The sequence below is a fragment of the Poecilia formosa genome, unplaced genomic scaffold (assembly GCF_000485575.1).
Source record: "Poecilia formosa unplaced genomic scaffold, Poecilia_formosa-5.1.2 Scaffold70, whole genome shotgun sequence".
NCBI lineage: Eukaryota > Metazoa > Chordata > Actinopteri > Cyprinodontiformes > Poeciliidae > Poecilia > Poecilia formosa.
The window spans coordinates 1,251,452-1,318,596 of NW_006800009.1; the positions used below are offsets into that span (position 1 = coordinate 1,251,452).

General features: G+C 39.0%; 1 protein-coding gene and 1 long non-coding RNA gene across 2 annotated transcripts; both read right to left on the reverse strand.

The window, feature by feature from the left end:
- Nucleotides 1–3,506: 3,506 nt before the first annotated feature.
- Nucleotides 3,507–4,273, reverse strand: LOC107836612 (uncharacterized). Its single transcript, XR_001662555.1, has 2 exons — nt 4,144–4,273; nt 3,507–3,595 (listed from the first exon to the last, which is right to left on the reverse strand). It is a non-coding gene; the product is annotated as an uncharacterized LOC107836612 (long non-coding RNA).
- Nucleotides 4,274–17,227: 12,954 nt separating this feature from the next.
- Nucleotides 17,228–53,572, reverse strand: nck2a (NCK adaptor protein 2a). Its single transcript, XM_007555449.2, has 4 exons — nt 53,305–53,572; nt 27,361–27,602; nt 21,048–21,808; nt 17,228–19,974 (listed from the first exon to the last, which is right to left on the reverse strand). Exons 2-4 carry the CDS (start codon nt 27,584–27,586, stop codon nt 19,780–19,782), a joined length of 1,182 nt encoding a protein of 393 aa, XP_007555511.1. The 5' UTR covers nt 27,587–27,602; nt 53,305–53,572; the 3' UTR covers nt 17,228–19,779.
- Between the last annotated feature and the right edge of the window lie 13,573 nt (nt 53,573–67,145).

Consider the following 67,145-nt stretch of genomic DNA (forward strand, 5'->3'; position numbering starts at 1 on the left):
GGGACCTGTGGCCCCTTTCCTACACACGCCTGTGCACAGTGGCTCTGGATGTTTCTACACACTTGGAGGGTTGCTTTGATTCTTTCATGCCTGTTTGACGATTCTTTAAATCTCCCATGGCAACCATTCAGGGGGCCTGAAAGCTCGCTCATACAAAGCGCTGCTGATTTACTCAAAGAGTAAGAGTTTCCAAGACTAGTGACAGTAGCAATTAGCCAATCAGCAATCACCTGGTGGAACTGCTTGTCTGCTGAGCACATCGTACGGACTACAACGCTCTGTAAACTGCATCATGGAGAAGCATTGGTGGAATGAAGTGCTGAAGGAAGAGTGTCAGAAAGAGCAGGAGGTTCTTGAAGAGAATTTCAAGGCATCACATGTGGCTATGATGTGAAATCAATTTCTTTTTTAGTCTTACTTGATATATGCAGCATTTTCACAACAACTGAAAGTAACTTAGTTACTTAATTGCGCCATGAAATGATGCTTTATGGCTGGAAAATACATAATTTCTTCCCACTTTGATGGCGTGCCACGGGACTCAGTCATTAGATTTCTGCTATCCATTCAGAAACTTACTTTTGGACATCAAGCCAGACATGTATGGTTGCATTCTTCTGCAGAACATGTTCAACTGTGAAAGCTTGCTGAATTAACAAACTTGAGCTTCTGTCAAGTCTTCTTGGTGAAATTAAATTGCAAATGATCCATTTTTTTGTAATTCAGTAACAAGGAAGGTCGTTCTAATTTATGGAAATCCCCCCTGCTAACAGTTCTACACATAGTGATGAAGGGAGATTTGGTCTTTTTCCCTAAGAACCTCCACTTTAATGAACTCCAGACATCAACACTGTGCTTTTGAAACCAATTTTGAACTTTTTTCCTTTTTCCTTTATTGAGACCCTTAATATAATCTGACACCATTTCATCACAGAACCCCCAACCCCCGAGAAATTCAACTACTCTTTTCTGCTATTTTCAATTAAGAAAACAGTGTTTAGAAATAGCAATATATTGTATCTCCTACATGAAACTTTTCTTTTGTATTTAAAAAGTCATGCACATTACCTCATAGAGACTGCTGACAGTGTGTTTGTTGATTAGGCGGAGCAGTATATATATATATATATATATATATATGACAGTAAAACCTATTTAGAAATGTTTTGTTTCACTTGTGATATAGAGAACGTGTCCGTCAGACAGCGGAGATGTTTGGTTTGGAACTACAAACAGAGCCTGTGTGTCTCGGGGGTCGACCTGGAATGCAGGAAACCAGCAGCTGGCAGACGGATCTGCTGCTCTCAGGGAGCGCCGCAGAAATGAATAGCAGATGGAGGAGAGCCGGGATGCAAGTGAACGAAATAATTAAAAACAAAGAAAAGGCTTACATGAATATGCAAACAAAAGTCTCTTCATTCGGTGTTGCTGTAGGTGGATGTGACCCTGTCGTCTTTATTAAAAGAAAAGTAATTTTGAAGCTTTTGCTCTCTCGTACGGCGCTCATCTCTGAGCAAACGGATCATTAAAGAAGTGGACTGAACTGATCTGCTTCACACCGGGCGCTCGGTGAAAGCAGCAAGCCTCGGCTGTCTTTCAATAGATGTTGTTCCTCAGTTTTAGAAGGCCCACTTCTAATACTCTTTTTTTTTTTTCAGAAATTCATTGTTCTTGGATTCGTATTTTTAATGACAGGGATCAAAGAAAAAAACACAAACGCAGACCAGATGCCTGAATTCCTGAAACCCATCTACTGAGTGAGACGGTGCTTCAACAACATTTTACTTGAAGCATAAAACCGCATTGTGGATTCAGGCGCGGTAATCACTCCTGTTCCACTCAGTTACCACTTGCAATTCTCTGACAGGAAATGGACTGGAGCGAGAAATGGGACCGACAGAGTGACTACAAATCGTGAAGGCCAGAGAGAGAAGTCGGTCCTGGTGGGGTGGATGTTTTCAAAGCCAGCTCCTACACCTTCATCTGATGATTGTTTTGAACCTACCCGTCTACATGTAGCTCAACGTAGGCTGAAAAATCTTTTGGATGTATGTGTGAGTGAGCAAACGCTCTGAAGTGTGGAGGTCTTTCAGAATTAGCCCACGAACCCATGAAATGAGCATTTCTGTGTGAGCGGATTCCTGAATAAAGAGAAAGCCGAAATATAACCCTTCACATGTACATGCGGATTTGTTTCCTCGAAAATTAGGAATCCGAACATGAAAGGATCAGATAAAAACACTTTGCACTTTGGCCCCTAAATGCAATTTCCTTCTGTTGGTCCTTCGCTCTCTTTGTCCTTGTTTGTGTGCCCGTCGTCCCTCCACCTCCTGCCACACCTGATTTGACTGGGTGGTGTGTTGTGACCCGAGGCAGCCTCCTCAGCGCTGAGACGTACCAGGAGCCTCCATCGCAGGATGAACGCGAAAGTACAAAATGCAGTACAATAAGGACACATTTTCCTAAAAGATGGAGAGATTTTAACTGAACCTTAGGTCTTCCAGTTCACTTCAAAGGTTCCCTAGAGGTCCAGAAGTCATCAGACTTTCTGGTTTTAAGTCTCACAAGTCATCTGCATGAACACGTCTCATAAGGGAAGGTAGAATTATAACAATGTAGCAGAAAAATGTAGAGGAAAAAATAAGTAAAATCCCAGAAGTGACTCTTCTGACATTGTTTTGTTTGAGTGCTTTATTGTTGTCTATCAGCAGACATTGTAATAAAAGCCTTATAGACACCGAGTGTCCATTAGATTGACAGACGGTACAAAAAAGTATTTCCTGTTTCTACTTATTTTGTAGGTCTCTACAACTTATTCTGAGTGTCAATTCACCACTGGATATAGAAACGTGACACTGAGTATATGCACAGAACCGCCACCTTCCTGTGGTGGAAGGCGTTTGTACACCTGACATCCCGGGCGCTACGTTCAGCGTATTTTTCCTTCTGGGTAGGGTCTCCTGAACTGCCCTCAGTTCAGTGAATAAGTTAGACTGCTAACAATCTCAAAGAACGACAGACTACAACTGAAAACAAACACCTTGCCCATAGTGCTTGGTGAGGTCTTTGCTCCTGGGGTTCGGCCTGGAAGGAAGACCCCTGCATGTGAGCCCACCACTTGACCCTGGAAGAACATCAGGAATGGTTCTTGTACTTGTGAGGAATGACAACCCCATGTATCAACGTACTTTTCCAAGGAAAAACTCACTTTAGGGTGTTGGAAATGCTCTAAACCATTGACTAGGTCTTTTACCTCACATAATTGTCATTAGAGTTTGGTTATCCAGTCCAGATGTGGGTTTTTTGTTGTTTTTTTTTTCTTTGTTTGGATTTGGGAAATCCTGGCAACTGTGTTTTATAGTGGGTTCATGGTTGCTTTTCAAATCCATGTGTAACCACAACAGCAGCTGAATTTGTGTCATTCTTGGCACAAGCTTGTTTCTGGTGACCGTTAGGCTCCACCAGGGCTTATTCTTGTCCCCAATGCTGTTTATGGTTTTCGTGGACCAGATCTCAAGGCATAGTTGTGGAGAGTAGATTATTGGTTTGGGAACTTTTGGCTCTCATCTTTTCTTTTCCAGTCATCACCTTCAGCCTGCACTAGAACAGTTTGCAGCATACCGAGAAACAATGAGGATGGCGGTCTGACGTCACGGTTCCCAAGGAGAGAATGGTAGCTTGCAGTTTGCAGAACAAGACATAAATATTGTGTACCTTTGGAGGACCCTCCCATAGCCCACTATGGATTTTAAATCCCCTTTTTCCTGAGAACAAATGGGAATCCCCAGATTAAACTGGAGAATGTTGTTATGGAGACGGATTTCCAGGTTTCCCTCATGAACCATGACTGAGTCACTGATGAGAAGAACTCAAAGGATAAATATAAAAAATATAAATGTAGATAATTACATAATTATCTATACAATTAAACACAGTTTTAAAAATTGTATCCGTTGTTTTTTTAAAACTGGCACAGAAAGAAACTCAGTTTCTAGCTGAGGAAAAGAGTTTAGATGATTTTCCTCCACAACGGCTTCCATTAAGATTTGAAGAAACCCAAAAAAAATCTGCTCAATTTCTTTTACGTTCTCAAGCCTCAATGGTACTAATATTTTTTTTTTAGCTCTAAACATCAAAACACACTTCACAGCTCAAGTCTGGGGTTGTTGCTCAGAACTATGAAAACCCGACCTGCTGCTGAGGGGAGCGGCGTCTCAGAGGGTGGAGGCCAGACTCTGGATTCCTTCTTCAGCCATCCAACCGTTGAAAATGTTCAAGGACCACATGATCAAATCACGCTGAGATTCACTCGTCTGCCTCGCTTCACTCGTCTGCCTCGCTTCCCCAGCGAAACGTGCGGCCGTGTTTCACACCTCCGAAGTGATTTCAAAATTCCACAGATGTGTTATGTAAGTGACACGATGCCAGTAGGATGCAGGCAGAGCAGAAACACAGAGATCATGAGTACTGACAGGATCCGTGTGGGATGCAACTCTGGAGGTTTGACCCAAAAAAAACAACAATTATTTAGTCATGTAGAAGAAAAAAACATTGTTTTCAAAACAGAGTATCATTTAAATATTCACAAAAAAAGTAAGAAAGCTGGATCATTCTTTTTTTACTTGCTTTTGCATTCATCCAGTTTATCATGGATGCTGCAAATTTGTATCATGATAAGAAGCATTTATGTATGAGAACTAACAAAAACGAAAGAAATCTTATTGTTTTTGTCTACATGAAAGGCAGCAAGAAGATGAAGCAAAGATGGGAAGCTACACTGTCATTCGTTTTGTCTCCCTGACTTAGGACCCATGTAATGTTTTCCATTGTCAAATCCAAAGAGGACTGAGAAGAAGTGGGTGAACACAGATAAAAAGAATCAACTCCCAGACAGGTTTCACATGTGCTGTCCAGACACGGCATCCTGCAAGTCAATCATGAGCTACAATTTTAGTTCAAAGCTTTACTTCATTTATTTTTGCCATCTGCTGAGCTTCTATGTTGGGATTGTTTTTTTTTTTGTTTTTTTGAGGACACTGGCAGAGAGGAAGATTTACACAAAACACGCAAAGCTGCGAGACGCAGCTGCCCAACAGAAGAAAAACCGAATTCTGCATGAAGTTAAGGCTCATGAGTGCGTAAAGTATTTCCAAAACCAGCAGGTTTGACTGACTGTGTCACATTTTGTAAATTCATCGAGCATACTAAAATTTCCTGAACATTTCTGTGTGACACTGACCAACATTATGTTAAGTCAGAGATGCGACTCAAGGCAGGGCGCATCCAAACGGAGTAATTTAATCGGGTTTGGTTTGGAGCTCAATTAAGAGTGAGGTGCGCAAATCACAAAACCCAATGTCCAAAACCAAAGTGGAGGTTAAGAAAACAGCGGGGAAGAGGAGATCTGCTCTGCTTGTCACAGCGAATGAAGACAAAGTAGCGCTGCAGAAACGGCACAGAATATACGGACAGAGCAGAAGGAGGTAATTAGACACAAGTGTGACTGATTGGAACAATATAAAGGAAGGATGGGGAAAAAAAGAGGAGGGAATGTGGCAGAATACAAACACTGGGCCACCTCACACTGCGCCGTTCCAAGGTTGTGTGTTCAGACTGAAGGGTAACGTTTCTGAAAGCACATCACGCACGATGCAACACCTGCACTCCCATGGATAGCAAGATATACTGTCTGTCTAAAGTTTCATTCCGCACTATGTGCTGAAATTACAATAATCTAAAGGTGATGGCAGCAGGGTGAAATATTTTTTATACCTTCTACTTTGGAAAGAATGTGAAGCATAAAAAGTTGCTATTTAAGACAAATTAATCTGAAATTAAAGGTAAAATGTTAAAAATGTTGCTTTCATGTTTCCTGGTGTTTTGTGTTGTTTTTTTTAAACTGGTGGCTAAAATAGCTCATTTCTATAGTTTAATATTTGTAAACCAATCTCATAACTTCTCAGAACCAATCCAGGATAAGAAAAAAAAACTCTGAAATACTACACTGTGTTACTATATTATAGCTAAAAGAAACAGGATTGATTTTTAAATATTGATACATTCCAGCTGCGTTCTTGGCTTTTTTATTTATTTATTTTTTTTGCTGTCTTGAACATCACCATGTTTATGTGTTTAATACTCATTCCTCGTTTGACTCTGATTTTTTACCTATAACTGAATTTGTGAACTACTTTGCTTTGGCTAATCCTCTTAACGATAGCCAGGTGGATGTTACAACTTGTAAGCTTAGACACTTTGTTTCTTTGCTTTTTTCTTTGTATGTTTGTTTTCTTAAAAAAAAAGATCATTTTCTCTTTCCAATTATTAATGTTTCTGTTCAGTAACATCTTAAAAAAATATTGCACTCTTTGCTGATTGGACTTTTTCAGGAGAGTGAAAGTGCAATGGAGCCCAATCTGAATTGCATCCTTGCCCAGGGTGTCAATAATGCAACTATGGCTACAACTAACCCAGTTCGTTTACTCATTCAGCACTAAATGACTGCTAAAAGCCATCTTACATCACTTTACGCAAATAGATCAATGTTAAATCCCTGTCAGTTTATCCATTGCTGGCACTGACAGTCACAGAGTCCAGTTTGATCACATTAAAATGTGACTGAATGAGTTGAGAGAGAAGACAAGCTGGAAACCTGCAGCGGTTCTGCCTGGTTGGTGAATAAACTCTGAATGCTGCAGCGTCTTCTGCTTGGCAAAGTGATGCAAGAAGAGCTTTATTCCCCTATAAGAAAACCACATGGGGTGGCTCACTGACAAAACTAAATTCAGTTTCATGAAAACATCGCTGCGTGTTTTTTCCTTACTTCCAAAATAGTTTCTGCTTCATGAATAACAACTCAGGTTTTTTATATTTTTATTTCAGTTTTTGTGTTTCTGCATCAGAAGCTGCTTCATCTCCTGTGAACACGTTTGCGCCGTTTGATTCCTGTAAGAGAATCGTGTCGTCTGTTGCGCTCTGTCTTCAGTACGTTTGTCTCGTCACGTATAATTTTACAGAACAAACAGCATCCATATCCCATTCTACAGAATCCGTTTAAAGGTTAATACATTTGAACCAATCCCACTTTAATCAAGTTCCACTCCAGAAACATAACATTTCTGTATTCTAGCTGTATTAAAGCTTAATAATCAGCTCTGTTGGCAGGAAAAAAAATGCATTTTAATTTACTTTAGAAGATGATCAGATGTCGTTGTGATTAAAAACCCTGATAGTTTATGTTCCAATGCCTCATATAATCACAGCATAAGGTATAACTCATCTTTAAAAAGCAAAGCCACAATGATTTGAGTGCAAAATCATAAGGAAGAATATAAGTTAAGAGCATTTCCATCAGTAGATGCAGTCAGGAGACGAGTTCTTGGTATGGAAGAACTTTTCACTTTGCATAAAACAGATGTGTCAGAGAGGAATAAAACCTAGAGAGAAAAAAATAGAGCCACCATTATGCTGTCAGTGCTTAGCAGCTGTAAATATTGAGGACCTGTTCCCTCTGTTATAACTCTTCGTCCATAAATAACGTACTCTGTCAGTCATTTTGGTTCTGGGCTGGCTGTGTTAGCGTGGAATGACATTATTTAATCAAGCTCTGCTGCAACAGGTACTTTCAAAGCTGCTTCTGACGCACATCAGTTCACACATTTACAGAGACCTGTGTTTCTTTGGTTGGAAATAAAGGGAGGTGGAGCGCGCACAGATGAGCCGGCAAGAAAAGAAAAGGAGGCAGAGTGTGTTTGTAATAAAAGAAGAAGAAAAAAAGCTGTCAATGTGATTTCTGCCGTGCTCTTAAATGGCACAGACAGAACAGAAATTATTTTATTTTATTTTATTTTCTGGATGTTACTTGCCGATGTCAGTACATATTGTCATTTGGACGGACTTTCAAAAACCCTCATAGTGAAGCTGCCACTAAAGTGCAAATTACCGCCGCTTTGGCTCCGCGCTTCTTTTTACGGGCTTCTTGCCACCACTTGATGCATCCCTCGGCTGTGAAGGATAAACAAGTCTTGGATTTTCAACCGCCGTGGCTCCTTCTGAAAAGCCGGATCAATAAAAACATGAAAGTTTCACCCTTTCCTCGAGTGGAGACCTGCTGTTTGTCTGGTAGAGCTCTTCGCTCTCTTGAACATATGTTTGCAAGACGGCACAATCACAGCCTTTTGTCGAGCGCTCTTTAATAGCCTGGCCTCTGAAGGAGTGCTGTAGATGTGATATTTGCCCTGAGTGCGCTGGGAAGGACTGCGGAGGTGGTTTCGGTGTCTCCTGAGAGGTATTATGGTAGAAAACAAGCAAATTAGGGCGGGCGGAGAAGCGAATGAGAGTGGCACTAGGAACGTGCAGGGGCAGGTGGATTGAGGTGGTGTGCAAAAGGTGTTACAGATATATTCAGCTGTAGAGAGGATTAGACTCTCGGCCCTCATAAAGTCTGCAGTGTTGACGAAAGCAGGTACGACTGTTAAGCTGTGATTTCTTCAGGAGTGGACGGAGACCTCCTCTGAGGATGAGGCAGAAGATGAAGAAGTCACAGATGAAGCAAAAGTATTTAACGCTGTCACCGAAACCACAAACTTTAATGCGTTTTATTTGTGTTTTATACGAAAGAGAAAGTAGAAATGAAGTGAAGTGGAAGGAAAGTCATACATAGTATAACTTCTTCATTCGTGCTACTAGCTTTTGGTGTCTCTGCCAATTTTACATATGTGTTATTAGTTGTACTAAACTTACTTTTATTTCTATTTTTTTTCATTTATCTACCTGTGATGTTGTGAATCACTTTGGTCATGTTGTAAATGTGCTTTATAAATAAACTGACTTGACTTGATTTTTCATATTTCTCTTCTTGCAGTTGCTTTAGTCAAATCAAATTTATTTGTGTGTCACATTACCGCTCAAAGTGCTTTACATCATAACAGATTCGATGTAGAACCACCTTTAAACTAGAGGCCGACAGTTTGACCTGTTGTCTTTGAAAAAAAAAACCCTGAAATTCAGTCAGAGTTAATAAAAAATGTCTTGGACAGTCGGTGTTTACGTCTTGACGCAGTTTTTAATGCGACTTGATCTTGACCTGTTCGTTTGTGTTCAGGCTGTAGTTTTAGGTTGGACCTGCTGGAATCTCCACCTCACTGTTTTTTGTGTTGTTTTTTTTCCCCACAGTATGACAGTCTCACCACCAGTGTGTTTGTAGAACACAGAGGGACAGAGTCTGTCTGAAACACAGTATTTTTACATACAGGCTAAAAAAAAGTTTGATTTTAGTCACATCTGAGCAAATCATTTTCTTCCAGAAGTTTGCTGTGTCCCCAGCATGATTTGCAGAAGCTGCAAACATGACTATTTTTTTTTTTTTCAACAAATGCTTTCAAGTTTCCACTCTTCAGAAAAATTTACAGAGTACAATACTAATATTTGTTCTGTTGTGGGAGAAAAATGTCTCTAGAGATACACACTTACATGTAAGTCAATAAGTTCATGAGGACACCAGTGTCCTCGTGACCGTTAAGAGGTTAATTAGCTAACCTCTGAATGGGGGTTTTATTTTACTTTTGGGTTTCAGTTTCACACATTCCGTCCACTTGACGAATTTGCACTGCATTGTTCTGTGAATACATTGAAGTGTGAAGGTTGTAATATACTTTTGCAAAGCGTTGTAAGAATGAGCAACAGCTGTTCAAAATGTGAAGCTTTGCAGAAGATAGTCTTGAGAAAATCAGCTACAACAAACAGGCAAGAACAAGAGATCCCCTAATATTCAAACATACAGAAGAGAATGTTTATGGCTGGCATTTGAAGATGTTGCTTTGAGAGCAGCACAAAAAAACAAGAATAAAGGAAACAGAAAAACAGTTCAAGGAAAGAGTAAAAAAAAAAAAAAAAAACTTCCCACAAAAATTGGGAATGAATCCAGGGAGATAATGTACAATAAAGTAGTAAAAACAGTAGAGAAAATATCTCCTTATGTTGGAGAATCAAGGTCATAAGAAGAAAATAAAATGAAGAGAAAGTTTATTCTCAACTTTTAAACTTTACTTCTGAAATCAAACAGCTATTTCCATATTGATGTTTTAATTTTATCCTGTAATCAAAAATTAAAATCAGATCTTGGACACATAAATACGGGACCTGAGGGGTCCACAAAGAGATGCTGGCAGCAGCTCCTTTCAGCCCAGTATTCTGCATCATGTATGCATGGTTTTCACCCGTGCTGCAGATACTTAATCAGAGTGTGATATGGCAAGATTGAAAGCCAGATAAATGCCTCGGGCCATTTGTCATGTCTCTTCCAAGCAGTTTCTGCAGCGTGTTGGGGTGCAGTGTCCTGACAGAGGAGGTCACTGCAATCAAGAGGTGATTACAGGATGGCATCAGTCTTAATCTCTTGAGCGCCTCTTGGGTGACATCGTCCAGCTGTGCTCCTGTTAGTCAAAGGCCTGAAAAGACCAGTTAGTTTGTTACACAGCATAAACTGGAAACTCAGTGCTGGGTATTAAGAGACAGAAGGGCAGGAGTGATCCATCTGCAGCTCTTTGCTCTGTTTCAGCACCACGAGGGAAACCTCACAAAGCTGACATTCTTAACATTTATCAGTTCGTGCTGATTGGAGGATTTGCTTCCAGATGACAAAGTTTCTGAAGAATCAGTTTTACAGTGAGGACCTGAATGTTGAGTGGTGAGGTCTATTTACCCTCATCAGTAAGAAAAAGATACCGTATTTTCCGCACTATAAGGTGCACCTTCAATGAATGGCCTATTTAAAAACTTAATTCATATATAAGGGGCATAGAATAGACGCTACAGTTAAGGTTTCCACCCGCCCCGTATTGAACGCGATTTATTCTGTACGTTACAAATGTGGATGTGTAATATTAAAGAAGTGGTCCCCGAATACTTTATATAGTAGGCTGCCCCAGTCATTGTTTCACTCATGGTGTTGGTGTTGCGATATTGTGTCCAACTGCTTTCTGGGTAACACAGACCAACCGACACGCTGCCGCCGCAGTTTCTGGCTCTTTTCTTCTCTTGTAGGGGCTGGTCCCTTGGTAACCTGAGTCGAAGCACCCCGGATGAATGTCTAAAGCCACATTCTTTATGTTGACATAAAGAATGTCAACAAAACAGCTTTCCGCGACTGGGCATGTTCCGGACGATGGTCACCCTTCTCCGTTCGCGCACAGCATGTTCGTGGAGAACGTGGTGCTAAAGGACCTGCAGACGACCTGATTCTAGACGGTCGGTAGGTAGATACATAGACATAATATAAGAATAATCGCCTCATGGACCGCTCTCATCTATTGTCGCTGACGAGATTTAGGGCGGCCATCTTGGAGCGGTCCGACACTCCACTCAGCGTTATGTGTTTAGCAAGCACAATGACGTATCAGCGCATTTAATCGATCATAAAACGCTTTTTTGCTACTGGAAACCATATTCAAACATCTGTAAAAGCAACATTTATAAACAATTGTATTTTTTAAGTATTTTTTAATTGTATTGATACATAGTTCAGCATATTTAAATATGCTTAGTGGCTATAACAATAGAATAGGAATAGAATATTCTGAAATTAATGTATGATGAGCATTTTACAAAGCACACAGCCGTTCATAATTTATTTAATAAATTATTTAGTAATATCAATACATATTTATATAAATATACAAACACAAATAAATGATTAATAATGACACAGATTAATAATGATTAATACTGAATAATATATATTAGATACATGTTTACATGTATGTATACATATAAACATGTATAGCCTAATATCAATTATCTGTCGGCTGTTTTCCAGCCAAGGATTTCCAGCTTCAGAATGATTCAGCAGCTGAATCCAAACGACCTGAATCGTCGCATCGGATTTTGAGTCCAAAATCCGATGTGAGATTCATCCGTGCTGCAGTGAATCCGTCTCTCTTTAAAGATATTCCCCACTTCTTCCTCACATCGTGTATTTAGGAAACCTTCAAAACAAAAACAGAAGATTTGGGAGGTATCTTACTTTTGACAGAGTGAAAGAATTACATATAAATAATAGTCTTTACCCCCTGCGTAAACTTTGCTGATAACAAGTAATATAAGTTTTATAATATGTTACACTGTCACATTTCTAATATAGGCTCTTGTGTCAGATAATCTAAGCCAATGTTAGAGCATAATTATTTTTTAGATTTACAGAATCTCAGTTAACCTTCATAGTGGGGCTGAACCCCGTATTACACCAAGCACTGTAGCTAATATTAGCTCATATCTCACCGGTGGACATAAATACAGTAAAGTAATATTCTAATGACAATATATTCACAATAATATGTCCATCTTACTTGTGAAATGTTGTCTGTCGAGCCCTCACATTAATAGTCCATCGATACGAACAACAATATCCCTCAGTCCTGAGGGATCTTCTGCTGTTTTGGACAACCCATCCAAGATGGCCGCCGTAGCTCCAGCCCCGGAGCAGCCAATGCGGGGTCTACTCTTATATTATGTCTATGTCTATGGGTAGATAGGTCAGTCAAACTTTATTAACAAACCAGCATTCTGACAACTATCCCAGCATGCACCGTGCGCTTCTTCTTTTACGGGGGAAAATGAAGTCGGCGGCTGCTTACCGTAGTTGCTAGACCTGTTGTGGCTCAATATTGGTCCATATGGCGCGCCGGATTATAAGGCGAACTGTCGGCTTTTGAGGAAATTGAAGGTTTTTAGGTGCGCCTTATAGTGCGGAAAATACGGTATATGAAACTTCAGATATTTCACACATTAAGATACATGGAAAAACTTTACAGAAACCTTATAGAATATCAGAAAGTACGATGGCCACAGTAAGAAAGCCTTACAGTATTCAGTTACGCCGCATGAACTGATCAGTACATTATTGCAAGGTAACGCAAAAGAAAGAAAACCCTGCATGTCCCCTATGGGGGCTCCGTACCATTAAATAAGAAACACAATTAAAATCGCTTATAATTTCTACATAAATTGTAAAAGTCTTAAAAACTTGAGCCTGTGGCGCAGCTTCAGCTTCCATCAGGACAATTATCCTAAACTTGAAGCAAGGGCAACAGTGGACCATCTAGAGTTGACTCGCCCAATCAAAGTCCAGACCTAAGCCTAACTAAAATTTGACATTAACAAACACTTTCTGTCTAATCCGACCAAGCATGAAGTGTTTTCCAAAAAAAGAATAAGCGGAGAAATCCTGCAACAGATGCATGAAGCCGGTGGAGACAAACACCTGAAAATCATCCCACAAAGTATCGACTCTTCCACCGTGTCCTGTGTTGGTCTTTCAAGCAGCTGCGTTTGACTTTATTTGTAGGTTTTCATGTGAACTAGAGACAAATAGTCCCGCCTTTTCGCAGTCAGTTTAATTTTTTTTATCCCCACGAGGCAATTTTCTGCACAGCTAGACATAAGTGTCATACTGATCAAAACACAATTTACATAGAAAGAATAGCATCTGCCTGCCTTTTCAAAATGCCAGGAGCAGCAGCAGTAGATGGCATTTTACTTGTTGTTTCTACCTTTAGATCTTCCAAACAAAATGTCATCGAGATTCAAAGCTAAACTTGTGCTAAAAGTGGTTGGTGGTTTTCTTGACTGTAAAGGAAAATTAAAAATGGAACAAAAACCCAGCAATACCTAACTATTAGGTAGGTATTGCTGCCACGCTTCAAAAGCCCAATTCTCTCTGACAGGCATCATCTTGTGCAGCTTTTTATTAAACTTAACTCCTGGCAGCGGCCAGTGTTGGGTCGATTGTTTTCTTTCTTCTGCTCAGCTCTTTTCTGAAAGTACATGAAGCTGCTTTCTCAGCTGCTGTCCGGCAGTAGCCTCCAGCCCTGCTGCTCTTGTTCGAAGCTATTCAGCGCACCAGACTGTGTCTCATGCAAGTTTAAACATTACCTACCCAACAACCGCCATGCTGGAGCCGTGCTGGAGCCTGGTGAGGAGGGGGGTGGGGGGGTTGATGGATGGTGCTATGATTGGAGTCAAACATTTTCAAACTTGTCTCTGTAATAAAGGAAAATGGATCGCCTTTGTTGTAATTTGGCCCAAATTGATTTAGCGTACGTCCACCAGGTGGCTCCATAAGTAAGAGAAAGCTCCTCCTAGTGTGCTGAAGACATCGTCATTCGGAGTTATTTATATCGATGCTGGACAAAACAGCAAAGAGAGTGAAGCAACAGACCGTAACAGCTAATTGAAACCCATTTTCAGTGATTATCTTTATTGGAATTATGAATTAAATCCTTCTTTTACTTGCTTCCCACTGGTTTCCACTGTTTGTTTTTACTTGACAGTTTATCTTTGGTGATGAGCTCAAAGTCTTTGGGGTTGGAAGGCCTCCTTACCATCACCCTAAACTTTAGCTCCCTCCTCATACAGATTCAAGTCAGGGCTCTGGCGACGCCACATCGAAATGTCAACACTATGTCCAATCAAAAGAAAAATGTTGGTCAAATTAAAAATTTAAACCCAAATCTACCAGGTAATAATGTTGGAATGAACTGCTTGCGAAACTAGACTGATAGCTTTACACTGAAAAACCACAACATTTTACCAAGTATTTTTGGTTTAGTTTCTAGAGCAAATATTTTTGTACCCTGGAAATTAGACAACACTAACTTACAAGTAACCCTTCAGCAAGATATAAGAGGTTTTTTTAAGTCAATAATTCATCAAAAAGTACTAGATTCAGAGACATTTATGACATAATCGACCAGTGGAACTAGTACTATTTTTTAAATCATTATTAAGGAATTACATATTTAAAACAAGCTCCTATATCTGGCTGACAAGTTATTTCTAGGTTAGTTTCATTTTAATTCAAATGCACAAAGATTTTTGAACTAAAAACTAGACAAAAAATACTTGAGTAAGATTTTGTATTTTTGCAGTGTATCAACCTGACTGAACATTGAGCATGGGAGTAAAAACGTGCCTAATTAATTTATTATGGACATGTATTTCTGAGAAGGGAAAACAAAATTTCAAGTCATTAATTTTTCATCTAATGTTTACAAGCCCGCCCTGCAAATATGACGACAGCTTGAAAAAAAAATCTTTTAAAAATTGTAGTTTGTGTTGCAGCCCCTCAACGTTGGTTCAGTTCAAGCCGGGTCAGTTTTTATTGATATTCCAAAGAGAAATTGTTTTGCAGCGGACATCATAAAAAAAAAAAAAAAAACAAAAACAAAACAGAGAACACATCTACAAAAGACACCACATTCACTCTGTTAGCCTTTCCTTTAAAAATCAATAAACACTTCATAAGCAATGCCACAATGGCTCCTGGGAGTTTTAAACCACCGCTGTGCTCACTTCCTGTGGAAGTGAGCTGTGTAGCAGTGCTAATTATGAGTTTTTATTACTAAAATTACAGGATGTTTATTGACTAACTTTTTACTATTATTATTATCGTGGAAGAGGAAATGCTGCATATATAAGGACTGGAGTACATGCTAGATCCTTTTTAACTATTCAGAAGAAAACTTTGCTCTGATAGCTCTAAATTGGGACCACAGAATATTTATAGTGAATACTTGTTAAACATGTTTATTTTTTATATCAAAGCATGCTGAGAAGGCATGTTTTAACTTTGGCCTGCTTTTTTTTGGGGGGGAAACCCAGTTCAGATCTCAGCTCATGTATGTCTGTTAAAGTTTGTTTTGTACTCAAGTTTTACTATTAAAACTGATTTCAAAATGTTTGCTCTGCTAATAGGTTACAGCTTTTCCTCTCATCAGCAAATATTTTATTTTACTATTATTTTTTAGAAACCACAAAAAAAAAGAGCTCTGGATACAATCATCTGAAAATAATACAAAGAAAAAGTGAAAATAATGAATAATTCAACATAGGTTAGTTTTTCTACTAGTTTCTTTCCCCCGTTAAATCTAAATAGTTGGCAGATGAAGGTCAATACTGCCCCCGTGTGGAGAATTACCAGTAGTGCAACAAATTATTCAAAGACTTTAATGATTTTTGCATAATTTAATCATAATCAGTTCTCCGCTGTAACTTCACTCTAGAGCATGTCTATCATCAGACTAGGATTACAGGAACACCTCATCCCAAATGAAGACATTCACAAAAATATGAAATGTCGATATGAAACTTTCCTTTCCTTCAGCAGCAGCTCTCTGGTTCCACCTCAGTACCAGATCAGAACCCGTCTGACAAGAATCATCCGTCCTCAGAGACGGGCAACACCTCAAATCGGAGCTCTCTATAAACTACAGGAAATGCTCTTTCAGTGTTCACACCAAAACATGAGAGAACGCAGCTTCGCTTCATTTTATGTCAGGTGTTTTCACTCGAAAGCGAATAAAAGCCAACACACAGAAAGCATGGCGTGTTTTTAAAAAGTCAGAATCAACTTTATTCGCCAAGTTAATTCTTAAGGACATGTAAAATATATATATATATATATATATAAAGAAAAAAATTACACAACAGCTAAAAACTGATGTTCTCAGTGGATCTTTAAGCATTTATCAATTTAAACTTAGATCAAAAAATTATGAATGGTACTTTTTATTTTAAAGGTTTTCTGTTATAGTTTATTTTGTTGGAAGAAACATCTCTATACATTTTCTTTTGTTTCCCTTGAACCTCAAAACTAAAGTAAATGATTTGTAATTTTTTGATTCATAAAAGATAAAGAAAAAAACCAAATGGTAATCTCAGAAGAGTGCAAACTTCTCACTCTTTTTCAAACAAGCACAGAAGCTAAAATGGATGATTGCCGCAAAACACTGTTTTTGCGTATGCTTAAATGTATGCACATATGTATATGCATTTTCTTTTGTTTTGTACAAAATAAAGCATAAGTAGCTTGTCAGACTTCGCATGATGAGTTTAATCCAACTGTGAAACCCAAAAGCCTTATGACCTCAGTAAGAGCAGGAAGACGCAACAGAACCATTAAGGAAGAAGTTAAATTTGGTACGTTCTTTGGTACCAAAGGAGGATTGTGGGTTGTCAATAACCAGACAAGAGGGAAAGGATCAAAAATGTAACCAAGAGACCAATCAGAAAATAGCTGCAAAAAAAAAAAAAATCCTTTATTGACGGTCCATATGGGAAGCTTCAAGTTCTACAAAGATTCAATTTATTAGAAAAAAAACAAAACCCCTTAAACTCAAACTTCACTGGATTTAAACCCAGAACCGCCGACGCTGCACGAAACAGTCACGAGTGTTTGTCAAAAATCTTTTATTGAACAAAAGTATCTGAATTCTCATCACGTCGTCGGTGATACAGTACCGTAGGTTGGATCTTAATGATTCATATATGCACCTCTTCTTATTTGAATATATTTACATACAGTGGAGACAAGAATTAAATAACAGTGCTCAATAACATTCAGATATATCATATAAAAGCTGATGACCCCGTGATCAACACTTCCATTGGTAAACAAACGCACAAAAACGGGTGGACGTTTGGCGTCGCTAGATTTCTGGATGCAAGTCAGATGGTGGCATATTTGGTGTCTTTACAACGAAGGAGGATTTATTTCATCTGAATACAAGCTAAACCAGGGTTTTAATCTGCTATGGCTGTAAAATACAGTTACTGGGCCCTCTGTTAAAGATGTGTAGAACAGAATGTGAATCTTATCACAGCAAAATCTACTAAAAAATGATTAGAACTTTTTAATGTGTGTTTTTTCTTATTAATTTGTGCATCCAGAAACATTTTCGACTGGTTAAATTATGATACCAAGGCCCAGTTTTCTTAGCCACTCTTCCAAATGAGAAAGACAAGAAAACATTTGAACTTCTTCTTATTCTGTGGATAAATAATTTTAAAAAAATCAGCTCCAACATTTCTTCTGAAATAAATAGAAGTTTTAAAGTGTAGTTAAGGTTTTTCTGTCTTGATCTCAGTGTCCATAAGCTTTTAATAACCAAGTGAAGATTTCATGTTTCCAGTGGGGATAATGACCATTTCTCTTACTTCAAAACAGGAAAGACAAGAAAACATGTCATTTCATTAAAGTAGATGTGTGTTGATCAGATAAGTCATAAAAAGGATGCAACAAAAACACCAAAAAGCCACTCACCTAAATGTGACCATACAGAGACTGAGAGAAGTGATAAAAAAAAAAAAATAAACTAAAAATGTGACAAACACAAAGGCACGAGGGGCAAGAGTTCATCTCCACCGGTCACAGATAGTGGGATAGTAAGGGAGGTAAAAATAAACCCTCACCTTTAAAAAATGATTTATTTTCCTTTTTACACATCTTAAGCAGCGGTGCCTATAAATGAGAAGCATCCAGAATGTCTAAATACAGAAAATCGACAGTAATTTTACAATCAGGTGTCTGCGACTTTAATACGACTGAACTCGTTTTAAATATTCAGGCCTAACAGAGCTGAAGTAGCCGCTAACCAGGGGTAAACCTTTTGGGAAGGAATAAAAAAGAAAAACTGTTTTTGGTGGTGCCAATATATGAAATTCCTTTGATTTATAAAGATAGAGCTCTAAAATACCCATCCCTAAATAGACTTCTGTTCAAATCGGGGTTTCATTTAATTACCGATTAGTCTTCAATATACATTTCCTGCAAAGTTAATTGTAATCACAAAGATACTATCAGAAGAGGTACTTTCTTTCCTTCTTTCTTTTTTTACCCCAAACAGCATCGCCATCACAGAAACAGTGTAGTTACTCAGGAAGCGTTCCCAAAACAAACAAAAAAAGACTTTATTGTTGTTCTTCCTCATGTAGCTACAGACACGTACTGGAGAATAGAACGGTAATAACACGTTCAACTCGACACAATATAAAGCATGAGCACTGAGCCGTGGGTTAATCTGAGAGTGCAGTGCAGACCTGGAGCCAGTAGTAAACGGGTACAGGGTGGCACGTTTGGTTACATGGATCAACATTCAAACTCTACAGGAACTCTGAGGTCTCCTCTATTGCACCGCCTGGTAGAAATACTACAGTGAGTGTTGTTGTCCACATTTAAAGTATCACTAGCAATTAACTGTTCGGTAGAAACAGAAAAAAAGTGGCGTTACAAAAACAAATATGAGTTTGTGGAGGAATGGTGAAAATTAGAAAAAAAAAAGAAAAAGGCAAAAGTGATTCTGGTCACTTTGTGAAAAAGTAACTACAAAACTTGAACAAATTTAAATAAGCTTTAAAAAAAAAAAAAAAGAATAACAACGTGAGTTCACTAACAAGTGGGTCTCGATGGACTAAAATGAAACGTGGGCTGCGGTTAGACGTGACAGAGTTGGGTCCCACTGAGGTCCGAGTCCGTCTCTGAACCGGTAAGAACGTCGGTTCTGTCCTGGCTGAGTTAAGAGCAACGGTGGAACTTGCAATGTGCGTGCTAGTAAGTAGACGTTACGTATGACATCAGAGGGAGAGCTCAAACCCCCCGACAAGGCCTCGGGCGTTCTGTTAGCAGCAAAATGTGGTCACTGCATGTTAGCACATCCAAGGTAATAGAGGATCGGTACACGCTGTGTTCGCCGTGTGGCTCAGCGATGGCTGTCTGAGGGTCATCTGCAAAAACAAAAACAGCGAAGAGCTAGGAAAAAAAAAAAAAAAAAACAGTTTGTCTGGTTTTCGCTTGGAAAAAAAAAAATCCAGGAGATCTGAGGATCTAGATGTGGTACAGACACCACAGCGGGAGAGGTCCAGACTAAGGCTTGGGTTAAGACAGTCGGGGATCGTGTGTGTGCGTGTGTGTGTGTGAATGTGAGAAATCCAGTGTAGATGTGCAGATCACAGCAGCGCCTTCACCAGGTACAGCTTCTCTCCGTGATCGCTTGTGTAGATGGGGGCCTTCTTGTAATGCTCCACTAGTTCGTCCATGGAGTTGAACCGGCGCTGGCCGATGCAGTACACCCCGTCTGACAGCTGCACTTTAAAGTGCTTGTTTTTCTCCACCGCCTTCAGGGACACGGAGAAATCACTGGGCTAAAAAACAACACCAAACAGGGAGACAAAGAGGAACAGGAGGTTACATTGAGAAAATTAAGATCGGCCAGCAGGGGGCAGCATTGTGTTCATAATAACAAAAAAGAAAGGTAAACCTGTGCTATAATTTAAAGGTTTAAAATTGCAGTTCTACTGCAATTTTAATAAAAAGGTGAAAAGTTTCTTTCTATTGCGGCCTTAAATATTGAGCGGATTTTATTTATTTTTATTTTTTTCAACATTAAAGGGATTAATTGATGCTAATCAGACAGGAAAAGGGCAAAAAGAGCAAAAAGAGGAAGAAGAGATGCAGCAAAGGTTCAGGAATCGAACCCAGGACGGCAGCAATGAGGATTTACAGCCTCTGTATGAGAGACGCTCGCTCTAACTCTGCACCACAAACCCTCCTGAGCTTATTTTAGACCTCTTATGTTCATCTACTGAGATTAAAATAGTTTCCTCTGAATTCAGGATGTTTACTAGTCAGTCGCCCTGCAAATCTAATGACTGAATTAGAAAAAAATAAAAGAGAAAAGTTGAGCAGAAAATAATCCTTATATATGCATTCATTAAACTGCTATGTAGGAATTATGAAATTACTGAGTACTAAGTATATTTCAACATAAAATTCTGCACCATTTAAGTAATTGTTTATTAGCGATTGATCAGTGTGAAAATGCAGAAAGGCAGAAATATGGTGCATTAGTCGGTTGTAGCCACGTGCAACAATGGATTATTTCATTCCACTGACCTTGTTTAACTGGAAAGTTGTACGCAAACGGTACAAGTCTTACTGATTCATCTGCAGCCATAGCAACATGTCAACAACCTCAATCATGTGTGTGAAAACACTGCTGGAAGCAGATGTAGATTAAATTCCTGCACCTCGGTCGCATTTTTCATGCGATTCTTGACCATCTACTCTTTAAAGTCATTAATATGCTTCTTTCAATTTTTTAACGTGTGCAAATTTCCCACGAGGATTTAATTAAGACTTCTAATTTTATTAACTTTGTATAAAAACCTCGTCAGCGTCTCCGACATGCTGCCGTGACTTCACCTAGATGACTCACCGATGACTCGCTGTCTCGTATGAGGAAGTCGCCCTCCTCTCCCCGCTCGTTGAGTATGCACTCGGCCTCATGTCTGGTGATGTTGCCGTAGTACCAGTCCCTGCCGGCGAACCTCCCCGAGCGCGCCGGTCCCATATAGCGGCTCTGAGGGGAGGCCGACGTGGTGGAGGGCGGGCCGGGTCGCTCGCCCAGCACCACCACATAGTTCTTAGGCACCAGGCCCACGATGCCGCGAGAGTTCTTACACCTCCACCACTCTGGGTCGTTCTCCGGCTTCTCTATCACCTCCATGATTTCTCCCTTTTCAAAGTTCAGCTCCTCCTCGGTCGTCGAGCTGAAGGGGTAGAGCGTTTGGACCAGGTGGAGGACGACGCCCCGGCCGCCGGCGCGGCCGTTGGCCAGCAGAGTCCCGCCGAGGTAAGCCCGCGGGGAATCCCCGTCTCCATCGTCCACCCCCATGAGCTCCTCCTGGACGTAATTGGAGGGGAACCAGCCGACGCGGCCGGCGTGACTGCCACGCCACCAGCCGTCGCTGCACTTCTCCATGACGACCACCCTGGAGCCTTTGAGCAGAGTTAGCTCGTCTTCTCTCTCTGCTGTGTACGCAAACTTGACCACAGCGGGGATGTTGAGGTCATAGATCCTCTCCGCGGCTCCGACCACACCTCCGCCCCCGCTGCCGTTGGAAGGGTACTCTGTGTCTGAGCTCGGCGTAGGGGAGGCATCGCGCGCACTCGTCTTCCTCTTACCCTTCCCCAAACCTGTGCACAGGAAAAGACAACACCTTCAGCTGAATAGTTTGGAAACACTGGACATGACTGTATCGGTCATCTTTACTCCTTTAGAAATACCCTAGAATTTGATTTCGTTTGTTTAAGCTTTCCTTTTCCTAGAAAGAAGTAATGAGTTGAGAACTGACTGCCCTGCATTCAAGACGACAAGCAGGACATTTGTGGATATTTTTGTTGAGAAAATATTGTTTTGGGTAGAAACAAAAGTCTCAGATGTCCTGCAGGGAGGCTATTTTTATCTGTGTTTCAAATTTCAAGAAGTGTCCCCCCCATCCCCCGTCATCTTTTGGATCAGCAGAATACTTTTTAGGAGTCACCACTTATCAAATATGACCCTCCAGCACCCAGTTACTGGACGTCTGAAGACAGCTTTCGATGAGCTGCTGCTAAAAACGCAGGCAGAAAATCATCATCATCGTTCACAACTTCTCCTTCTGTTCCCTGATTGGCCTGGTTCTACCGGAGGGAATCCAAACGAATGGGAGAAAAATATTTAACTGAGTGGAGTTGTATCAAACCGTGGGGCTTGATTAGCAAATTAATCTGGGGGGGAAAAAAATTATGAAATAAAGATGCAGGCGAATTGAAGACTGTACTTCCATGTGTCAAGTCAGCCATATCTTCACAAACTGATCAAATGTAGTTTTTATTGCAAAGCACATTAAAGCTGAGTTTATGTGTTAATGCCATTTCAATTATTTTTAATGCTGTAGTTTGCATGTTGTCCCCGTTCACATGTGGGTTCTCCAGCTTCCTCCCACAGTCCAGAAACATGAATGTTGGTTAATTGGTTGTTTGTCCTGTGATGCCCTGCGATGTACTGGCAACCAGTCCAGGGTGTACCCCACCTTTACCCTAATAACCTCTGGAGATTGGCACCAGCTCCCTTGTGATCCAGCAAGGACAAGCAAATTGATTGGAAATCAGTCTTGTCCAATATTAAAATATCTACAAAGATTTCTGGGTCAAAAGAAACTCCTGATCAGGATATCATTCTCATTCAATATGAAGAAGACTTTGTTCTTGTAAGAACTTTTGTTTGATAATCAACTAGAAGAAAACAGAGAAACTGCTGAGGCTTTTGCAGTAAGATGTCCTGCACTGGGCAACACACGGCGCCTCCCCACAACTCCTACAGAACAAAACTAGGGCTTTTCTCTACTTAGCATTCAGCTGACATCATCTACACACCACATACACCTCCATATAAACCCAAAGGTTGAAAATAGATGGAGCACAGAGGGAATGAAAAGTGGAGCAGGCACCATGGGCTTAATAATGACAGGCACATCCAGGATCAAAGTCAGACCCTGTCTTACCTGCCTCCTACTCCGCCATTCATGTTCTTTCAAAGACGAGTCTTTAAACGTGTTTGAACACTTCAGTGGGACTCAAACATTGTTTTTTTTTTTTTAAACTTGACTGAACATAAACTGAGGAGGTCTCCTCTTCTTCCTCACATGGATGTTAAAACAGTAATTACACACAGCGCGGCTGTCAGCATTTAAACCATTTACTTGACGGCTGAAGCTGGTGTCAGTGGAGGCTGGTGTGTGCTGCTAATGACTGAAGAGAGAGAAATTTTGACAGCTCCTCTCCCAGACTCTGCCGCAGAAATGTCACTGCCGAACAGAGCATTTACTTTGTTTGAAAATTGCAGGGTTCACGTAGAGTAGCATGAAACTTGTTGGCAGAGAGAGAAAGGGAGAGAGAGGAGGGTAGTGGGGTCTCTTGGCAGCTGTTCCTCACACACGCTGGAGACCAAACACATCAGAGGCCACAGCTGACAAAAATGCAAAGGAGGAGGATGAGGTAGGAATAGCAAGCAGTGCGTGTTTGCGTACGGCGCTGTGTAGCCCACAAATCTGATATTTATGAGTGAGGAGAAAGCCTGACATCTGGGACAACTTGAGAAGGTCAAGGAAAGAAAAACTAAATGAAACGACCAGGGTAATGTGGTTGAGGGATGCTTCACGTCTCCCTCTGAGCCTAGCAAAAAAAACACCTGCATCTCCACACACACCTCTCCCCTACACTCATTTCCACTTCAAGGCACCGGCCTGCCTGTTAGAGCGGCGGCGTGACATCCTCTCCGAGCCTTCATCTACCTCTTCATCTTGTGAAAGGAGACGTGATTTTTTTTAAACCCAGAGGGCTTCAACTCTGGGGGGAAGTGAGCTGATGAAAGGCTCAAAGTTGCAGCATATTGCTTCACTCTTCTGCTTCCACTGAAAGGCAGCGGGGAAGTAACTGTATTAAGCGGGTCCTTGCAAAATTGCACCACCCACCAAACACGTGTCCACAATCAAAAAAGCCAACAGGACCCTGTAGTGAAGTGTTAGTTCTAAAACAGCGGGTGATGAGGTTTAAGAGCTCTGTGAGAGTGAATCACAGGTGAGATATGTGGTCTTTTAAATGGCCCCTCCAGCAGTGCGGCTCTGCTTTTAATCGAAAGGCTACGAGGTCTTAATGCCCCATTGTGTGTAAAGTCGGTGAGGCCGTCAAAAGGCTTGCGGAGTAAAACGGAAAAGAAAAAAAAAGAGGGAAAAACTACAAGGAGCGTTGGAGAACACAAGCAAAGCAATTTTTGGGTTTAATATATTCTCTCAGACTTTGAGAACTTTAGACAAAAAAAATGTCAAATCTATTAAGTTAAAATGTTGGACGCTAATGACCAAAAATGACTCACCAAGTCATGTCTCACCAAGTTTTGGTTAGATGTCATCACTAAGGGTGTGCACACTTAAACGTAACCAGGTAATGGCAACTTTTTACAGTTTTTTTTTGTTTTTTGTTGGCTGAATCATATTGCATTATTTTCACAATATGGGTGAAAAAAGCTTTGAAAAGGTTTTTGTTGTGTTTATGCAACAAAGGACAACACACCGTCAGGGTTACCTCCAGTGTATTATAAGCCTGGCGGGCCACCAGGCTTTACTTGGGTCCCCCACCAGACTAAGCATTACTTATTTATTTTAGTTTTTGGAAATGTTTGCATTTTTCAAGACTTTATAGTCAGTATTCAAACATTAATCTTCCAATAACGCATAATCATCAAGTGATATTTTTCGAATTTCCTGTCAACTCTAAACATTTTTTAACTCAAAACCACGGCAGACCGCTGAATGACTGACTGACCTAGAGCCCCAACCACCAGGCTTAGCAAGCTTCCTGGGAGGAACCCTACATAGTGGTTTGAACTTTAACGAAAACTGCACTCTTTAAAAACTCAAATAGGCAGAAATTTAATGTTGTCTTTAGTTTTACAGGTGAGTATTGACCCAGTTCCAGCAACTAGTAAGGTCTTTGCTTATTTCCTTTACACAACGATGCTTTTTTTTATTTCCAAGCAGAAGAAAGTGGGGCACCGAGCAGCAGGCAGCCATTTATAGTTAAGACTCTTTTCAGATGGATGCTGATGATACAACTGCTCTAAAAACCAGCATGCATGGAGAAGAGAAACTGCAGAGAACAGAAAAAAAGAGTGCATCAAAATGCTCACTGAAGAGGATTAAAAAAATGAAGGGGGGGAGGGGGGGTCATCAAACTCTCAACCAATCAACTTGTCCGCTGAAGTGTGTGCGTAGTTTCCATTATCACCTGACCCTCACCTATTGCTCATCGCCTCATCGTGAAAGTGTTCTCGCCTATTGGATTTTCGGAGGCTTTTAACAGGAAAGAGCTGCAGGCAGGAAGGATGCTGCCCAGACTGGGATGGAACGGGGCCATAATGTTGTAGTCGATATATAACTCAGTCAGAGAATGGGGGGGGTAATCCATCATTCCGATACAGCCATTAGGTGCCTGATTTGTCCTGCAGGATAACTACTGATAAGAGAAAAGCAGAGGTCCACGGTGGCCAAGAGAGGAGCTGATGAAAATGGCGCTGGAGCGGAGAACAGAGGGAGGAGGGCTTCATCTCCGCGCCCTGTGACCTATGGTTAAGGTGACCGACTGCAGCAGGCTGTGTCAGGGCGGCCGGCATGCAGCTGCAGCTCCCCTTCCCCCGAGGGTCTGGATCCACAGAGCTGGGAGAGGTGAATACATTAAAGCTGACCTCGATCCACCTCTCTCTGTCACCTCCGACTACGGCTGCCTTTAGAAACCACACGTTTACTGCTTGTTTTACATTTAAACTGCTTTCCACCAGACATTTCCATTTCCTGCCCAGGTTCCTGTTCCCAACCATTCTGATAGAGGAGCAGGTATCCCACAGTGAAGCTGTCAAAACAAATTAATTTCACTGTTTGCTTTGCTACCCATTAGTAGATCAAAAGAGAAAGTTTTAATATTTTGCTCCCTTGACTTGAGCATCAAAGATAAAAAAAAAAAAGTGCTGCCATTTAATTTGTGGAGGATGTTTGCTGGGGGTGACATCTGTGGCATTTGTTCACTTCAGAGGGAAAACATCTGAGTGGGTGTTAAAGAGCGCCATTGTCCCAAACGATTTCATGCCTACATTTCCATATTCAAAAACTTGTAAAAATGAATTGGAGCACAACCTACCTAAAGGCCAGAGAATTCTTTCTCCCACAAGACATCAAAGACAAAAGTATTGATGGATTATGGACAAAAAAATAGATGGACAGATTGATGAATGAACAGATGAATGATTGATGGATACAACTGAGTCAGCAGGATTAGGAATAAATATATTAAAAAAAACAATGCTCAGTGACAGCTTTTCGGAGCCATTATTGTACTGCACACCTGTAAGCTCTGCTTTCAAGCAAAAGATATTAATAAAAAAAAAACACAGACCTACCAAATGCTGACCTAAAATGTTGAGCGTGTTCTGTTTTTTCTTTCAACAGCTCCATAAATCACCATTTCCCAAAGCCTAAGGTGTTTCTTCTTTCTGGGCAACAATATTGGGTTTGTTCTTTGTTTCATTGTCCTCCTTTAGATTCAAAGGTTTTAGACATGACTTAATAATGGGATGGAAAATTCTTCCTTTGATACAGATAATTGGTGTCTTCTTTGTGCCTGAATGACAAAGTCAAGGAAAATTTATTGCATAAAGGAGAAGTCTCTTTGAATAATCTGTCATCTGTCGTTACTTTCATTGCCAGTCAATAGAAGTAGGGCTTCTATTTTCCTCTTACTTAATCGGAGAAAAGTAGAGACTTCCTTTCACGTATGCTACACACACCATTTTCACCACCCTTAGCTGAAAGCTATACCCACACAGAGAGACTAATATATTCAAGTCATGGCTGGGGACACTGAGCGACAGAGTGCTGACAGCTGAGAGCAATGGCCGACTCAACAGGCTCCCTGGAGAGCCTGGTGACAGCTTCCAGCCAAGACAGAAACACAGTGAGAAAATCGTTTTACTCTTTATGAAAATCCAGACTAAAAAAAAAAACAAACTCACAGAGCACGGAAATATCTCATCTTATTCAATGTGGGACACAGATTTACTGCTTTTGATGAAAAGCATCTCAACACGTTAGTAGTGATAATTCGTGCACTCAGGGGACTTTATTCTCCGCCGCAGCCGGGAGCTGGAAGCCTCTTACCCAGGGTGTCTTTGATGTTCTTCACCAGAGAGCCTTTCTTCAGGCTGTTCTTGCGCTCCACGTAGTTCGACGGCACGTAGCCCGTCTGGTTGGCGGTGTTGCGGACGCGCCACCACGTCTTCGAGTCGTCGAGGAGGTAGAGGCGCTCGTTTTTACGGATGTCAAGTTCCTGGTCCTGCTGGGCTATGTAGTCCCACTTGGCTACAACAATCACCTCTTCTGTCATCTTTCATGGAGTCCTCCTGGAGAGAAGGAGGAGGAGGAGGAGTCACAAATCAACGACAAATATAAGATGGCGAGTGAACTGTACATTTAAACACCGTCCGACTTTTTCTCATGACAGAAAAACAAAAGCTGATAACAGGCTTTAGACTGAGTTGATAATCAGCTATAAATTACTGTATTCAATGGCAACTCCTCCAATGGATTTGCCACGTTTATTGTACAGTAGTCTGAATGGACAAATTAAATATTTGGTTTTTAGGAAACTTTTTTCAGCTTTACCAATGAGGCAACCCTCATTCAGACACAGAAGGGAGTTTTCTAAACTTCTTCACATCGTGGCCAAAAACTTCCTAGTAAATATTGGGATTTTATTAACTAAATGAACACGGAGTAGTGCACATTTCCAATATGGGAGGCAGTAGATTCATGAGGCATCTGCAGCTAAAACAATACTTCCAACATTAACATGACAATAGCTCGGTGCTCTCGGCTTAACTTAATACAGCTTCAAGCTAATCTCTTTATGTTTGGGATTAACTGATAAATAACTGGATAGCAAAAGTTGCTTAAGTAGGAGTTTAAAAAACAACAGATTTTGAACCAGGTGAAGCTAAAAGTTTGCCACTTGAGGAGTTTTTGGTAGAACATATTTACAGACAAAAAAGGTTTTTCATCTTAAACGCAAAATGTACATTTCTTTGTACAGTTTAGGCTTAATTATGTCTTTTTTCAGTCTGCTATATTCAAAATCAGTTGGTAAATATTTCAATAATCGACTCATCACAGTCTTTTCAGTCTGACGTTGATCTACTACCAAGGCTGGTGGCTGTAACATGACTAAATGAGGAAGAGTTTAAAGGGTGTGAATACTTTATCGCTGTGAGCTGTGTTTGTGAAGCTCAGCGCTGCTGTCACAAGTAAGAAGTCATTAAAAAAATGATCCACACTCATCCCCGAGTAGAATTGCTAAAGTGCTTATCCCTGCTCACGCTGGGTATTAGTCCGGATAAACCCAGGAAAGGTTTCCAGTATATTACATAACCAAGATAAATGTTCATGGTAATATTTTGAGCATGAACTGGCATTAAAGCCTTTAATTCCTTAGATGGAAATTATGGCAACATTTCATATACGTCCAACAGTGAAGCAGAGTCGTGTCAGAAGATACCAGGCAACACCGTTGGCTGAAAGCATGAAGTTTAACGGCAGAAACTGCAGCTCTACAGACATCGAAGCTTCTACAAAAAGCTTATTTTGGCAGAAAGCAGCACAAGCACACCAAATAAATCAATTTATGTGCTCTCGCTTGGGCACAAATACACAAGCACACCTTGCCTGTTGGGGTTTCGTTTTTTTGGGGGGTTTTTTAGACAGTGCAGTGAGCGATTACACGCTCTATTTCACCAGGCTTTGAGTAAGGTCATTTGACATGGGTCAACTAGACCACCTTCCTGTTCAGGAGCTGTAGTCTTGAGTCTGTGCATGTGTGAGTAACGTCTGCTCTCGGTTAACGTCACATAATAAATACAACCTCACGGTATGAAAACAACCTGACCGATCCGGTTTATATTTAGCTCACCTTCGAGGTGTGAGGAAAAAAAACGCAAGAACAATGAAAGGAAAGTTTACCATCTCCAGATTGATTTAATTACTTGCAACAAATTGGTGAATAGTCGGTACAACAAACAGCCACTTTGTCAATGTTCTGCCACTGAAGATAAACTGTAAAGTTAATAAATGTGTGATCAGAGCAATAAATGAAAACCTAATCTTGAGCAAGATTATGACTGGCGATTGAGACGTCAGAACGTAGCTGCGAATAACCTTTACACAAGAGTTAAAAATAGTCCTCCACATAAAAGGGAATAATAGATATCCATTGAGTTTTTTCCACCATGTTGAAATGATCTGTCATTGACTGATTCAAACGGAAACCCCTGCAGTGGTTAAAATGGAAAACAACATTGATTTGAGTGCATAGAGAAGCATGTGGGCGAGATTACCCCATTCTTATTTAGCGTATGTGAACAATAGATAGTTTTACACAGTCTAGACAGGAAAAAAAAAAAAAGCATATTAGCCTGCAGCACAGATGCAAGAAGAATGTTTGCTTAATTATTTACATTTTACTCTTCAGTGAAAAAAAAAAAAAAAAACGGGTAAAAGCTACTCTGAAGAAAGATGACTCACGCTAAGAGTTGCTTAAATTAGACGTTATAGAAAGATTCCATTAGCGAAGGAAAGATTCATATCTTCTGCGTAGATTACTTATTAATACATGCTAATAGCAGCAGCAGATAATGGTGCCCTCTTTGCTCAACCACAGACATTTATCTCAGTTTCACTTAAGCCACAAGCGCAGAGTCAGAGATGACTGGGAACATTCCTGCTGCTCTGGTCTCGACCAGTAGGTTGTGTCACTGCAGGAGAATGCCTAATGGCTGCCCTACAGCCGCTCATGTGCAACAGTTTGCACAGAAAATGTGCCTCTGCTTGCCGTCACTAAAAGCTGTCAAACTGGCTCTCGCCTAGCAGGCCGGGACAGGGATGGCTGAGAGGAGGAGGAGAGTTGTGTAACCCTGAGGAGTGTGTGTGCCAAGTTCGCTACAAGTTAAACAGCTCGACTTTTCAGGATGTGACTTTTTGTTGTTGTTTTTTTTTTTTATTATTATTGCAGCAACAAAGGCAGCGGAAGAATTGAGGTTAAGCTGGTTAGGTTGACGTTTAAGGAGGGGACAAAAGCAACAGCTGGGATTCTTTAGAATCGGGGAGGAAAGTGGATCAGAAGGACGGATTTATCACAAGATGAGGGACGGTGACGTCAGCTCTTCCAGGAGACAGGAGGTGTGTGAATGTGCTTGGGTCTCTGTGCCTCAGCCAGCAGTAGCTGGATTAGATTGGATTACAACTTTCTGCCAGTTTTACAGTGTTTATTCCTCCTGTAGATGCATTCATGAAATCTAAGAACCACTTCATTGTTACAGTGCCTAGTATTCGCACAGTCGTTAAACACCTGCTGCAACCACAAACTTTTTTTTTTTTAGTTTGATTCTGTTATATACTAGCAAAAGTACTGCACTTCTCCAAAGTGCAAGGAATTTTTTAATGAGAAATTTAAAAAGCATTTCCAGTATTTGTAGTTAGCCCCTGTTCTGCTGCATTTAGAAGTCCTGGTAATGATTACTTTTCGATAGCATAATCAGGTTTGATCAGAAGATTTAACCTAAATCACCACCAAACTTGTGAGGAGAAGAAGGCAGCTGAATTGGAAATGAGACCAACAGGACATTTCCTCTCGAAAAACGGATTTATTTTTTTTCCCCCTTTCACTTCACCTTGTTCTTATTTTTAAGCAATTATTTGGCATGAAACACTAAACCGCTACTGCACAAGTTACTAAGTTACTTAACAGATTGTTGCTAGGTAACCAAAGAGCAAGTGAGTTAGCTGATGCCACCAACCTAGCTTAGCTTAGCTGGCCGTGAGAGGTTGAGCAGCTGAAGTCTTTCATCTGCCTACATTCCCCAGAATGCTGTGTGTTTCTGGATCAGAGTTCAGTAAAATTATTGAATATTCTGTTTGATGTATTATCTACTGATATTACTCGTGTGTCTATCACAATGTATTATTGATTTATTGCACCGTCTCACATTTTAGCACCTACTATTTTAGTATATTTACAGTGTACATCTTGTGTACTGATGGCATATTTTTCTATGCAGTTTATCATTTTCAGTGAATACTACATATATCAATGTATTATAAGCCTGGCGGGACACCAGGCTTTACTTGTCTCTCCACCACACTAAGAGTCATTTGTTTGTTTTAAATAAGGTTTTTAATACCAGTAACAGTGACAGAATGACAGATTAAGCTAGGTTTATAGAGGCACCAATTGCACCTTCCCTGCACCCACCTGTTGATCTGACATGCTGTTATTTTGAAATTATGACGCCTGCGCGTCCATCTAGAAATTTTTGTAACTTTTTAAATTTTTTTAACGCACAAAAACGGTGGGCTGCCCTAGCACCTCTACCACTGGGCTGAGCAGATCTTCTGGGGTAAACCATGCTATTTGCATGATGCAAACTCTTGGATCCTACAAACACATCCTGTTTCACTCCAGTTTTCAATATGAAGCACTGAAAATCTACTTTTTTGCCTGTTGAGACATGAATAAAATACACATAAAACCTTTTCAATGTTTTCTACAATTGTGCCATTTTTTTTAGTGGTTTAATACTATTTTGTTTCTTGGCGTGATTTCTTACCATGACAATGTCAGAATGTTACCTTTCTTTAGCTGCGATATCAATTTCTGCATCTTTGACAACCTTGCTCGCTATCTGCTACTCTAAATTATGAACAGTCAGCAATCAACCCCATGAGAGAGCTCCTTCTGGCTTCCTGATTCACTCCCATTAAGGCAGTCAGAAATCTATCTACGGCAACCCAAGAGCAGTGAAAATTAGATCTGGTTATGTTAAAAATAACATCCATTTTATATGATTTAATATGCTGCCTTTTTAGGGCCGAGTAATTACTGGTTGACAAAAAAGGCGGTAAAGAAAAGCGTCTTGCTCACCGGATGCTAAACAACAAATTTGGATGAAGTGGGTTAAAATAAATAAATAAAAGGAAGGATTTACAGCTCAAACTCCTCATGACCTCCTGTTCCTCTACAAAGAGATGTTAAGAGAGAAAGATGAGCAACAGACTGCTGAGCTGGGGTTCAACAACACTTCACAGCTCCCCTCACTGACGAGGGAGCGTTCAGAGGCTCTTTCAACACTTCACAAAGAGGAAGAGAGAAAATAAAAGAGGATCATAAAAAAGAGGGAATGTTTAAAGTGGGAAAAAAAATGTTGGCAGAATTTTCTGCGTTTGGCATTTAGGTCAAAAGCTGTAAAATTTCAACCAATGAGAGATTATTTCCATCCACCCCCCCCCATCCACTCTACAATGTTTGCAGTAGCTGCCTCTCACAGGAAGGAGGCGGACTGCTTTACTCCCCATTGGCAATCGCTGTCGGAAACATTTAGAGCGAACTGAACGCGCTGAAACAGGAGGAAGCCAAATTTGATGCAAGAGCCACCCCGGACAAGGCTTTTTGTGATTTAAAGAGCTCTAATGCTCGTCCTCACAAGATGATTCATCTCCGACAACAAAACCAGGCCGAGGCAGAGTTGAATACCTTTCACATGCACTTAGGGATGAAGATGTTATCCACATGTTTTCTGCCGGCTGCTATATTTCCTCGCACTTTGTGAGGCAAAAACCATAGAACCGGAGCGTACACCTCAAAAGGTTTTCTGTCTGTAACGTTTACACATTAGCAGCACTTTTTTTTTTCTTCAAAAGCTCCTGAAACAGAGGGTGTGGTGTCAGAAGAGTACATCTGCCTCCCCATGATGTGGTTGTTTTTTTTACTCCTCTTCAGTCTCAGAGGACAAAAATAGGTGCTGTGCAAATGAATGCCATCATATTAATAAAAAAAATTAAAAAAAAAAAAAGCTCAAACCACAACAGGATGACATCAAAAGCATTTCTCACAGTTAGATGGAAATAGGATAAGAGTGGGAAGAGTCAGACCACAAAAACTGAGCCGAGCCTTGTCACAGACAGAGGAGGCTTCTTCAGACTGAGCTATTCAAAGAAAGAGGAAAAAATAAACTAGCTTCCTGGAAAAGTCAGGCATTTTTCAAGGTTTTTACAGCAAATCCAGACCAAACCCAATGAAATGTATATATATATAAATAGAGTATTCCAGAAAGAAGTTCTGTCCTTCAGTAGGATTAGAAATTGTGAAATACAGAAAAAAAAACTAATTCCTCTATCAACACAACTCAGCCCAGAACTGTGATCCGTTGGCTTAAAGTCCCCTACATGCTAACAGTTACGCAGGGAAAACATGAAGCTTAGAGATTTGTAAAGTTGTCTGACAATTTGGCACATCGCAACTGCAAAGGAGTGGATGCAACATTTGACAGGATGTCATATTTCAAATGCTGTGGATGCAAATCCTGCAAGTCAATAATATATTTGGGCTTCCCCTGACCTCAATGTCCACACTTGGTATATTTTTAGTGACTGAGATGAAAACATCCACATAGAGTGGAAACTCAGAGGGGGAAAAACTTCAAATGAATCCAACATGTCAGGATTCATTAAAGCCTTTCAGTGAGTATGATGAGGAAAACAAATTAACTAGCAGCAATTTGAACACTTCTAAAAGTTCACATACACTACAACTTTTATTTACATAAGAGTTTCAGTAACCAGGAATCATGATTCTTAAATTCTGTTAATATCATGTATGTAATATTTATCATTAGTAAAGCATCTCAGAGTTGCGCTGATTTACCAACAACAAATAGTGATGGTTCCTCAGCTCTGAATGAGAGAATAATTACATAAGGTTCTCTTCAGGTCAGCAGTCTTGGCCCCTGATTGGATTTTGTCTCAAATACACACCGACTTAAAGAAAAATGTCCTAAAAAGCTTTTTTCATTTTTAAAAAGTGTAATTTCCATGTTTCCATACTTTCAATGAGAGCAATTCCACTTTCATTTCCTGTCATCACTTCAGTCTGTCTCCCAAGAGGGGAAATTCAGATTCTTCAGTCGGTCTCAATGGGGGGAAAAAAATATAGACGGTTCATTTTTCAGCTGCACAGTTGTTCCCTTATGAATTTCAGATTTATCCCTTCACCCTTCAGTTCTAGATGGCTCCTTTCTGAAGAACAATCTCAGCCACACAAAGGCAAATGGGAGCTACAGAGCCAGAGGGTGCAGAGGAAAGGGGAAAAGAATGAGCCAGACAGTACCGGCATCTGATTAATCTACCACCAACAGAACGATCACTTCCCATTTTTCAATTACCTGCATCGCCTGCCAGATATGTCATCATCCGATTAGACGAAAACGCTGACCTTTCTGGAGCGAGGTAAACATAAAGGGTTTCTGGATAATAATGGTAGATTATTGATGCAAAATAACGCATCCTAATTAAAGAAACAATGACTTCTCAAAATGGAAATGCGGTCCCCTTGGGGTTGCTTTTGTGACCAATGAATGTTTTGGTATGTAACAAAAGCAAAAGTCAGGTAGCGTTTAACATGGATCTAAAAGGTCAATTTATACACCTATGGCAGCCACTGACCCACTCACTGATAATGGAACCAGTAAATCACACAGTTTACTACCCAGAAAGATTGGTCTGATTTGGATATAATTGAGCACATGCAGACCAGGGATTAGTATGCAAATGGTTTTGCAAGGAGCTTTCTCGTCTAGAACAGAGACGACAATATGTGTGTGCATCATCGGTTGTGATGCGTGTTGCAGGTAGTTCCTGGAGCTTCTGACAGTCTGTCAAGGCAGTGAATGAGGATGCTTCACTCGTGCGTTAGAGTTTGACAGGAGGCGCTTTGTGGGTTTGAATGAGGCCAGTGCAATGGCAGGGCATAAAGATGTCAAAGAACAGCGATACAAGATGTCACCGACGCATAACGTGTCACCCTTCGCCGTGTTGTGGTGTTGTGAAGAGTGTGTCCCTCGTGTCGGACGAAAACCGACATTACCGCAGCCTGTAGTGGATCACTCAACTCCTGGTGCCGCCGCTTATGTGCTCTGGTACAGTTTAGAGGCGGCTCTGCTTCTTGCTAATCAAATCATTTACATGCCCATCACCGGTCTTCATGCAGTCCAAATTACATTAAAATCAGATCATTCCCTCTGGGTGTCTATGCTCAAAATTTTGATGAAGCCTTTTAGAAGATTCAAAGTTCTACTCACAGGATTGCACCCCACTAGTGTTTGCCATAATTTTTTTTTTTTTTTTTGATAATTTTTCATAACGTCCCAAACTTGAGCTGCAGTATATCTGGAAAAATTCAACCGGAAAACTTTTGCTTAATATTGCAAATGATGATTTTGATTAAACATAACCCAAATTTCAATTACTATTTTTCCCAACATTACCAATTTCTTCAGTAGCTTTAGGATCCAAGACACAAAAATATACATATAGTGCTATGTCCAAAGGCAGCTAAGGTCTATCCATCTGGTAAAACATTTTATCAGCAGGCACAGTGTGAATGCACAATTACATCCACCCTAATAGCTTGATTTGAAATACAAGTATGTTCTTAGCATGCCAAAGGTGAATACTTGATATAAGACATTAAGCCAAATATTTAAATCAGGCAGTCCCAAGCCATTTTCAACACCAATATTGTGATGAACAGTGCAATTTGATAAATAGTGCAGCTCTATTAAAACCATGTATTTTCGTTTTACTGTAAATACACTTAAATATACCAATTAGAACAACTATGATGCATTAGTACAGACTGATATAATATATAATCAAAGAATATGGTTAAAAACATTTCAAATAGCGTGGATTTAAATTGTATAATATTTTGGAATATGTTTTAGAAACTAATAGTAGGCTGATGTTTACTAGGCCAGTAAATGTCATCTACCAATGATGGCAAAAAAAACCCCCAGAAAAACCTACAGAGTAAAACTAGATTTGCTCCATCACCAGTAATACTGTAGTCATCATACCAGTTATGTTGTTAAAAAATAAAACAAATCAAGCAGACACTTACTTACAAAGAACAAATGCGGCTAACTGCATCGTTTTTTAATCCTTTTAGCAAATGTAGCCACATCTAAAAAGCTGCTGTGATGTTTACCCTTGTTTTATTTTGGGCTCTGCCTAATTCTTGCCTTTTAGGTTTGCCTGTCATCCTGTGTCTTATTTTGTTTACCCGTCTTGTTTTTTGTTGTTGTTTTTTTACAAGTCGAGAAATTAGCAGTTATCCAATAACTTTATGTCACTTCTCTGCCATTAGCCCATCTGCAGCACCCCAGTATCTTCAGCCTGAAAGACTATTGAGTGCTGTTCAAGAGAAGGGTGTGAGCAGCGCATCCGTGAGTCTGATTGACAGCACTAAAACCATCCTCCTGGCTCTGATTGGATGTTTTTGAACAACAGCGATGTATTACTGCAAGTGGCAGTAGGACCATAGGGAGAAGTCAGGGGAGCTTGATTTTGTTCAGACTATCTCTCATATTCTACTGTCAGGACTTACCAAGATTTTAAAAAATATGAAAAAAATATTTTTCAAAAAAGTTACATACTTGCAGCTTTAATCTCTTATTTCACTCAGAAATACAGAACTGCATAAGTGTATAGTGTCCCAATTTTTAATAATTCCTTCCAGCAATGCACCACACTTTACTCTCCAGTATGATTGGATTCAAATTATGCAAGATTCTGTTTTGATTAACATCTTAATTTAAAAACAGAATGATGCTGCATGCTAATTTGACTCAATTTTCAACTACTCTGATTATATTAAAAGTTGATAAAAAGCCTTAGAGCTCAGAGACCTCAATAATTCCCAGTTTTTGTTCTTGTTTATAGGCCTAAATACAACTTAAAAACGTGGGATGCCTTCTCTACTGTTAATATTAGGTTTGGCTCCTTCCTCAGCAGCACAGTGTTTGTTCCAGCTGCACAACTCCCTGCACTCTAAATACATAATGTGACACTTCTACAGAGCAGCATGTTCTCAGGAAATGAAATAGCCTAATTCTCTGTACACAACCTTTTTCTACCTTGCAGACATGGTGAGGAAAAGGTTTTTTGTGTCTTTTTTAAATTTATTTTAAGAAGTAATGTGGTACTTCTTGTAGGACAAAAGTAGAAAAGCGCAACTGCATAGTTTCAACAAACTGCGGATGTATATATATATTTTTTTGTTTTCTCTGGTTGAATAGACAAAGCACTTGAAGTGATGATGTGATTGACAATTAAATGATGGAGAAGAATTCAAGGCAGAGTTATTCTGTATCAAATTAGTAGATTAATTAATTAATTAATTTTCTATTAATTAATTAATAGAAAAACATCTCCCGTTTTCCTGCTGAGTTTAAGATCTATATGGCAGGGTTCAAGTCTTCCTCAGTACAATATCCCATTTAGAGCTGAAATAGACATTTTCTGGTTAACTTATAGCATCAAACCTCAAACATGCACCAAATATGCAATGTTTATAATCCGTGTCTATTTAATAACTGGCTTACAAATGCAGTCATTTCTACAAACGATACTGTTCAAGTTTCTTTTTCCTACCCTTAGGAAATCTAGATATTTTCCATCCATGGAAGACCGATCCAGGTGAACCCACTCAAGTAAAACGGGCCTGGGGACACGTTTGGTCAGAGGTACTACAGTCGCTAATTGACTGAACAATTGGTGTTCAGTCAATGTGGAACATCGTTTTTAGTTTAAACTTCTGTAAAAGTAAAATATGCAAAACAGATAATATTAACAGTAATAAAAACTAAAATAAACCAAAGCTACACAATATTAGAAAATCAGACATATTGATTACAACTGACCCAGATTTCCATCACTGCTCTCTTTTCCATTACCACAATGTTCCCAACACTCCTGAGATTTATCGTCCTGATCACCGAGATCTACATCAGGTGTGTGCCTGAAAGTCCATCCAAGTTGCTAAAATACATGATTTAGCAATATGATTGGTAATATGTTTTATATTTTTGGTAAATCTGAGATTTTATTGCCAACCAACCTAAAGTCAGTGTTTTTAAATAAGAGAACTACAAGGTCAGAGTTAATGTAGTCTATTTTTAAACATGGTAATGTTTAAATATCTGATGACTTTATCCCGGTAAGTAAAAGCTTCCATTACTTGCAAACAAAACGTCTCTCCATTTCTTTGTCAGGAGCAAAAATTAAAAAGAAAAACAGAATCTTTGTGCTGATCACTGGTGAAAAATGAAACCAGAAAAAGTTCAATGACAAAAGCAACATGAGAAGCAATGACCCAGTTACACCTGATCTAACTAGCCACATTAGCGGAACAATCTGGAGAAAATTTGGAGAAAGGAGAAGCAGAGAAAGCGTCCTAGTTTACGAAGACGTAACCTCATGGTGAAATGAAGGCAAGGCAATAACCCGCATTTACATACATCTGTCAGATTTCCTACAAGCAACCAATTTTGCAGGGATTTCTGTTAATGAGGTAACATGGGAGATGAACCAGATCAGCCATTTTGGAAGAATGCATAATCAGTACGAATTCCTTACTTTGTAGCTTAAGAGATCAATAAGAAGGATCACAACTGCTGAAAATAATGTAATTTTATAAACCTAATGGGTCAATAGATTTAGTAAGTGCTACCTATTCTCAACAGACTGATGTGAAAATTTAAGTTAATCGACTATGAAGCAAGAAAACAATCCAGAAATTCTCCTCTAAATTTCTTATCTTCTTTTTTTGGGTTACACAAACCACAACTGACTTAAAATGTGGCTTGAGATTTACCTTCTCTTGCACTCTCTGCTCCAGTGACTCTCTCCCTTCTCCTCCCTCAGCTATAAACCTGAATTATTCCCTTTGATCAGATTTTACCTTCAGGCTCCCAGGAGAGAACAGCCCAATGTTTTAATAAAAATGCATGAGGCGCAGTGTGATGTGATGCAGACCTGTTGGGCACAAATATAGAGATTACACAAACTGCCATATGAATATTTTTGTATGCGACAACACTAATACGCAATACTTATCCGCCTTTTAAGGTTAGACACTTGTGTTGCACCTCTGCTGGGACCGAGATTTAAAGCAAAGTGGTCTCAGCGTTAACAGCATTTGCATTAATCCCATTAGCGCTCCTGGAAAGCGAACCGTGGGACAATGAAAACAAAACAACTGGGATGAATCTTGACAGTTTTTTGCATCAATGCAGTGACTGGGTCTTTAGTTTCCAGCCTTTGGAGAATTTAAACCTTAGACTTTAACCTGGCAATTTCCTGGTCCCAGCGGGGCAACAAAGTTACAGAGTTAGCCTTGTGCGTTTCATTTAAAATGTTGTTAAACCTCACAGTAAGCACCACCACGCGCCTAAATAACCAAGTGGTTTTCAAATAAGCTGACAGGGTAATTCATTAAGACTTGTCGATAGATTTATTGAGCAGTTGAAGGAGATTTGACTGATACGACCAGAAAAGATTTAGATCATGTACACACAGCAATTACAAACTCAAAATGAGCAAATTACTGGCAATATGTGGGGTGGAGGACAAAGCAGCAGTCAACGAAAGCACTGTCTCCAGAATGATCTCTGATCATGACAATTATAGAAAAAATGTGAATTCTGCTTATTTTCAAAGAGTTTTGGAAAATAATTTTTTCATCTGAACTTAATTTTTCATGAATGAAATGTTCCATGACTGACTGGAGAGAAAAACAATCTATATTTAACCAAGTTTTCTGATACACATGGGAACCTTCTCTGAGGGAATTTCAGCAGGGAGTTTCTGCTGCCGTTCTGCTCTTCAGTCTTGCTCGTATTTATTTGCCTTTGTTGCACAACCTAATTTTGATCCGCAAGGCACAAGAGATGCTCTCAAAGCTATGGCAGAAACATAGCAGCACGTAAAGCCTACATTCTGTTTAAGTAAATACATATGGTGTGTATTTACTTACCCACAATGCCTTAAAATGCTTAACTTAATCAGGAAGTCTTCAGATAAGAATAAAAACAAGGGAGAACTTACTTCACTGCAAAAATTACAAAAATCAGACTACCAGCTAATGATTTTTGTACCTAAAGGAAGTTTCCTTTTTAGGGCGTTGATCAGCCAAATGTGACAGCATTTTAGTAGCAAATTATATCTGCAATCAAAGCAACAAACTGATCAGAGATTAGCTTTTTTTTTTTTTTTTTTTTTTTTTTACTACATTCAGTAAAATAGATTATAAAATGTTATAGACCGAAATCAGCAGGTCAGACTTTGAAGAAAAGCGGAAATCTGTATTGGCCGTGAAAAGCCTGATCCGTACATGTCTAACCACAATTACAGTCAAATTAAAAGAAAGCTCACCAAGTCAAATGTGGGATGAATAATCTCATCATTATTGAGACAGTATTGATTATATCAAATTTATATTCCGGAGACCTTTTGAACATTTTCTATTTCCAAATTAAGACTGTACCTCAAGTGAAAACAAGATCTTGAAACCTCAGTGATTTTCATAAATATTGATTTTTCCTACAGCCTTTATTTATATCATCAATTGTCCTGCCATCCCCATTAATGCCGTCTCCTCTCTGTCCGCCCCTCTGACTGATAATTCAATCCATTTAAGCCCTCCTGCTCCCAAGATGGTTTCTGCACTGCTGGGCTCCATAGCTTGACATTTTCCACTGCTGGCTACAGTGAGTTGCTCTGGCCTGAACACACAAAGGCATTCCTGCTTCTGTGACATGCAGATGATATCACTCCTTCAACATAAAACCGCGAAGCGCCAGAGTCAGCAAATGTCTGCTGGCAGCTCGTTGTAAACTGCCAAGGTCACGTTCAAACAGATGTAGTTCTGCCAAGCCAAACCTGCACGAAAAGGGTAAACAGATGCTTTGTAGCAAGTGCATATAAGAGTGAGAGAGAGCAAGGAGCGGACGCTTACAAGCCAAACACAGAGCACGCAAACGTGAATCCTCAGGAGAATCATGTGGCATTCTCAGCTGTACACCTTATAAATAAAGCAGGACTCACTTCACCTGCAGCCATGTGGATGTGTGTCTGAGTGTACGCCTGTTGAAGGAAATATAAGAGTGCACAAATGGATTAGACAAGGCTTATCACGTTGCTCTCTCCAGCAATCGAATCAACTTCAAAGCACGCAGCAGCAGCAGCACCACGTCACACGGTAATATCTAGCAGTATAGCTTGAATAAATCTAGAGGAGAAATGTCTAAATGATGAAAACTGTCCAGATGGTTCCCAGAACTCTACAGATCCTTCTCAAATATTAGCATATTGTGATAAAGTTAATTATTTTCCATAATGTAATGATAAAAATTTAACTGTCATATTTTAGATTCATTGCACACCAACTGAAATATTTCTGGTCTTTTATTGTTTTAATACTGATAATTTTGGCATACAGCTCATGAAAACCCAAAATCCCCGTCTCAAAAAATTAGCATATTTCATCCGACCAATAAAAGAAATGCGTTTTAATACCAAAAAAGTCAACCTTCAAATAATTATGTTAAGTTTTGCATTCAATACTTGGTCAGGAATCCTTTTGAAGAAATGACTGCTTCAATGCGGTGTGGCATGGAGGCAATCAGCCTGTGGCTCTGCTGAGGTGCTATGGAGGCCCAGGATGGTTCGATAGCGGCTTTAAGCTCATCCAGAGTGTTGGGTCTTGCACCTTCAACTTTCTCTTCACAATATCCCACAGATTCTCTATGGGGTTCAGGTCAGGAGAGTCCTTGATAAAACACAGTGGACCAACACCAGCAGCTGACATGGCTCCACAGATCATCACTGACTGTGGGTACTTCACACTGGACTTCTGGCATTTTGGCATTTCCTTCTCCCCAGTCTTCCTCCAGACTCGGGCACCTTAATTTCCAAATGACATGCAAAATTTGCTTTCATCTGAAAAAAGTACCTTGGACCACTAAGCAACAGTCCAGTGCTGCTTCTCTGTAGCCCAGGTCAGCTTCTGCCACCGTTTCTGGTTCAAAAGTAGCTTGACCTGGGGAATGAGGGACCTGTGGCCCCTTTCCTGCACACGCCTGTGCACAGTGGCTCTGGATGTTTCTACTCCAGACTCAGTCCACTGCTTCCGCAGGTCCCCCAAGGTCTGGAATCGGCCCTTCTCCACAATCTTCCTCAGGGTCCGGTCACCTCTTCTCGTTGTGCAGCATTTTCTGCCACACTTTTTCCTTCCCACTGAGGTGCCTTGATACAGCACTCTGGGAACAGCCTATTCGTTCAGAAATTTCTTTCTGTGTCTTACCCTCTTGCTTGAGGGTGTCAATGATGGCCTTCTGGACAGCAGTCAGGTCAGCAGTCTGACCCATGATTGCGGTTTTGAGTAATGAACCAGGCTGGGAGTTTTTAAAAGCCTCAGGAATCTTTTGCAGGTGTTTAGAGTTACTTTGTTGATTCAGATGATGAGGTTAATTGCTCGTTCAGAGAACCTTTTCATGATGCGCTAATTTTTTGAGACAGGGATTTTGGGTTTTCATGAGCTGTTTGCCAAAATCATCAGTATTAAAACAATAAAAACTGAAATATTTAAGTTGGTGTGCAATGAATCTAAAATATATGACAGTTTAATTTTTATCATTACATTATGGAAAATAATGAACTTTATCACAATATGCTAATTTTTTGAGAAGGACCTGTATATGACAATGGGTTAAATTATGTGCATTTACAGGTACTTCCATTCTCTTTCTCTAAACACCATAGAAGGAGTCTAAACACAGAACCCCAAACGAAGCTAATCACCTCAAGACATTTATAATTCAGACTTGGTTAACTTCCCAAACAGAGTTTCGTGGTTTATTGTAGCGATGGAGCCAAACTGATCAAATATCCGTAGCAAAGCCAACACTAATATCCTTCTTTTTCTATTGGATTTTGTCTAGACATTTAAGCCATCACTTAAACAAAAGTTAGAGATTTATGTGTTAAAATGTCAAATTAAATACATAGACTGGACAGATTGCTAGTAGTTCAAACATACTGATGGTATATTTAGTCAACCCTTGTCACTGAACTAAATTATTTTTTTAAATGTTGGCAGACAAACTGAACATTTCAAAACCAGGGAGGAATATTTAATTGTCATTTCTTTTAATCAATTAAATTTATTTAATCTAGAACATGAAGAAGTTGATGTTACTGAGTGCTAAACTGCTAAATTATGAAATGGTTTTGTGAAACTACATGTTCTGCTCATAATTACTGGGGGTTTGCTGCAGAAACCTTGTTATGTAAGGATTCTTGAGACTAATTTACCAATATTTACAGCCCAATAAAGCTTAGGAGTTGACAGCACCAACCTTTTATGAACTACTTTTAAGTTCTGAAGTGCATCAAGTTGACCATTCTGTCCTTACTCTTAGTTTCTTTACAGCTTCAACACCTCTGCAAGACAATTTTGATAGGTCATTTTGGTCATTTTGAAACGTCATTTTGGTCATTTTGAAAGTCATTTTGAATGGTCATTTTGAAACGTATTATGCAATTACCAATCCAGTGAATACTGAAAGAACTGAAATTATGGGTAAATAACGTAGCAGTTTCGCTGCAGTGTGTGCTTTTTAGATTTACCGATCGCACAGCAAAGAGCCCTTCAAGATTTTGCAGCATGCAGAATTTCCATAATGGGATGAATAAGGTGTAAAAAGAGAATTAACGATCACAAGAAACGAACAACCTGGTAGGTCAGAGTTCTTTGCTGACAAAGGAGCAACTATCAGTTTGCTGGTTGCTATTGTGTCTTGTCTCATCTATTTTGCAATTCCAGCAGCTCTGTTTGGCCTTGCAGTGGAAGCGGTGGGGTTGGTGGCAGGTTTACACTGGAGTCAAATTCCATTCACACTCCCTCACTTAATTCATGCCTCAGCACAGGCACTCGCTATTTGTAATGCCTGCTTTCTTTTTTTTTCTGTGTATAGTCTGGGCACTTCCCATAAATGCAAGGATGTGTCCATAATATTTTAAGGCAACACTTTATTGTTGTGCTGAGTTAAATGTAATCTAGGAGCACAATGCATAAAGGAGTCAAGATATATTAAAGACAAAAATCACAAGTGAGGCAGATTTCTGGTTGGAAGTTTGTTAAACTTTATCTGTAGCCCGAGTCTCTGAAACCGGCTGTACTAAATAACTAGACTGTCAGACAAAACCTTAAAATCAGCCAAGCCCTTTGGAAAATTGTTGATGTTTTTGTTCCAGAAAACTCTCTAAAATGAAGATTTACACATCTACACTGCGACTTCTGTGAACTCACCCAATTCCTGGTGATGCTGCGCCAGAAGTTATTATCTTGGCTCCTTCATCATCATATCATAGCAGTACCTGAAGTAAAGCTTAGAAATCCAATCATATGTAGCGCGCTGCATTTTTTAATTAATTGGTCGTCAGCTAAAATTCTAATTTTTTTGTCAATTACAATAATCACACAACTGCGAACGTGCCCACCTGTTGCGGATGCGGCCTTAATCAGACGGAGCTTCCCCTGCAGCTGGAGCAGGCACATCTACTCAGAGAGAAACTGGATTATTGTTTTACCGGTTACCAACAGAAGAGATATCAAAATGAATGTGGCTGATGAATCTAAATTTAATGCCTTCCTCTTGTACTTGTTCTCCCATTTGCAAACATAAGCATAAGAAGAATGAAAGTCCTTATCCCTCTTGTTCTTGGGCTAGAATAAAAGCACCAGAGGAAAAATAAAATGTTGCAAGAACAAAGATTTTATGAGTCACAACTACGTGGAAGGAAGTAACTTTTACCAATCATAAACGTGACTTCCTCTTGTGATTGGTAATTTCATTAGCGGATAACATCCCAGTCTTTTCATCCATCATTCTCAACCAATGACAGAAAATGCGCAGCACCTTAAAATATTAACAATACCTTAGTATATTTTGCAAACTCAGACTTCCCTAATACATTGTAAGCATTTTTAAACTGAAGTGGTTGCATCGTGCAGGTCAATAAAGCTGTTACACCTTAAACATTGTTTTAAAGGCCTGACCATCTAACAATGCTTTTGTTGCAGCTTTTAATGAACAAGAGTATACAAAAAAAAAAGAATGTGAAATCTAGGTTCAGTTAAGCAAAAATATCTAACAAAATTACAGAAAGTATATAAAATCATGATTATGATCACTATTATGCAGCTCTACCTCCTCGGTAAAGAATAAATCATCTGACTTGACAAAACAATGACCTTAATGAAGTTTTTTGTGACTATTTTCATGTTTTCTTAATGTATTTTTTCCACATTTATTAGTGCGCCAATGCCTTCTGCGGCATCCACAAGAATGGCCCAAGTTCGTCAGCGAGGTTGAACCACAGATGGATTGATGCTACGTGGGCTGGGATGCTCTGGAGGGAAACTTGGATCATTCTGCAAACTACAGATAAGCAAAGCTCAGTTGTGGAGTTTGAGATAACATGATGCGTGTCTGCGTGCTGTCAGCTTGTGCATTAGTACAGCCAAAGGGGGCTTGGGGGGCGGACGTCCACTTAATTAAATCAATTAGAGCGTGAAGGGCCCGTCAAAGCCTCTGCCGAGAACAACAGAATCGAACGAACTCTGAAACAAAAGCTGAACTCTCTTTATGAGTCAGACAAGCTGCAACATTTTCCTCTGAACCTTTTTAGACAATACAAACCCAGACCGATGCGATCACGACCATCCATCTACCAACAAATGAAAAAACGGTCTGGTTCACATTTAAAGAATTAACATTATACCCTGCTTTAAAAAAAATTCATCCATTCATCAACATTGTTCACATTTTTTTGCTCTCTTTCCTTGTTGGTCAGTTTTAGTAACGAGTTAAAGTAGTGAGCTTTTGTCCCAATTTTAAAATTACCTTTTACGGCCCGCTAGATTTCACTCTCATCACGTCCTCCTGATGGCTCAAGTGGTAATTTTCTTCCATGCAAGACAATCCCCATACACATTAAAGGAAAGAGTGGGGGGACTGTTGCAATTTAATGAGCAGCTCTCTGCATGTTTATGAATTTATGCTCACTTTCTCTCAAGTACGGAGAAGATGAAGTTACAATCTGCAAGACGATCTTCCAGAAAGCCTCGAATGGATCACGGCCTCCCTTGTCTCGAGACGCATTCTGACAAGTAAAGAAGAAAAATGAGAATTTTCCTCAAAATGGGAGTTTAATTTCACAGCAGTCTGGAAAACTGCTGCACATTAATTTGTCGCTGGCTGGTTTTATCGTTCCCTTTCTGATACGCATTTGGTGAGACGTGGTTAAGGCCAGAGAAAGGGTAAAAACTCATCAACTCAAATGGCTGCTTCAAGTGGTTCTTCAAGTCAAAAGAGTTTTGATTTAAAACAGGAAGACGGAAGCAGCGCTGGAGAGTAGCGTGACGTGACTCAGTTGTTGCTGGTCTGAGAAAACCCTCGCATGACAGCCGCGTATATTCCCACATATTATATCCCACAGATCCCCGAAGATGAAAGTAATTCCAGGAAGAGAACGTTCTCTTTTTCCATCCAGTGGATCTACACAGCAGATGTTTTTCCTCTCCCTGATGATTGCTTTGCATTAGGGGCATCTACTTTTTTTTTCTACTGAATTACCACCAGGAGCAACAAAGCCTGCAGACTTTCCCCATTCTCCAGCAAACACACAGGAACGTTGGCCTTCAAACCAGTCTATGGAAAAATGACTTATTTTAGCCTTTTGCCAGCTTCTGCTACTTTAGTGATCCCCTTCGAGGCCATCTTGGGTCTTATACACCACTAAACAGCATTTTGGTTTCTGTGGAAAACTAGGCTTCTACCATATTTACTCACAAACTTACCACTCCTCCCAGTTTCCTGCCCTTTCTTGCCATCCCAACCAATGCCAAGGATTAGGCAGGTTGCCCAGTGGTGAACAGGGACAGTGAGGCCGACAGACTGAAACCAGTTGTCTGGCATTAATTGGGAACTCAAGTCTGAGTGTTGGCGAAAGCAGATAATGACTCAGATGAATGTTAAAAAAAAAAAAAGAAAAAAGAGAGAAAAAAAAAAGAGTAGCAAGAAGCAGAAAAAGATCATGTCTGAATGAGATCCAAATTAAAACGAGTTCAACAAAATGCCTTTTTTTTACTTTAGATAGTCAAAAAAAATAATAATCACAAATGGATGTAGATCAAACATTCTGACATCAGATGATACCAGCATAGCTTTGGCTGGCTTTAATAATAATTTTTGGAGTACTAATATGTTTAATTAGCCTATTATCTGTTAACATCATAATTGATTCAGCTGTTTCACAACACGCAACTTCAACATTTATTAATCGTCATCTGGTGCTCAGTGTTGCGCAAGTTCACTAAGCACAACCACAGTTCACACAGTTAACCTGAGTCAATATGTTGTTAACCATCAGAAAGTTTTTAACTGCGTTCAAAGTCCCAAAGTAAACAATATGGCATTCATCTACATTTTAGTATACAAAGTATACCGTCACCTCATCGCTCATCCACTACAACAGATTCTGCAGTCTGTGTTAATCTCCACTGTATTCACATTTAATACATCTTAATTTCAGGACGCTTATCTGGAAATTATTGCAATAGTAATGTTGAAATAACTCACTGAGTTGAAATAAAACCGCAATTTCATGATGCTTCCTTCATGACTATAGGCACCATGTGGGGGCACCTACTGCAGGGAGACTCCAAAATCCAGAAAAATTAATTTGTCATTAGCAACCAAGAAGAAATTGTACATATTTGGGATACAAAAGGACACAAATGCTGCACTGCAAATGGTTATTTGAAAACAAATGTACTGAAAAGGTTTTTTTTTAATATATCTATATGTCCAATCATACAATAAAGCATTTCATTTTTAAATACTCTCTTTTCATCATCAAAAAGTAAAAAAAAGAGATTATCCATTTCTTTACTATGTCTGGATACTACAGGTTTAATCATGAATCAAGCTTACAAACTGAAATTATACACCGTATGTCTCAAAGTCCAGTACTCAGGAGCCACTTACCAGCATTTTTTTTTTTTGTTTCCTGCTCAAAAACATCTGAATCAAAGTTCAAGGCCATTTATCTGATTCAGGCATTTTGGACGCAAGCTGAAGGGCAATGGCTCTCAAGGACTGGAGTTAGAGACAGCAAAAATAACCTTGTTGCTGTCTCAATAACCTGAGGGTATGAGAAAAAAACATAACACATTTTCAAGTAGTACAGTTTTTAAGCACCGTCTCATAAGTTGGTCCAAAGTCCCGGAAATAGTAGTAGAATCCCAATTGCTATGATACTATAGTCAGATTTAATCTCCAAAGTGTTTTAGACGTTTTAGCGACACGTTATCAAAATCCTTAAAAGAACCATTTGCTCGGCGCCCACCGAGCAAGTAGCTACAGATCAGTCTCAAAATTCAAACAATTAATAAGTTGTGCTTTAAATAATCTAGTTGACATTCAGTCAGAACTGAATTAATGAGCCAGCATGATATTCAGCGTTAAAAAAAAGGGGATGACTACAAAATCATTAGCTCTTAAACCAAATAAGCCATGTAATTAATGTTTAAAAGCTAAAAATTTTTACCAAAAGTTTCCCCAGTTTCAAACACAATCAAGTCCTAGAGCAACCTGTCATACACATGTTGAAAGTACAGAAGATTTTGTGAACTGTGACCTGAAGTGACTCTTAAAACCACTGAGGCGTGTCAGATTATAGAATTATAATACAATTCTAAATCTAAATCCCAAACCCTTAATGCGTTTCACTAACATCACCACAGATGTAAACACAGTGCGATTATAGGTACCATATTTCTAGATCACTGGGTCACAGGAACAGGTTGAGCCGTTATGGCTGCTGGTCCTCCCAGTTTAACAACAATCCCATTCACCAGGTTACAGATGCCCAGTAAGGCAAAGGCCTTTATTTTGCCATCAACATGATGAGCTTCATGAGTAATTTTCTGTCTCCTGACCGCCCATCTGTTCCTACGCTTATTAATTCCCCCTTTCTCTCTCTCTCGCTCTCTCTCTCTCCTACAGAGCTTAAATTTTCCCAAAGGGAAACAAACATGACGCTCTCCTCGGGACAAAAATACAATATGTGAAAAACATTTCCACTTCCTAAATATGCTTTCCCATCTCTGGATCCTAAAGATTACGGCTAAAAATTAAGTTATCGTATTTTGCCAAGCAAACAAACAAACAAAGAAAATAAACACCCCATAAGGGACAGAGAATCAATTATAGCAAAATGTTTCTGATCCTAAACTGTAAACCTAAAAACACACAAAAAAATATTCTGCTTACTTCCCAATAGGAAAGTCATAAGATACAGGTCACAAGATCCATGGCAATGTTCCCGTTCCATTTTATTCATTTCATTTTATTTTTTTACATATTTTTGAAAAAGTCACCACAAACACAGATAAAGGTTTCAAACCTCTAATCCATCAGACGAAGGTGTGGAGGCCTTTAAACCACCAGCAGTGACTCGGGACATTTCAAACGCATTAAGCAGGAGAGGAAGAGGAGCAATTAGTCTGATGTTGTGACTGCGTTTACAAAAGACTTCATCTGTCAAAACATTTCTCATTGGATCACTGCATCTGAACAGAGATCCAATGCAAAGACTTAAAAAAAAGATACATTTTTGAACAATAAAGGAGAACAAACCCAGGAGCTTACATTGAGATACTTTATGTCCAATACTGAAGCACCAACCAGCATTACGACCAAACCTAAAAGCTCAAAGTCCTTGAAATTCACGCACCTTGTATCAAACTGTAGTTCAAAGTGCTGAGGAACAAAACCACGTTTTCAAAATGAAGCTCATTATGTCATTTACCGGTTGTCGTTATGTCTTCATGTTCTGGAAAACTAAATGTATCAATTTACTAATCATTAACCAAGTTTACTATGTTTTATATCCCCAATATTACGACCAGCACTGGCCCAAGAATCACCAAGTACCCAATGGTTACCATTTTAAAACATTCGACTTTGTTCATTTGTGATAACTAGTAAAGCAACTGAATGTGAAATGAAGGTTCAATTTATGCTGTACCGACAATTATTTTACATACAATACTCAGGTTAGCTTTTGAATACGTATCGTTTTTAAAATGGCCTAACGTGTTATTAGCTGAAGCTCAAAACTTCAAGCTAATAAAAAAGAAAAAAAAAAAAAGGAAGTGAATTCTTATAAACAGAATTAAGGTACCAAAACAAATTAATCCAAATTACAATGAAATCTAGCTCTTTATGTTCTCAGCCCTTTCACACAATAAAGAGAACGTTTGAGATGTGAGCTCTACTCTAAAAATACGAAGACCAGAAAGGAAGTGAACTCTAAAAAGACCAACAGGAAACAATGGTGAACAGAAAGCATTACCAAAGCACTCTGTTGCTGATCAAATGTCTATAAAACAAACATTAGAGATGGTCCAGATTTTCAAGGTTACGACAAGCCAGTGTCTTCTTGGGAAACACCCGGGAAATGGTTGTTGTTAATGAATGTGACTGGTGATCGGCAAGTCAAATTCAAAACCCGAATTAATTTACGCTCAGAGAACACACCGCGCCGCAGCTAACGCTAAAAAATTATCCAGTCAGTGAGGTGTTTAAAAAGTAATTACAAAAGCTAACCAAGCTAATCAGTAATGCTAAAGTAAACAAGAATTTTGACTTTTTTTTTTTTTTTTTTAAACAGTCACTCCTGTCAAAAATAGTGTTGCTTCATAATTGTTCTTGATATAAATCATTTTTCCTGATGGAAAAAAAAAATCCCTTTTTTACACAAATTAGCATATCTTTTTTTTTTTACCAATTCAAAATCTGAAGCTCTCGTCTTAAAAAAGATTTTTAAAACAAGTATTATTCAGAGAAATTTTATTCTGAGAAATTGAGATCGGAACCAAGTACAGTAAATATGCAACTTGCTCTTCCTGTTATAGCTAAAATACCCAGTCAACCTTTGCACCTCACCTTTACTAAGCTTTCTGAGATGGTAAAAATGTTAGGCATTCAAAGCTCAAAGTGTCCCTGCTTGACATGTTGTAATAGCAGTTTCTGTGATTCAGGTCTAGGAGTCCAGAGTGTGCTGCTGCCAAGTTCCACCTACGTAAAACAGCTGAGTGAACCTTATCTTAGTCTCAAAATAATAATGTACTGAACTCACAGGGTGTGTCAGCAGAATGGGTGTGCAACTGAATATAGGAAAAGATGCCATCTTGCACCTGTAACCCCTTCATTAAGACTGCAAACCTGTAGTATAACTTTGGGCCTCTTCGGAAAAATGCTGATGAATCAATGATAATTACTACAATGCATCTTACAATTAACAGAAACTAGGCATATAGGCATCAACAAGCCTTTGGATGCCATTTTGGCTCCAACCGCTTGATTGGTGATGGGGTCACTCGCTTGACCGACCCCTTAAAAATGTTTATGACCTATTTGGGGTTTATAAAAGCCCCACTGAAATAGTGAACAGGCCCAGAATATCAATGGTTATCCATTTCTTTTTACTATTAGCAGCATAGGGCTTAAGATGTGTTCAATGTGTCTCGGAAATCTGAGCTGGAACTGAAGTCACACCTAGGTTAAGTGATTTAAATTGGTAAGTCGGAAAAGAGTGGGATTTGTTTTGATGAAAAAATGGTATTGACATAAACAATATTGATTAGTTTGTTTTTTCAAATCAAGTAGCAATATGCAACAAGTTTCTTCCATTTTAAGAAATAAGGATTGACAAATGCATCAAATAAAAAGAAAAAAGATCAACTTAAATGGCCACAGATACAGATTTACTTATTTTGACTCTGAACCAAGACTGTCATTGCTAATGTTAGCTCACAGCAACATGCCTGGCATTGAAATCACATGGCTAGAAATTAACTGTAAAATATACAATTAAACAGACGTTTTTAGAGGGATCTCTGTTTTCTGTAATTAATGAATAAAACTTGACACATTAAAGCCTCACAAATCATTCCTAGGTTAAAAAAAGGCACTAAATTCAACAATCATTTACAGCAAGTGCATGGTCCCACAGGTTTAACGATGCACTCCATCATGAGAACCGACGACCAGATAATACCTTACATTTTATATGTGATGCAGGAAATTATGGGATACCAAATATAATGTTCCTCTGAGGGTGTTATTGTATTTTATTCTCAAGATCAACTGACTTAAAGTGTAAGCACATTCTTAAATGCTGTCCAATTTCTACCAAGATGGATAATAATATACTCTAGAAAAAGTAACGTGATCAACTGGCTAAATAAAGGCATGTTATCTTTAAATTAGGCATTTATTTTTGCTATTTCTTACCACTTTCTTTCAGAGGGATATTTTAAACCTGCACACCTGATCTTGGCATCAACTGATAGTTACTTCAATGCCAGTCCAGATAATCTCGTTTGTTTTGGAGTACAACTCCTAAAATTATTGGAAACATTTGTAATTAGAGGGATGGATGGTGCAGTTCCCAATGAAAGCCACTAGAACCATTGATAAAGCTAGGCATGTGGCACCAGTCGCCAATCTCCAGTGTTTTGGCAAGTGCGGGTCATTGTGTAAGCTGTTGCGGCTTCAACAGGAGATCCACCGCACAACAGGGCGCATTATGATTGAATGAATGAGAAAACGTCCGTCTGGATTTATTACAGACAATAAATGTGATGAACATTACAAATAAAAAGCAGATGTCTCACTACATGGAGATTTCTCAAGACCTGTTTGTGGATTGTAGCCCTCGATCGCAGGCCTTTATTAAGTGGCCCCGAACAAAAAGATTGGGAAATTATGATGTAGATGAACGTAAGCCTTTTGATTTTGCTTTAAACATTAAAGAAAAGTAGACATGAAGCAGAAAAGAGATAAATCAGGGGCGAATTGAGGTTTGAGCTCGATGTGTGGTTAAACCACATCTGAGTGGACAAAGAGCAGGCGTCAAAGCGTGAAAGTGACACCAGTAAGCCGCCGTCTTTGTCCCAACTTTTACTACAGTTTCCAGTCTCCTCAAAGACAGATCAAACTAAACCATAAAGATACAAAAGCGTCCAAAGTAACCGGTTCAGCCCCACCAACTTAACACAGTTCATTTGTAAGGTTTGCAGGCTCTTACCTTAGTGTTCACTCCAGTGAGAATGGGCAAACAGCGACACGCTCAACACGCCACAGCCACAGCCCGAGAGCCAAACAATAAGTAACTGAGCCCGCGTGAAAGTGACGAAAACCCCACTCACATCCACATATCCTCCACTTTAACTAATTTTCCTTCTTTTAAAACACGGGCTGGGCATGTAGTGCCCGACCTGTCCTCGCTTGTTTTTCCTTCGCAGGCTGACTGCCTCCACCTCGAGCACGTTTTTCAAGCTAGCTCGGGCGAACTGCGCACTTCCGGTCTGACGCTTCACAATAAAACAAAACAGGAAAGTTATGTTTACTGGCCATCCGTTTAAATTAATAAATGAACTGCAAAAAGAGATACCCTACTGTAGGCACTCATTCGAAAGGACTTTTGCTGTCCTAAGATAGTTATCAGGTGATTATGAGAAACTTTTCTCACCCTGAAATATTGAGTCAATAATTCCGTTATTACAAGTAAACATTCATTCTCCCAAATAAAAAAAAATAAAAGATTTGATTATTCCATTTTCATGAGAAAACAACTTTTACTATCATAAGGTAATTAACCCATTATCTTCAGATAATTAAAAAATATTTACGGCAGGCACGGCTGCTACTGGTTTCACTGAAAATGGCAATAGTAAATATTTTAACTAAAATGGACAGTAAATGAAGAATATCTTCTTACCACTGCATTGTTTCGCACTGACTGGAAAAAGATTGAGGTTTTTTACACCAATTAGACAAACAAGGGTCTTCAACTCTGGGCCTTGATGGCCAATTTCCTGCAACTTGTAGACGTGTTTCTCCTTCAACACCTAAGTCAAATGATCTGGATTTGAGCAGGAATCTGGAGAAATTGACTCCATACTGAGGAAGTAATTCAGTCAACTGAGAAAGATGCTTTGAACCAGGAACACATTTAAAAGTTACCAGACACCGGCCCTTGGGGACTAGAATTGAAGGCCGCTGTTACACTGATAAGTAAATTGAATAAAGCTGATTATGTCTTCATTATCACACATGTTAACAGGTAAAATATTATTTGTCTGTAAGTGCTGTTAAAGCAGAAAAATGGGCAAGCATAAAGATTTAAGCTAGTTTGACGAAGACAAATTATAAAAGCATGATGATTTTGTCAGATCATCCCTTGTGGGTGATGTCGGTCTTCAGCTCACTCTCTATTTCAGTCCAGTTGAAGGTCTGTTACATTATTGGGCAGACAAGTCCGATCTGCAACATGACTTTATCTGTTGGTAACACATTAGCACAAACCTCATCATACACCTTTGAGGGTCAGGTAAGGTCCATGTGTTGAGAAGTTAGCACTGTTTTGGCATCAAAATGGGAACCAGCACATTAACAGGACAATAGTCATAAAGTTATGCCAAATCAGCAATGAACATTAATTGGCCATTTTTTAGGTACTTCTGTTACTTGTTAACATTAAATTGAATCAGACAATCGGATGGCAGAAACTCGGTGCATGTAGGCATGTGGTGAGAGCAACTTGTTTCAAGTTCAAATCATAATGGAGAGAAAGGAAATTTAAGTACCTGGTGAGTGTTTAAGATCAAAAAGTTACATTTAGGGTATTTGTATATTCAAACATGTCTACTAAAAAAATCATCCAGATCTGACTTAATATACAATCAGATTTAACTTAACTGAAAGTGGTGCGGATTTAAAATACTTTTGTGGTCAGTTGCTCAACATTTACCTTCACACAAAAAACTTTATGACTATTTGCAATGTAAATAATTTCACTGTCTTTTCATCATTTTACTACCTATCTTCTTTTCTTGATTGTACTTTCTCCTTTGTCTTTATTTTTATTTATCTTTTTTTTTTTTTACTTTGCAGTGAAATTGGGGTGTCGAGCTCTTACGTTGAAAGAACAAACTTTTAATTTCCGGTTTGACGTTGAAGTTTTCCTACAGCTTTATCGCGGGTCCGCTTGGTGACGTCGCTGACGCCGGGACTAGTACAGGACAACGCCGGAGGAGAAGGGACAGATTGTGGATGAATATGTCGCCCCTTGGCGATGGCACTGAGAAATGGGTGATACTTTCCTTGCCTCCTTTTTTTTAGCTCACCCATCAAACCCTTGATTGCTCACTGATGGTGACAGTTTGCAGAAAGACCATATAAAGCATCATAGGCCACCAAGTTTATAAATATTTCGATTGGTCACAGGAAAATAAACAACTTTAACCACAATGGTTTGCGTCATTTACGTAGTTACTCACACATTAAAATTGGACTGTTATTTCCGGTTGTAGTTTTATTTTTAGGCCTTTTTGTCAACCTTCACACGACGTGTTAACACCACTGGTCTAACCAAAAGCAACTGGGTTGTAAATACTCCACCACATTTTAGATAATGCAAGTTACCAGGACAGAGTTAGACCAAAAAGACTTCTCTAGTTGAAAAAAAAGTGTTTTCTTAAAGCCTAGGGTTGCATTTATGGTAGAGTGAACTTATAATAAATAAATTTAAAAATATCTAAAGAGTGACTGAAATAAAAAAGAAAATAGAAATAAAAAACATATGTTTTGTAGACATTGGGTTAACCCACACCTTTATGTTCCAGCAAACTATTAAAACTCATGTTGCTCCAAACATATGACTGCTACACACAGTATAACACATGATGGGAAAACCAAGGGTTAACATATATATATATATATATATATATATATATATATATATATATAAATAATTTAGCTAATAACAGTATTTGTTGCCTTAAAGACATATTGAACTTACAGTTCTTATAGATAATAGTTCTGATTATTTTTTTTAGACATATTAAATTAGTGTGCCCACTCTAAAGCCTGTCATATTTTTCTACTGGGTCGAATCAAAGTCAAATCAAAGTTTATTTGTATTGCACATTTCAGCAATGAGGCAGATCAACATGTTTTACATCATAAAAACATAAGAACATCACAAAGACATTGTACAGTCATCAATTGTGAAACCAGTAACACATATGTCATTTTGTCAATCGCCATAAACAAATCATCAGATATGTTGATCATTGTTCCAATTATTATCGGTCAAACGTAACTCTAAAAAGGCAGGGGTTTTTTTTATCCTTGATTTAAAGGAACTCTTTCTATTTTTAATGGACAGCACTTGTATGTCTTGTTTGTTTTTCCGAAGCTCCCTTTAGTCACTATTTATTTTCATCATTGACCAGTTCATTGCAGTTACTGAGAAGTTCCCCCATATTTTTATGTTATCTTTACATTTTTCACTTATGTTGGAAATGAAAGTTTTTATTTTATTTATTTATTTTTTTCATTGCATCTCTGATCGCTGAGTGAGGAAAAACTGCTTGTTTACTGCTGGTGCATTTCTGAGTGAAGCATGTAGACGTCATGCTCTTTGAAGATGTTCCGAAGACCAGAACTAAAGAACTTGCTGCAGAATTTAGTCTCTATGCTCCTCAGCTCTGGGACAAAACTCCCTGAAAACCTGAGCTGTGGAGAAACTGCGGGCTCTTTTAAATCAGGTCTTTGAAATACTGTTTACAGTAGCCGTTGATAGAACAATTGAACTTATAAACTGTTTTCCTGTTTGAAACACTCTATTAAAGATGATATTTAAATTTAAAGAACCCATTTCAGTTTATATTTTGTCCATTTTAAAATATGTTATGCAACCCTTGAAAAAAATGGGCTCTTTTTCAAACCAGTTCTTCAGCTTCTTAATGTCCTGTCTGCAATATAGCATCACTGTGAGAGAAAAAAACAAAACAAAACAAAAAAACAGCATAATGGTATTAATGTCATATGCTTCCTGAGATTTTCTATCACAAGGGGGCAGAGCATCCCAGCGGACAGGTCTCACTGCACATCACCCTGCCGGACTTCACCATGTTGTTACCATGGTGCCGGGAGGTGGAATAAGAGCTTCGTGTGATTTTACACTCCTTCTTTAAACTTTAAGGTCTTACCAGAATCAGCTCAGCAAAGTAACCAGATGCACATGCGTGTGGAGCTGAAGAGAGACACACGTTTCCCCTGAAACTTGCTGTCAGACAGCTGACCTGTGATTGGAAAGAGCTGAGTGGCTTGGCGAACCCACTCAGAGTTTGCATCATTCAGTTTCGTGACTGAGTTTAATTGAATTTAACGGAAACTTTGTTACGCAGGCAGGACAGCGCAAGGCCATAGGTAGCATCTGCAACGCTGCGCTGAAAATGAGCGGTAAGTGGAATGGCTCGCCATTCGTACCCTCCTCCTCTTAGGCCGTAAGGTAAGCTCGACTAATTCAACCAGCCCGAGGAAAACGTCAACACTCTGTCCGCCGCTATAACTAGGATGTCTTCCATTTTAGATCCAAAACCCCCTCGCGCTCTCACCAGCTGCACAACATGGTCCCGCTGAGAGACTGTTTGCTCAGAGGCCTGTAGCAAAGTTATAGTTACAGCACTGATGAGGCTGGATGTTTATTTTGGCAGAAAGGCGCCTGTCCTTAAGTCCACCTGACTAGAGGCGATGATGTATGTGGTGAACCAGCGGCTCCTGTGCTATGTTTGCTATCCTCTGGCTTCTGCTCCCTCCCACTGTGTAATGTGAATCTCATGAAATGTAGATTACGTGTATGGTGAAAAGGTGCGTATGCGATTCACATAGATGAGATGTACTTATCTAAATCATAAATATATCTTTGGGGAATTAACACGCTCTTAAGTTTTTACGTTATTTAATACGTAAATAACTGCCCGCAGTTATTTGGTTATTTAGTCAATTGTTAAGTAATGAGCTGTTTAAGAGAGATGTAAATACTTTTCATGCTGTCAAACTTAAAAGCAAAGGACCCCACAGGAGAGTTTAAAAACGGACGGTTGTATATTGAGAATGACAACATTATAAAAGTATTAACAAAATAAAAGAGAAATAGATATTAGTTATTATTTTTTAGATAAATTAATCACATAACCTTTAGAACTGGAGAAAAAAAAAAGCCAGATCTATATCTCTGGTTTAAGTAATTTAGATTAAGCGTAGTGAGAAGATTAAAAACGCAAAAATTTGAATTAACATGACCCACAACACGGCATTAGAGTCACTTGATGATAACATGTGAAATAGAAATTTTAGGATTTTAATGTGTTAAAAGTGAGAAAGAACAATCAGAAGTAAAATTAAAATTTGGTAGCATAAATTGGGGCGGGGGAAAACGTTCCACTGATAGACAAGAAACGAGGAACAAAACAGGAAAACTGGAGTGTAAGGAAGCAGGAAGAGCACTGGGAGTATTTCTAAAAATGATCATTTTCAAAGCGGCTTTATTCATCTGCTTTCCTCTGAACAATCATTATGATCAACTTATTGTTTCCATCTTTGCAGCTAAACTTAAACGTATCAAACAAAAATGTGCTTGTTGCTCCCCCTGCAACCCTTAGACGATAAGTTTGTGTACTTCCTTCAAGGTTGCAGTTATTCCTGTTTAACTTTGTTTTTTTCCCCCCAAAGTATGATGATGCTTTTTAGGATAAACAAGCTAATACACGACTATCTGCATTTCTGGAACTGCCAGTGTGAGAAACATTTTTTCGAGAAATCACAATTAGCAAAAGTTTCCAGTCACAAGTGCAGTGAAGGGAAAGAACAGACGGCTATTTTGAGGGAACTTAATTTACAAAATACTTTGAGGCTGTTTTAACAGCCAAAAAAAGGATTTTACTTATCAGTTATCTAACGGTCTAAATAAAGAAAACACTAATTTAATCACTAAAAAAGGGATGCAAAAGGATCTTTGTACAGTTTAATCCATTAGTTTCACCTTTACAGTGGACAGCTTTGTCAGAGTAAACTAATAAACTTTGATAGTAGGTACCTGCATTTCATTGCATGAAGGACAAAGATAAAATATACAATTAGATTACATGTTATCTATTTGACCATTTTAGAGTTGAGGTACCACAACTTATAATGTGTGTCACAAAAGGTTCGTTTGCATTTATTTTAAAGGGATTTTAAGATATACCAATAATTTTTCAATAATACAAATACCAACAATTATGTGATTGTGTTGAAAATTATTATTTCTTAATATAATTTGTCAATATAAATATATTCAATTGAAAAGCTCCATTATACGATTATATTTCTGAATAAAATGTATTTTTTAAATAAATAGTAGTAATCAAATCTGTAAATGTCTGCATATGTTTAAATTCTGATGGTTTATATTATTTTAATGCAATTAAATTACTGAAATCAGTGGAAAACTGCAAGCACGCTCAGTGCAGGGGGACAAAATCTACCAATCAGCACTAACAAAAGTGACATTTCACATTTTAGAGAGTTAGGACTTCTGGTTCAGGGTTTCATTTTAGTCTCAAGATGAACAGTGGAGACTTCTGGGTATTTTGTCAGGTCACTGGCAGGAGGTTAGACGTCACAGTTTGGTCTGAAAGACCCTCTTGCCTGATTAAAGAAACATCTTCAAGGTCCAAAACCAAAATAGTTCACCTGGTAATATCTAGAGGTGGCATCACCTTTGTGAAGACGAGAGTTAAAAAAAATCTCCATGAAAAAATAAAATCCACATTTTTCCTTATTCCTCTCTCATGTGTGATTGTAACACTGTGAGCTCTAACATCTTGAGCCCTGTATTCTCTCTCTGGTGTGAGTATTTACTGTTTCACATTTAACAAACTGAATATTAGATCTGCTTGCAAAGTGTGAACTTAAGGCGTCCGAGAAATCACACTGAAACAGTCCTTTAAAAGCCCAATATTCATCGACATTGGGATGAATCACTTTCTGCAAAGATGTATTGCAACTCTAAAGCTTGTCCCATCGCTGAGCCAAATTCTTAGAAGAAAAACCCACTGTGCTATTTTCTTGGAAAATTAAAACTAATCCAAACACTATGACTGCAGTCTGGATTTAGGCCTAGTTTGCAGAAAACATCAGTAAAGAACTACAGAGAATATTATAATGAAATTTAGAAAATTTCATTTTAATTGAATTTTGAGAGAAAATGTCAGGAAAGCATTTATTCTAATTTATTAATTGAAATATGTATTTGCAAAAATATTGCTTTAAAAATAAAGTAATGAAATAAAAAATTGTTTTGCTAATTTAGTTGACTTTCTTTTTTTCTTCTTCTTATTTTTTTTTTGTTGTTGTTGTAAATTAAGTTCTCAAGTTACGGCTCTTTAGCAGAACATTGTTTGGAGTTAGTTTGGAGACAAATCAAAGTACCAAATAAACTGTCTGCTCTGTGAAAGGCCTGTTCTTCCACTTGTGAAAGAGATTCTTTCAAACTCATGACACGCACACTGGGTACCTTCACATGATTTTGTCTGGGTTCACTTTGTTGGAGAACTTCAGCAGAAACTTAAAAAAAAATACCAGGAGGTGTCTAAAAGCCTAAAATTATTCAGAATGTAGTAAATAACTTAATTTTATTACACACAAGAACAGACCATGTACTGTGATTTTTTTGCAACCACCATTGATTTTAACTTTAGCATGCCACACACTTATTTTAGCAGATTCATTTAATTGAAATAGTTAAAATTAATATTTATATGGAATGAATTTCTGTTGCCACACATCTGAAAAGTACAAATGCACAAAGGAAGCGGAAGATGAACGAAATAAGTCAGATTTCAGTCTGAAGGGCCTTGAGAAGTGACTGGCTGGTTTGAAGCTATCCCAAAACACTCTTCTGTGTGGAGGAAGTTGATGCTGCAGAAAGAAGTTAAAGTGTAAAAAGCTAAATAAAAAGGACGCTGCGTTTTCTACTGAGGCAATCGAGGCTGTTCATGCATGCTGCAACAGAGGGCTAGACTTCTGTTGCTGCTGGTGAGGGTGTGCTTTAAATAATATCAACATGCAACATCAAATGACTGAAATACTTTCTCAGTGTGCAGTCTCCAAAGTTCAGCTAATGACATAATTATTTGATTTAGGGGTGTTGAAGCAAAGTCACATCTAAAAGTTGCAGGACATCGGCTCTGGCATTAAAAACCTCTGCTTTAAAGCATAGGTGGTATGTCAGTGGAAGCTGAGCTACGTCTGAATAAAGAAAGAAAGGGCTACAATGTAAAATTGTCTCTTTTCTTGTTTCACATCATGTTAAAATGTAAGTCTCTTATCAACGATTGTCTAATGAGTAATGTTCCTCTTTAAAAATACCCGAATAAACTTGGAGCGTTGCTTTGATTCTTTTTTGCATGCTTGAGAAATCCTTGAATCTCCCCAGGCTGCCTAAATGCTTGCTGTCACAAAGCGCCTGTTTACTCAAAGCTCCTCCTCAGAGCTGCTGTCTCCAGCTGAACTTCTCCCTCACACAGCACCCTGTGTGAGGCTGCCACTACTCCTCTAGACTAGTGGCAGCAGCAATTAACAAACACCTGGTGGGATTGTGAGTCCGCTGAACCCATAACAGGAACTAATTTTTGGTCCAAAGTTCCTAAGAATGGACGTGAACAATAAAATGGAAAGGCATTGTTACGGTGACGTGCTGAAGGAAGAGTGTTGGAAAGACAGAGGCCAATTTCAAAGTGTCAAATTTGCAAAGTTAAATTTCTTTTAAGTTGTGTTTGATGTATGTACAGCTGAAGGTAATGTAGTTACTTTATTGTACTATAAAATTGCACTATGTGCCTGGGAAATACATAATACCCTCCATTTAAAAATACATTAACAATCTGACTTCAAATAAAAACTAAGCTAAAATCAATCTAATTGCTTTTCTGACAAAGCATTCCAACGCTATTACTCTGACAAAATGGGATTGTTGGGCACATTTGACCCTTATCTGCCACCATACCAACAGACTCGGCCTTCCCTCTCCTTGCCAGATCTTTTAGATCTGTGTCCAGCAAAGCGTGGGCTTTGTATTAGCTGTCAGATTAGTCACCATATCAGCTGTCCTTTTTTATTTTTTATCTTTTTTGCGGCAGACATATTTAGTGAGATAAATTCGTCCAGGGGGCCCAGCTGTCATTCAACGAGCAGCACAGCAGCTTTTAATCACCTGTTTGTGAATGGAAACACCAGAGAAACCAGCAGGCTCTTACAGACATGTTCAGTACTCAACGTTAAAGAGTAATTATTACTAAGACACATGCTTTTGTTTGGCATCATTCATGCACAAGGTGATAAAATAAAGAAAACACAGAATTTCAACCTGTTATTAGTGAGTTTCTAGGTACTATTTGAGGTGAAATCATCTGTGAATGAATATCAAAGACATTGTCAGAAGAAGTCTTGATGTTGTATGAGGCTTTATGTAACTTTCAAAGTTTTTCAGCTTGTTTAATACCTGGCTACTGGAAGGCGTTTGATTCAAGATGAATTAAAGACCAGCTCCTCCAAAAGGTCTCGATACGCTTGTTTTGGTCCCCATCCGACTGCGATTGCTGTGTTCACATGTAAACAAACTGTGTGAAACAAACTAGTTTGTTCTGCACATTTCAAATACTTGAAATGTGAAAACAAGATTTAGGTTAATACCAAGGATACATCCCTAAATCTTAACCCCAAAACATAAATACACTATTTTTAATATGGGAGTCCCAAATCTAAGATTTCCGTAAGTGTTTTTTAGAGACCGAGAAAATATTGAGACGCTCCATTTGCTGTCGAAACACAGAAATATCAGTTTCTCAGTCGGAAAAATGGGACTGAAGTTCGGTTTGACATGTTCCATTTTTCTGGTGTTGGCGGCTTTATGGATGACTGACCAGAGACATGCAAGGACACCTATACAGTAATCTAACCTCATTTAAGTCATGTTATGTTAAAAAAAAAAATAGATTTTTTTATGTTTAAGATGATCTAAGAAAAGAAAATGTTACAATAAAAACAAAAATGTACAATGTACAACCCTAAATTAAACAAGAATGGGAAATCATTTCATTCTCACTGTAAATCCACACCAGGTGGCCCTTTAAGGATGTTCTAAAACAGTTTGTGGTAACTGCAACCCTGTTCTGATGTTTGGGGGGGAAACATCCAAATCAAATTGAGAAGGACAGAATTTGTTTTAATTTTGGTAAACAAAATCTTTAAACACTTGCTTTATTTTTTAGTTCTTTCATGTTGCACAATAAACTTCTTAGGGATTAAAGAAAGAAGAAGAGCTTTTGAGGCAGGTGAGACAGCATGAGGTATTTTGTGTGAAAATTAACACGGGCCAGGAAGAACATCAGACAAAAGAGAGATTTCAGTATCTAAATAAAGTGTCAGGTCAAAGCTGGGGTCGAAATGCCCCCCCCCCCACCCCCAGTCTCCACAGGGGATTTGGTCGCCAAGGAACACAACACCAAGCTAAATGACGGAGGATTTGTTGTGTCATATTTAGACCCACACCACCACAGTGGCACCAAGTGCAAAAAGAGCGACAATGAGTTAAGGAGCCTTTTAATCATGCTCATAAATTCACGATTAGGTGGAAAAGAACCCACCAGCGCAGAAATAGGTGCTGAGTGGATGGGTGCTCCAGCGTGAGAAGCTATGTGTGCATTGTATTTATCCTGGCACATCTGAAACTGTGGCAGGAGCTGTGTTCATAATTCAGAAAGTAATTACTTGTTTATTATTTCAGCCTGCCATACAAGGATAAGATTCTTTTTCTTTTACACGTGAGAGTCATTTTTAGAGTCATTTTTGCACTGGCCACATGAGCGTTCCTCAAATTATTCATTTTCTCAAACAAGATCACATTTTTTCCCTTTATTTTGGTTTACTGACCGGATTCATAGAAAAGTCACATGTTGTAATTTGATGTTCATTTGGGTGCAACAAATAACAATGCTCATAAATCTTTTCCCTTAACGAAATTAAAGGAGCTGATGAGATTGGTGTCTGCGCTTATTTTGAAAAGGAAAGCTACATTCCAAGACTATTTCTGCACCATAATTTAGGACGAACATTTTTAGGAACACTGAACCCATCAATCTTTTTGTACTTAAAGGTGGTGGCAGCATCATGCTGTGGTGAAGCTTTTCTACAAGTGGGACAGGTAAGGTGTGTTTTAAAGATGCATGGAGCAAAATACACAACATTCCAGGGAGAAAACTTGTTAGAGGCCTCAAAAAACTTGAAAACCGAACACATTCAAGTGTAAAAGTGTCAAAGTCCATGGAAGGGGTTTGTTTCACATCCTTTTTTTTTCACTACATAATCCTGGAAGCACTATCTGTACCATGCGATCATTTGGGCATGTGATAAAAGACATACTTCATAGGGTTTTTTAAAACACTCCCTCTGTTTGTTCTTTTTGTATCTCATTATAATTGCAAAAACAGCATATGACCCAAGAGGGTAACACTTTATTTGAAGGGGGGTGAATAAGACTGACATGACACTGTCATAAACATGAATAAGCCTTCATGAATATTTATGACTGTTGTCATAAAGCATTATTAGGTAAATTATGACACTTTTAATACAAAGTTGACATTATTCAAAATGTCTGTTATGACAACTTGACATTAACCAAGAAATCATTACTGTTTAAACTTTACCTTTAATAACATAAAGTTACCTGATTTTTAAAGTGCAATCAGTAATACTTTTATAACAAATTTATGTCAATAATGATTTCTTGGTTAATGTCAAGTTGTCATGACAAAGACATTTTGAATAATGTCAACTTTGTATTAAAAGTGTCATAATTTATTTACAACAGTCATAAATATTCATGAAGGCTTATTCATGTTCATGACATGTGTTATGTCATGTGTATGACAGTGTCATGACAGCCTTATTCAGCCCCCTTCAAATAAAGTGTTACCCAAACGGGACTAAAAAATAGAGATAAAAAGGGTCTAAATGCACTTTGCTAGACTGGTATTTTCTGAAAAAAAAAATTACTTAATTTATGCGTCTGTGTAGAATAATCAATTGTGCAGAAAGATGCCGTGATGAATTGGTGTTTCCCATGAACACATGGGACGTAGTCTAGTACATTTTGATAACACCTTTAGTTAATCTTATAAAAGGTGAGACCATTATGAAAATGAAGGTCTTAAATTGTCTGTGACGGGTCCAACGGAGGACGAAACTGAATTATCACAATTGTCATTCATTAAGGGAATTATTACAAGTATTATTTTAACTAACATAAATAAATATGGTGCACTTTCTAGAGTAGTGATCCGGAAGTGTGCAAATAAACTAAAGATAGAAATCGTGCTTCAGGGACCGATCGCGCGGTGACACTTTTACAAGTTGTGGTTATCTCTGCTGGTTGTGCATCTTTTCTTGTTCCTCACTTCTTCCTTCCAATAAACTTTCTATTAATACACTGTCTAAGACACAGCTGTCTGTAAACAGGCGGCTTCTTTAGCAAGGACCTCGTGTGTTTTCTCTTCCTCTTGCAGGGCGTCCGGCAGCTGTCTGCTGGACAGCTGGACAACTGTCAAATCAGCAGTCTTCCCTATGGTTACATGAACCGTAAAAGAGTTTTTCTCTGTTCATAATCATTTTTACACTGGTCTTGTATAACATGCAAATTTTCTGGGAAGTTTCACTTCATTAGCTGTGAGCCAAAACGACCAAGGACAACAGAAATACACTTGTAATATATGACTTTGAAAATTTAGATTTTTTTTTGTTGGATTATTGAAATAACCAATTTTTTAAATTGGCCACTCTGTAATAGGATTAGAGTAATGGATGGAATTTATTTTTCAACAACAGTCTTAACTTATTAACGTTGAACTTTTCCGTTACAAAGAGCCTTTGTCATGTTCCTTCGATCCTTCTTTCGGTTTGCAAAACGACACAGATTTCTCCCCCGCTGTTTTCATGCTCATCTAAAACCCCTGGTGACTGCAGCCTCTTTTAAACCACGTTCATGGAAGATGGATATGAAACACCATCGGCTCACGTAATGTCAAGATGGGGACAGTTGCCTTCCTACCCCCACAGTGGAAACCCCAAATGATTGTATCCGTCTTCGCCGGCTCTAACTGCCCCTCTGAGACGCTCATTATGACGCTTCACGTTCTCCAGAGCTGGTTGCCGGGATCCATTTCGACCACCTCCACAGTGAAGTTCTTCCACAGGGCTGACACTGGATCTTGGATGAGCCAGAGTAATTCCAGTCCAATTGGTTGCTGTGGCATTAATGATTAACAATACTCTGGTGATGATGGGGAATGCCTGGGCTGACCTTTTCACGCGGCTGTATTTGTGGCCAGCGTAAGTACCGGGCTTTACCATCATGATAGTCCGGACAGCTGCACTTTTATCCGCTGGCCTTAGCAGCTGAGGTGGACGCCCTGGTTGGGAGCCTGCAGAGTGGAGGAGGGGAGGCTTTGCACCAGCTGAATGGAAAGAAGAAGGGCCGAGGAGAGAGGGAAAAGCAAGGGGGCGTTATTTCAGCTGGGCATTAAAACAGAGTTGTCCCTTGAGGTATTAATTTGATCACATGTCTGAATCTGACCGGACTGAACCGAACTGATTGGCTCCCAATGCATAATTGTACCAGTAATGGCCACATTTCCATAATAATCAAATAAAATCCTCCTCCTGTCGTCTTACCGGAGCTAGCAAAACATGATCTTCTGTTTGAGATTCTATCATCTGACTTCAATTTTACCTACAGTACTAGTGAAAACTGCACAACTTCCTGTTTGTTCCAACTGTTTGGTTCTGACCAGAGACACTAGCAGAGTGTTTTTATGGTTGGAAATGAAGGAAATTAGATATTTATCTAATTTAATAAATGGTAGAATTTGGACTGGATCAGTTTGTTTTCTGAAATGTTTTTTTTTTTATTTTTTTTTTGAGTGTTGTTTTTCAGAAGATAGCATAACAAACTCTTGATGCTATATATATATATATATA

Excerpts from the sequence above, each read along its gene's own strand:
- nck2a (XM_007555449.2), bottom strand. The coding sequence starts at position 27,586 with ATGACAGAAGAGGTGATTGTTGTAGCCAAGTGGGACTACATAGCCCAG. Across the intron at positions 21,809-27,360 it reads GAACATCAAAGACACCCTGG|GTTTGGGGAAGGGTAAGAGG; the intron begins GTAAGAGGCTTC and ends TCCTGTGCACAG. Across the intron at positions 19,975-21,047 it reads TACGAGACAGCGAGTCATCG|CCCAGTGATTTCTCCGTGTC; the intron begins GTGAGTCATCTA and ends GTTGTTTTTTAG.